Raw genomic sequence first — 72089 nt, 5'->3', positions numbered from 1 at the left:
CACTAAACGCCTTCCCATAGATAGTAAGCTATTTAAGAATATATCCGATATACTCGACACGTCCCCTTTCGAACATATCACAAACCTCGTTATCAAATCAGCGGCTTATTTAGCCTTTTATGGTTTCTTGAGACCCAGAGAGTTCACTGTAGAGAGAGCATCTGACTTCAGCTCGTGCCTCCAAAAGAAACACTTAGTTAAAAAACTAGACCACTACACGTTGTCCGTTACTCATACCAAAACGAGCCAAACAGGCCCACCAGTGGAAATTAACTTTTATCCCACTTCGACCAAATGGTGTCCCGTCAGTGTTTTGGATAAACTAGTAGCATCCCAAGCTAATTCCGTTCCCGATTGCCCACTTCTAGCTATACTAGGGAAACCCCTAACTACTAAAATCTTCATGCTTTACATACGCACCCTTTTACTCCGGGTGGGACAAAACCCACGTTCATTTTCGGGCCATTCTTTTCGCATTGGAGCAGCCACAGCTGCCTCAAGTAATCATGTACCAACACACATAATTAAAAATATGGGGAGGTGGAAATCATCCGCATACAACAGATACATCCCCAATCCAGAGAAAGAGATAAGGCTGGCTTTCTGTGATATGACTAAATGATGTATCGCTTAATAAACGCATTTTTGTCTTACTGGTTCTTATTTTTGCCCTCTTTTACAGGCCTAACCTTACGTCAGTTTCGGCACACCTCAACTGACTTGCTATTAAGGAACTACTTATTTTTACCCTGTTTTCCTTACGTCCTCGGAATGTGCCGTACACAAATAGAAGGCTTGGCCTGTAATTGTGGGAGGCACTTAAGTTCCCTATTTAAACCCGGTGAGCCCCTGCTTACCTGTCTTCGACGATCTCGGAAGTGCCCCTCCCACCGCACCCTCAATTTTATCATTTTACCTAGGTGGGCCCTCTTTTACAGGCCTAACCTTACGTCAGTTTCGGCACACCTCAACTGACTTGCTATTAAGGAACTACTTATTTTTACCCTGTTTTCCTTACGTCCTCGGAATGTGCCATATACAAATATATATATATATGTCATTTTCTGTTTTTCTACATTTTGTGCCTGACCAGCACCGGGCATTTAAATTATACTCTAGGAGTGCAAGCACCTCAGTTTATATATATAACAATATATATATATATATATATATATATATATATATATAAACTGAGGTGCTTGCACTCCTAGAGTATAATTTAAATGCCCAGTGCTGGTCAGGCACAAAATGTAGAAAAACTGAAAATGACAGCACTCTAAGGACTTATATAGAATATAATAAAAAATAACTTTTAATTCATATCATTAAAAACTCATCAACGTTTCAGCCCATACATGGGCTTGCCATCCTGATGAAAGCCCATGTATGGGGCTGAAAGGTCAATGATTTTTTTTTTTTTTTTTTGTAAATATAATTTTTATTTCCTGGATAAAGGAGAAAAATAGGATCATTTCTGCATAGACTCGCAGGTCTGTGCGGTTTTCGACAACATGTTAGATTCAAACATAAAACGGGCACGCAGGCCCAACAAGGCTGTCGGACACGCAGGTCCCAGATATCAACAACAGTAAAGGCTCATGTAGGTGAGTCCCCCCCTCCCTCCCCCAGACTCTGCCCATTCGTCTCTTGCTTTGTGGTCCTCCGAAGAGGGGTAACCACCCGTGGCTAAGCTGTTGTCCCCTCAGGTGAAGACAAGATCCCTCTAGTTGGCTACCTCTAAGGTGTCTAATGATGAGTACTCTATAACCTCCCTTGCGTCCCTTGCGAGGGCTGTATGTGGTCTGCCTGTGCGAGAGGGATGAGTACTCGGTCTGTTGATTTGCATCTGTGGGGGTTCGCGTCCGTTGAGGTTCCCTATTGACAGCTTACTATTACAGCGGAATGCCATTTTGTAGGGAAGTGAGCATGTAAGGGCTCATGTCTAGTGCCTTTATGTCGTCGTGGCCTTCGGGTAGCATTTCTCGCTTGTGACTCTCGGGTAGTGGGGAAGGGAGAGGGTTAGGAAAGTGAAGGGAAGGAGGAGGAGGGTCTGTCCGTCGTCCCCTAAGTCATTTAGGCAGAGTATAGCCCTATATTTAGTTTTGTAGCATCGTCAGGAAGTCCTGTCTCGTCGTAGTCAGTATCCAGTGAGTCCAGATGTCCAAGTATGTCTGACGCTGTTTTTCAGTTGCTAGCATGGAGAGCTCCTCCACCGCTCTTAGCTCCTCCATGTGGGTGAACCACTTGAGAAGGGAAGGAGTCTCACTCTTTTTCCAGTATTGTGGTATAGTTTGTTTGGCCATGTTTAGGATACGGATTGTAAGCGTTTTTTTGTACCTAGAAATCGGTATAGTCGTGTGGTGGAGCAGCATTGCTGCAGGTTCTAATGGTGGTGGGTTGTCAGAGAAGCGGGATGTGATTGTGTGTATCTTCCTCCAGAACGGTTGGATGAGTTCGCAAGCCCACCAAATATGTATAGGTGTACCTGGTGCCTGTGTGCATCTCCAGCATATGTTGGTCCCATGGGCATGTATGTATTGAGTCGTGTCTGGGGTGCAGTACCATTGCGTGAGTATCTTATAAGCTATCTCCTGGCTCTTACTAAATATGGAGCAGTGGTGTGTGATCTCACATATCTTGTCCCATTCCCTTGCGCTGAATGTATGGTCAAGGGCCTCCTCCCATTTACCCATAAAACGTGGTGTGGCCGTGGGTGTGTGTGTTTGTAAGAGGGTGTAAAGCTGCGAAATACCATGTGGTAGTGGGTCAGGGTCTACGCAGAGTTGTTCAAAGGTAGTTAGTCCCCTCGTGAGAGCTCCTGCCCGTGGTAGGGTTTTGGTGTAGCTCACCAGTTGCGCGTATCGGAAGTGTGTCGTGAACGGCTGGTTAGGGTCACCACCACACAAGTCAGATAAGGACCTCAGCCCCTGACCGGAGCACACATGTCTCAGCCTCGGCATTGGGCATTGCACCAGGGCCCTCAGTGCCCTAGGGTCCTTGCCTGGTGGGAAGCCTGGATTGTGTATGAGGGGGAGCAGTGGGGATGGGTATGTGGAGAGTGTATGTCTGCCGATACTCCCTCTCCATACCTTCAGCGTCGCTTTCGTGTATGTGGAGTAGTGTGATTCCTTACCGTCGGTCCCCCCGGGGAGCCACGGGATGAGGGCGGCTGGGATCCCAGCCAACCCCTCCTCCGCCTGTTTCCATAATTTACTGACCCCAGTTTTAGACCACTCCACTACTCGTTGCAGATGGCATGCCTTGTAGTATTGCCGGAAATCGGGTAGGGCTAGGCCCCCTTTGTTCCTAGGTTGGGTGAGTAGTGCGTATTTTAGTCTGGGTCTCCTCCCGTCCCATACAAAGGCTCCCATCGCTTGTCGAAGTGTGGTAAAGAATGAAGTGGGGATCGAGATGGGCAGAGCCTGAAAGAGGTAGAGTAATCTCGGTAGCAGGTTCATTTTAATTACTTGGATTCTGCCCAGCCATGAGATGTGCGGTAGGGCCCACTCCCTCATGTCTGCTCGGAATCTAGCCAGTATCGGGGCAAAATTAGCTGTAAAGAGCTCCGATTCCCTAACCGTCAGCCAGGTGCCGAGGTAGCGGATTTTATCAGCGGCCCACTGGAACGCGAAGCTGCGTTGGAGCTGCGTCGTTCTCCTTGTGGGTACGCTGACATTTAAAACATATGACTTGGAGAAGTTGATCTTGTACCCCGATAACCTGCCGAAGGTCTGGAATTCCTGTACTAGATTGGGGAGGGAGATCTCTGGGTGTGTTATGAAGAATAGGAGGTCATCTGCGTATGCGGCAAGCTTATGGTGTGTATCTCCTATGTGTACTCCCTTGATGTCTGGGTGGTGGCGGATAGTGTTGAGCAGGGGTTCCAGGGCCAGGACAAACAGCAACGGAGACAGGGGGCACCCCTGTCTCGTTCCATTGTGAATTGGGAACGCCTCGGTTGGCGCCCCATTGACCAGGACGTGTGCCGTCGGGTGAGTGTACAGGGCTTTGATCCATCCCTGCAGGTACGGCCCCACACCCAAGTGTGACAGTGTCTGGAACATATACGTCCAGCAGACCCTATCAAAAGCCTTCTCCGCGTGCGTGGACAGCAGGAGAAGGCCCGTGTCGTCCCCTGTTTTTTTGTGCATTATAGTGAGGGCCCTTATGGTGTCATCCCTGGCTTCCCTGCCCATCACAAACCCCACCTGGTCCGGATGGACCAGAGAGGGTACGTGCACCTGGAGCCGGGTCGCCAAGACCTTCGCTAGCAGTTTGATGTCGTTATTTATAAGGGATATGGGGCGATAGCTCCCGCAGTGCTCCCGGTCCTTACCCTCTTTCGGGATTATAGTGATGTGTGTCATGAGTGCTTGTGGGGGCAGTTCATGTCCCTCCCTGATGGCATTGAACATGTCTAGGAGTGGGGGGTATAGGATCTCGGCATAGCTTTTGTAATATTTGATGGGCAGGCCGTCTGGACCCGGTGTCTTGCCCGGTTTCATGGATTTAATAGCTAGTGCTAGTTCCCCCATAGATATAGGTTCATCCAGCTGGTCGGCCGTGGCCGCCGTCAGAGAAGGGAGCGTATGGGTCTGTAGGTAGTCATCTATTGAGGTCTTAAGTGATCGTGACTGGGTGTCGGTGTGCGCGCGTGGGAGGGAGTACAACCCTGCGTAATATGTGCGGATGATTTCCTGGATTTTGGCCGGGTGTCTGTGTAGGACCCCCGCCTTGTCTCGGATCCTGTCTATGTACGTGTCGTGGCGCCTTTTGGCTAGCATGTGCGCCAGAAGTTTCCCACTTTTGTTCCCGTGGATCGCGAAGAAAGCCCTATTTCGCAGAGCGTCCCTTTGATGAGTGGAGTGAATGAGTGTAGTTAGTTCCCTACGCAAGCTGAGGAGAGTGGCCTGGTGTGTGGGGAGTTGGTGTTGTTTGTTAAGTGTGTCTGCCTGTGCTATGTCCGATAGCAATTTAGCCATGCGGGCTTCCCTCTGTTTTTTCAGGAGCGCACTTTTTTGGATGAAGTGGCCTCTGATGACGCTCTTATGTGCCTCCCAGCGTATGGTGGGGGAGGTCTGTTCGCAGGTGTTATAGGCGAAATATTCCCTTAGTGTCTCCCCTATGTCCGAAGTGATCGTAGGGTTTGTAAGCAATGACTCATTCAACCTCCACTTGGAGATCTTGGGCCTGTGGAGGGGGGAGTGTAATTTGATGATCACTGGGGCGTGGTCCGACCACGTCACAGTGCCTTGGTCAGCCTGTAAGACTAGCGGTATGTGGTAGCTGGGGACTAGTAGATAATCTATGCGGGTGTAGGAGTTATGAGGGTGGGAATAAAAGGTGAAATCCTTTTCGTCGGGGTGAAAGGCTCTCCAACAGTCTACTAGCTTATTCTTGGCCAGGAGAGTTTTAATGGCTGTAAGGTATTGTGAGGGGATGTGTGTGTGGCCCGAGGAGGAGTCCCACTTGGGGTCTAACGCTACATTTAGCTCCCCTCCCACTATTAGTATGCCTTCCTGGAAACCCGCCAGTGTGCGGAGCGTCTTAGCCAAGAATTTATATTGCCCTCGGTTAGGGGCATAGAGATTGGCTAAAGTATACACAGTGCCAGCGATCGTCCCCTTGAGGAACAGGAAGCGGCCCTCCGGGTCCGTCAGGACCCCAGTTTCTATAAATGGGAGGTGTCTATGCAGGAGTATTGCCGTGCCCCGGGATTTACCTCCCTGGAAGTCACTATAGTACCCCCTGGGGTAGTGGTGGTTCGTCAACGTGGGTCGTGAGCCTGCCCTAAAATGGGTCTCTTGCAGAAACACTATGGATGCTCGTGCTGTCCTAAAATCCTTATGGGCTCCAGCCCTTTTTTCTGGCGTGTTTAGTCCCCTAGTGTTCAGTGTGAAAATGGTTAGTGGGGCCGGTATTAGAGACATACTGGGTGTGCGTCAGTTGCTCACAGGTGACTTCTGTCCGGTCGTCAGGTACAGCAAGTACGGGATAGGGTAACTTGGGGAAAACCGGGAAGGTCAGAGGGTGAGAGGGGAAGGAACGTACCCTCTGGGTCTAAAAACTGGGCACGGATGAGTAACACTATACACAAAAATGGAGTTGAGCGTTGGGGGGCAGTAATCACCCCCCCCTCCCGTAGGTAGGAGGGGCGTACCGCTCACCTAGGGTTAGAACGCTCCAACCAGTAGGGTAGCAAAGGAGTCCAAGAGGCCCCAAGTGGGCAGAACCCAGTGGGCCCAGGACGCTCCCAGAAAGATCGTCACGTGCCTCTGCGAGCCCCCGGAGTTCCGCCCAGTCAGGACATCCCGTCTCCCCGCCTCTTGGCTCACTACGCAGGGAGTGTAGCCTATGATGTACCTCTATAAGCAAATGTTTGCATGGTCTGTGTCATGACCGCAGTTTGTGGACTGATCGGCCCACCGATGTGACATGGTGTCCGTCGTCTAAGTGTGCCCCGCCCGCCACCCCCTCGGTCCCTGGGTGATTCCTAATTATCTAAGGTCAAAGAAAACCACCTAGCTTAGAGTAGTGAGAGTTTCACCTTGGTCTCCCCCGGAGGCCATATGCATCCCCTTACTCCCCCCCCCCCCCCCCTAGGCTCCGTGACATGCCTCCACCCAAGCCCGGTCCTAACCCTCAACAGCCATCCGGTCCCTGTACTACATGTTACAATATATGTCTAAGTGGCCCCTAGAAGGCCCAGCATAGTGTTCTCCTGAATCCCTCTTATAACCCGGCAAGGGTGATATCAAGATAGCCGGGAGAGCAGCAACGGTCTATAAAGTCTGAGGGGACCCACTGTATAACTGCGTGGGCCGCATAACCCCTTTACTAGTGCTTATGTGGCTGGCTCTCCCGCCTCGTGTGGGTGGTATGGTGGCATTTGCCGGGTAGCGTCCCAGTTTGTCCTGATAGGTTGTGCCTAAGGGCTGTAGACTTTCGGGGTGACTATAGGGGTGGTTCATGCAGTCCTCCCTAGCTCCAAGCAGAAAAACAAAGAAAAGGGGGGACAAGCCATAATTAGGCAGAGTATGCCACTCGGTAGGGCCCGGGGCCACCCCCTCTCCCCCTCCCCAATTATTCGGCCCACAGTCCTTATGTTGTGGGGAAGCGTGTAGTCCCGTACCCCCCTTGTCCCCTTAGGCATACTTGCGGTAATGGAGCGGGAAGAGGAAGGTTGTCCCCAGACTCCGGGTCGTTCGTCCGCTGACTGCTCCACACGGGCCCACGGTTTGGAGGCGGAAAGCCAACTGTAAGTCCAGGAACGGAGTGGATAAGCTCAAAATAATGGCGATGTTCGGAGCGTTATGGATGCAACAAAGGGAAAATAGAGGGTAAAAATGCATACAAGTCCTCCCTTTCAAGGCTTGGTGTGTTTCGTCAGAATCCCAGGGAGCGGCAGGGTCGGTGATACAGTTAGTTCTGTGTTCCCGCTGGTCTTATCGTCTGCATGCGGGGGTTCCGCAGTCGTTGGGGTTTGGGACCCATGCCTTGAGGCCTAGGGCCTTCCGTGTAAAATCTGAGCGGGTTCGGCCATATTAGCTTCTCCAGCGGCAGATGTAACTCGCGTTGAAGCGTCTCCAAGTCTTCTGCACCCGTGACCATGAAGGGGCCTGAGGGTGTCGCTACTTGAAGGCCTGTGGGAAAGCACCATCGGTACCTTAGGTTGGCGGACTGCAATTGCCTGGTGAAAGGTTTCAGGGCTCGCCGGTACGCCAGTGTAGCAGGGGACAGATCTGGGTATAGCTGGATGTCCGATCCTTCTAGCAGCACCTTGTCCGCGGCCCGCGCTTTGCGTAGGATCTCTTCCTTAAGCTGGAAACTCTCCAAGCAGCAAATGATGTCTCTGGGGGGTCCCCCTGGGGGCCCTTGGGGTCTCAGGGCCCGGTGCGCTCTAACAAAGCCTATGTGCGTCTGTGGCGGCCTAACTAGGAGCCTATTGAAAAGTTCCACCAGTGTACTCTGTACTGGGGCCTTGGTATCCAACTCCTCTGGGACCCCCCTTACCCTAATGTTCTGGCGTCTGCCTCGGTTGTCGAGGTCTTCTATATGCAGGGCCATCTGTCTCATCACTGTGGTATGGTGCTGCAGCATGTCTGTGTTAGCAGCCTGTGCCACTGCCATGTGGTCGCAGTCCGCTTCAATCTGCGACACTCGTTGGTTGAGGCCTTGTAAGTCCTCTCTCAGCGCATGGAGTTCCGCCGTGATCGAGGAGTGCAACTCAGCGTTGGCTGTCTTGAGGTCGGTTTTCGTGGGTAAGTCTTTTAGCAGGGCCATCAGGTCCGGCATCGCAGGGTCTCTTGTCACCCGCGTTTCAAGGGCCTGCTCTCCCGTTGGGGAACGCTGGGAGAAAATGTCCGACTCAGTGGAGTCATTTGAGGCCTGCGGATCCAAGTCCGCCTGTGCGAGCAGGTATCGCTTCATTGTTGGGGTCGGGGTTCCTTTTGGGGGATCCCCTGATCTTTGGGCGTGAGAGGCTCGATGAGTCTTACCCATCACTGCGGTCAGAGTGCGGATTAAACGAGGTTACAAGCCGAGCCAGCGGGGAGCTCAGGGATCAAGCTGCCATCTTCTCGGACCGCTAGGCCACGCCCCGATTTTTTAATTATGTAAATTAAAAGTTATATTTTATTATATTCTATACAAGTCCTTAGAGTGCGGTCATTTTCAGTATATATATATATATTACATAGTTACAAAGCTGAAAAGAGACTTGCGTCAATTAAGTTCAGGCAAAAATAAATAATACATTGAAAAATTATATCCTTCAATAATCTGTTTTTGCAAGTATGCATCTAGTAGCTGTTTGAACATCTGTATGGAATTTGATTAAACCACTTCTTCAGGCAGAGAATTCCACATCCCTATTGTTCCTTCAGTAAAAAAAAAACTTTTCTTTGCCTTAGACGATAACCCCTTCTGAAAAATGCTGCATAAATTCTTCACATCTATGAACCTGTTATTGCTGGATTGAATTAATCGGAGAGAGATTGGGAAGTTGGAAATATGGTCTTAATAGTACCATCATTTTAATGACCCCCACCCCCAAAGCAATAGCTTTGCTATGTATAACATGCTGGATGGAGGCTATATTCAGATGCACTAGATGGGAAATCAGTTAAGTAAGTTTAATCTACAGGCATCTGATATACTTGCTTGACTACTCAAAAGAGAATTATTACTTGATTTGGTGGATAACAGGAATGCCTATGGCCTATATGTGGAACCTAACATTACTCAAAGAGTAGGGTGCCATGCTGAAATGTTTAAGTACATAATACAAGTTGGAAAGGACATCAAATGATTGGTAATAGCTATCATAATGTTATCAGAGAAGACAACATTTGCAGTTTTTATCGGAATATATATTATTATTTATATTGTTGGTATAAAGTGCCATGAGAGCAGCTGTGAAATCCTGAGTAAAGAATTTAATAAGAAAAGATTACTTAGGTTATCAAAAGGCTTCTTTGTAACTGTAGGCAACAAAAAGCAATTGATCTCCAAGGTGCAGGAAGTTTATTGGATCAGATTGCAGAATTTCTTGATATTATCGGAAGGTTGTCAGTGTCAAAGAAATCCTATATGGCTACTTCAAAGTAAAGAAGGACAAAAGCTCAAGAGGTGATTTAAAAAAAGCACATTTTGATAAAGTCATTACCTGACCATATTTATTCCCATTTATAGAAGAGTACAAAAAGATAAATAAAGATAAAAAGATTAATCTTTATTAACTATATAACAAATCATGAAAAAAAAAACCATGTACACCAAGGGTAATAACTTTACATTGGACTCCAAAAACGCAAACACAACAGTAACTTATAAATGTAAATTGTATACCAATTACTTAAAATACCACATCTATATTAGTTTTACAAAAATAAATTGTATAAATAAATACAATGTAGTACTGACAGAGACAATTTAAATTACAAATAGAAAATAGGTACATCATTCTACCACCAAGTTGAAACACACGTGCCTCAAAACCTACTCCAATGTTTCGACAAAATAAAAATATACAAGCGTTGGAAATCTACTGTCACATTTTTATTATTAACTTTCCTGTTGAGTTGTTCCTTCACTGTGGATTACAGTGAAGAGTAATGAAATATCAATATGGTTAAGATTTTTTCCACAAATCCTGAATCTTTGAGCAGACTCACCATACATGGCATTAATTTGCATTAGGGAAACCACATCTTCAACACCGGAAATCTTGTGTATAGTAGAACTTTGCGAGTCTACTGGAATGGACCATTTTGAGCCTATATAGCAGTAATTTGAAAGGAATGAAACAAAAAAAGTATATATATATTGGTCTAGATTTAAATTGTATGCATTGATATTACAGATTATTTTTTTGTGTTTAATTTGTAGTTAGTACAATGCCTAATTTGTAGTAGTATTTAGTATAACTCTTATTGGGGTAGCTAGTGAAGTGTTTGGTTGTTGCACCGTCACCAGAATATCATCTGCATACAAGTGTATCTTTGTTTGCCCTTGACAATATGTAAAATCTTCAGTTTCTTTGTTTTGTCTTATATCTGCTGCAAGTGGTTCTAAAATTAAAATAAACAATAATAGGGCCAGGGGACACCCTTGTTTAATACTGTTTGCTATCTGGAACCAGTCTGCATCGATTCCTGTCCCTATGATTCTTGCCATGGGGGTGTTATTTAGTGATACAACTGCGTTAAAGGACCACTCTAGGCACCCAGACCACTTCAGCTTAATGAAGTGGTCTGGGTGCCAGGTCCCTCTAGGATTAACCCTTTTTTTTAATAAACATAGCAGTTTCAGAGAAGCTGCTATGTTTATAATAGGGTTAATCCAGCCTCCAAATCCTCTAGTGGTTGTCTCACTGACAGCCGCTAGAGGCGCTTGCGTGATTCTCACTGTGAAAATCACAGTGAGAGCACTCAAGCGTCCATAGGAAAGCATTGTAAATGCTTTCCTATGAGACCGGCTGAATGCGCGCGCAGTTCTTGCCACGCATGCGCATTCAGCCGAGAGGGAGGATCGGAGGCGGAGAGGAGGAGGAGAGCTCCCCGCCCGGCGCTGGAATAAAGGTAAGTTTTAACCCTTTACTCTCCCCAGAGCCCGGCGGGAGGGGGTCCCTGAGGTACGAGTATGTTTTCCTGGCACTATAGTGGTCCTTTAAAGATCAGCTATAAGAGTTTGTTCTAAAAATTTCCAGCTGACCCTGTCAAAGGCTTTTTTGCCATCTAATTACAGAATCATATATAACACACGAACAATAGGTGGAGCAAATAAAGGCAGAAGATAAAATACAATATAAATAAAAATATACTTCTCTCTCTTCTTACTTGTGGAAGGATAGAGCCATATATTGGACCTGGCTCTGGTGTGGATCTCCTTAGGATCTTTTTTTAAGGTGATCCAAACCCCCTTGATGGATGTCCTGAAGCAGTGAGGGTGTTTCTTCCCAAGGATAGGCAGCAGAGGTGGATATGTGTTCCAAAATAAATTTATTAATAAATACACAGAATTAAATACTATATAAAGTAGTAGTTAAAAAGTCCACAAATGGGGGGCGGGCCTGACAGCCAAGATGGCCAGACGTGCTCTCTGAGAGCTCCTACACTAGCGGGCACAGAAACAATGATTTTGTACAATCAAATTCAATCAAATACAGCCAGCAGCACACAGAGCACAGAGAACGAGGCAGAACACCAGGAGGAACGGATTAATGCCAGTCAAGCACCGACACGCAATGCAAGCGTCCAAACCGGCCACGCAGCCTAAACAGGTGCGGAGCCTGAAGCATGGGGGAGGCGGACGATCTCCCGGCACGGGTCCCGCTTGCAAACAAGACTGCCCCGCTGCCCCCCCCCCTCTTGACCGGCGGGGGATTAATCAAGCGACAAAACCAGCGGTCAACCAAGCCTGTCAAGATGGTGGCCCGAGTGAGACCCGCGACACAAAGCACCCTAACAAAGCCAACTAAACATGTCCAGGAATTTTTCCATCCGCTCTGCACCAACCTATGGACACAATATCGCATCAAGGGTCGGTCATTCCAACTAGTGGTGAAGCGGATGGCGGCATGGATCCGCCCTGCCACCCGTCGCCACCTATGTAGACACTCACACCGCGACCCCAGAGCAGCCTCCAGACGGAGACTATGCCGGAGAGCCGGATGGCGGGAAACAAAGGCAAACTCCTCAAGCACCATCACTCACCCTCGCACACAACTGAGCGGGACCGCCAGGCAAACCCAACCCACTTACCACTCAGCAGCACCAGCAAACTCCGAACACCGCAGCTTGCAAGCCACAGCATGCTCAGATCTGCCTACTGCTCGCAGCCACGCCAACCACCGGAACAGCAAGACCTCAGCCCTTACCCCAGCTTGGAGTAAACCGCATGGCGAGAAACGGAAGGGTCGGTGCCTGCCGCGAACCATCACGCTGGACTACCCCCTGAAGCACACCAGCAGCATTGGGTGAGGGATCACAGCTACGCGTTGCCCAGCTACCAGCCTGGATACACAACAGAACTTGGGACGCTCTCTTACTGCCATTGCTAACAGTATACTCAGAATCATAAACACTTGTTACCGTTAAATTGGTCTAATACTCTATATAGTTTACCTAAATGCCCAGCGGTAATCACTCTCATATCACACATAGCTTGTAGTCTAACCAACACAGCAGAACTGTTCATGCCAGCATATAACATCTCACAAGCAAATTGTCTAGTTGCATTCACGTTTCTGTTTGTTTATCTGTTTGTTTATTTCGTTGTTTAATAATTTTTAATACGCTACAGAGGCATACATTTAAACGACTAGCACATTTCATATAATCAGCGCAACTAAAACTGTTCTATGCATGTCTAGATTAGCATGGCATGCCATAAAAACGACGTTTAATAGCTTGTGATCCTCATATAATATAAAAAATGTGCCGTATAAACTGTCACGATTTGAAATGTTAAGAAAATGCTTGCAGATGCTGTCGCGGCTCTGCACGCCTGTTTATCTATGCACAAAATAAATAAAAAAATAAAAAAAGTCCACAAATGTCCAATTAGTGCCAAAACGCGTTTCGCCGAAAAGTGGCTTCCTCAGTTGGCTTGGATAACGCTGTTCCGTCTTCCGGTTCTTTAAATATCTGTCTCGCTTGTAATTTTCGCAGTCTTTTTTGTAGTGGAACGCATCCACCCGCGACTTCCTGGTTCCTCATGTTGTTTCCGCTCATGTGTGCTCTCTATCTTCTATGGTGAGACGTGTCCTGCGTCTCACCATCTACTTCCTGATTCTCTGTGTAGCAGTGCCGATCACGTGTATTTAATCCAATCATGTGTTTGTTGATGTCAGCTTAAATGGAACGCATATTGCGTTTCAATTACTAGTGGGCAGGAAGTTTCAGTGAAAAATGTATATATATAGACATCACAGCGTTATAAATAACATTTCTACACAATAACATACATTTTAAAATCATTCAATTAAAATATACCATAAGAGAGGTATGATATACCTATATGATATACATTCAAAAAACATTTTTGCCTATATAAAAGGAGGTATAAAAATAACAATCATTAGTGACTTGTTACAAAAAAAAAGATTCTTCTTAAAGAGACAGAATTACAAAATAAAATACAATTTTACACAATGTTGAGCCACCATAATGTGAAAAAGGAAGGTAAATGGTGAAAAGGTGCATATTCTTAAAACATAATAATAATTATGCTGATTATGTGTTTTTAATCTGACAGGAGCATCACTTAAGGAAGACCACATTAAAATTTTACAAAAAGGACTGAGATCTGCTCCAACAGCAGATTTTAACAAATGTAATTTTTTTGTTGATGTTAATAAGTTTATTAGGGAACTATCCCTAAAAAAAAAATTTTTAACAAAGATACGGACACCGATATTGAGGTTAATACAGAGTTCATTCAAACAGACCTGAAACAAAAGTCTAATTTTTTCCAGAAATTTATGGTTTCAGATGAGATAAAAAAAAATGTGAAAAAATGATAATAACTAATACGTTTCAAAAAAACGTATCAGTGGCAGAACAAAAAGCTCTAATTGAATTGAAGAAAGAAGAGGAATTTATCATTAAGCCGGCGGATAAGGGAGGAGGTGTAGTGATCTTAAAGACAGATGATTATGTATTGGAAGCGGAAAGGATCCTCCTAGACACTAACACCTACAGAAAAATACTAACGAATCCAAGTGAAGAAATACAGAGAAAATGTAGTATTTACATAGCGAAAGGAGTTGAGTTAGGTATTTTAAAAGAGGAAGAAAGAAAATATTTATTGATTTTACATCCGAAAGTCACGGTGTTTTATTACTTGCCTAAAGTACATAAGAACAAGGAAAAAAAAACCAGGAAGATCTATCATCTCCGGGATAGACTCCGTTTCTTCCAAGGTTTTTGAGTACATAGATTGTCTTTTACAACCTATAGTTGTGACAAATCCTTCATATTTGAAGGATACCATTCATATGCTTTAAATCTTGGAAGAAATAGAGTGGCAAGACCACTATCTTCTAGTTACATGCGATGTCGGGTCTCTATACAGTATTATACCTCACCAATTAGAGATAGAAGCAGCTAAGCACTTTTTAGAGAAATCAGGTTTTAAAGACCAACAGATTGATTTTATATTGGAAGGAATTTTATTAATTTTAACTAACAATTTCTTTTGGTTCAAAGACTCATTTTTCAGGCACACCACAGGCACGGCGATGGGCAACAAGTTTGCACCTAGTTATGCAAACTTATTTATGGCTTACTGGGAAGAGAAAATCATATTTCCCAGTATCTATGTTGCGAACTTGATGTCCTATCACCGATACATCGATGATATATTTTTTTTTGTGTGGAAAGATGGAGAAGAAAGCCTTAAAATATTTTTGGATATTTTTAAACAACGATGAATGGGGGATCGTTTTAACATCCACATATAACCCACACCATATTAACTTTTTAGACTTGGAAATTTTCATTAAAGACTCAAGAATCCATACTAGAAACCATTTTAAAGAGGTAGACGCAAACAGTTACATTAAGAAAAAAGCTGCCATTACCCTCCATGGCTAAAATGTTTTCTCAAAAAGTCAATTTTTAAGACTCAGAAGAAACTGCACACAAGACACAGACTACCTCTGACAAGCGGAAATAATTAAAAAAAAACTTTCTTGAGAAGGGTTATGATGAGAAAGATCTATCTACTAATGTGGAGAATATTAAAAAGAAAAAAGAAAGAACCTCATAAGTTATAAAGGCGACAAATCAAAGAAAAAAATGCAAATAAAAATAATAATACTATCCCATTTATATGCAATCATAGCGGAAACATTGGAAAAATAAAAAAAATATCAAAAAATATTGGCCCTATTTTAAAACAGATATTACGTCCCGAACCGAAAATAGTGTATAGATGTTGCAAAAACATAAAACTATTTTTAGTAAAAAGCAGTTTTAAAACAAAGCATAAAAAACACTTTGTAAACAATAGTAAAGGATTTTATGGATGCGGCTCTTGTCTAGCCTGCAGAGAAACTAGTCAGAAAAAGAGACATATAGCATCTTTTAACTACCAGAACGATAAAGTCTTTTATATTAAAGACTAGTGTTGTCGCGAACCCGAAATTTTCGGTTCGCGAACGGCGAACGCGAACTTCCGCAAATGTTCGCGAACCGGCGAACCGCGCGAACCGCCATTGACTTCAATGGGCAGGCGAATTTGAAAAACAACAGGGACTCTTTCTGGCCACAATAGTGATGGAAAAGTTGTTTCAAGGGGACTAACACCTGGACTGTGGCATGCCAGAGGGGGATCCATGGCAAAACTCCCATGGAAAATTGCACAGTTGATGCAGAGTCTGCTTTTAATCCATAAAGGGCAGAAATCACCTAACATTGACACCTGTCCTCAAAGCCCAACCCTGATACACACTGACACAGAGCAGAATAGAGACTGTTCCCCCTACATAGGGTCACTTGGCAGATATGGATTGACACCTGTCCTCAAAACCCCTGATACACACTGACACAGAGCAGAATAGGGACTGTTCCTCCTACATAGGGTCACTTGGCAGATATGGATTGACACCTGTCCTCAAAACCCCTGATACACACTGACACAGAGCAGAATAGGGACTGTTCCCCCTACATAGGGTCACTTGGCAGATATGGATTGACACCTGTCCTCAAAACCCCTGATACACACTGACACAGAGCAGAATAGAGACTGTTCCCTGTCCACAGAGACCATGATACACACTGACACAGAGCAGAATAGAGACTGTTCACCGTCCACAGAGACCATGATACACACTGACACAGAGCAGAATAGAGACTGTTCCCTGTCCACAAACACCATGATACACACTGACACAGAGTGTCCGCGTGAAATAGGGCCGTGAGTAATGACGTCACGGGTAGCCTGCCCATAGTATCGCATTGGGTGGAAGAGCTGATAGGACATCTGAAACGTATTGGGATGGAGATGCTTAATTGTTCTCCAAAATGCTTGACACCACCCCATAGTGAATCTCTGCAAACTTTAATACCATCAGAGGAGGAAGAATGTGGCAGCCCACTGGGATTATTCGAAAAATTTCAAATTGATGATTTTCCAGACCCTGGGGTTGACATTAGTCCAGATTTACATCTTGTGACCCATGAGGATGTTCCAGGCACTACTTGTGAAATAAAGACAGATAATAAAGTGAATGATCCTTCTCCTTGGGACTTGCACCCTGTCGTTGAAGGTGGAGTAGGCAATGGCAAGAGCATGCTGTGGGTAGTCAGTGCAAACACTCTCTTCCCGGTGAATAATGAGGAGACTAACTATGATGACGTTATTTGCGTTGAAAGTAATGATGCCAGAGATCTTTTGAAACCATATGGAAGGAACGAATTGGTTAAAAGAAAGGCAAGAGACCACCTGCATATAGACAAGAATACGCATAAGATAAAGAAGAGAACAGGTGAAAAAGAGAAGCTGCAGACTGCCTATCTGCAAATAGTTGAGTTATGTCCTGAAGATGTCCGTGTTACCACAGTGCAGACTCTGTTTGATATACTACTGAGGAGAGTCAGAGAAACCCCAGATCTTCACGTATTGGATGAGTCGGTGCGTGGAGTTGCAGAGAACGTAGAACAAGAAATATTTAAACTTTTCCTGTGTACTGACAGCAGATATACATAGGGTCACTTGGCAGATATGGATTGACACCTGTCCTCAAAACCCCTGATACACACTGACACAGAGCAGAATAGAGACTGTTCCCTGTCCACAGAGACCATGATACACACTGACACAGAGCAGAATAGGGACTGTTACCCCTACATAGGGTCACTTGGCAGATATGGATTGACAAATCCCTGACAAACAGCTACCACATGCAAGGAAGGCAGCAGGGGCGCAAATGACCCACTCCCGACGCGGGAAGGTAGTGACGACAAATAACAATACAGGACTCTTTAGAGGCCCTGTAATTGTAATCAGTCCACTTGAAATCCTTTAACTTTGATCAATTGGAGGGAAGTCTGGTGCAGAGCCACTGACCCATGCGCAGGGCCAGCCTTAGGCCTTTGGGCGCCCTGTGCAAGAAATCTTCACCCTGTCACACCCATGTGCAAGAAATCTTCACCCTGTCATAGGGTCACTTGGCAGATATGGATTGACAAATCCCTGACAAACAGCTACCACATGCAAGGAAGGCAGCAGGGGCGCAAATGACCCACTCCCGACGCGGGAAGGTAGTGACGACAAATAACAATACAGGACTCTTTAGAGGCCCTGTAATTGTAATCAGTCCACTTGAAATCCTTTAGCTTTGATCAATTGGAGGGAAGTCTGGTGCAGAGCCACTGACCCATGCGCAGGGCCAGCCTTAGGCCTTTGGACGCCCTGTGCAAGAAATCTTCACCCTGTCACACCCATGTGCAAGAAATCTTCACCCTGTCATAGGGTCACTTGGCAGATATGGATTGACAAATCCCTGACAAACAGTTACCACATGCAAGGAAGGCAGCAGGGGCGCAAAGAGGCTGTCCTAGCACCCCGGTCATACAAATATTCATTAACAGCTTTTTCTTGTTGGAGCAGGCGGTCGAACATTAGGAGTGTTGAATTCCAACGTGTAGGGCTGTCGCAAATCAAGCGCCTCACTGGCATGTTGTTTCGCCACTGGATATCGGCAAAGTGAGCCATGGCCGTGTAGGAATGCCTGAAATGGCCACACACCTTCCTAGCCTGCTTCAGGACGTCCTGTAAGCCTGTGTACTTATGCACAAAGCGTTGTACGATCAGATTACACACATGTGCCATGCACGGCACATGTGTCAACTTGCCCAACTTCAATGCCGCTATCAAATTTTTTCCGTTGTCACACACCACTTTGCCGATATCCAGTTGCTGCGGAGTCAGCCACTTTTCCACCTGTGCGTTCAGGGCGGACAGGAGTGCTTGTCCAGTGTGACTCTCTGCTTTCAAGCAAGTCAAACCCAAGACGGCGTGACACTGCCGTATCCAGGATGTGGAATAGTACCTGGGGAGCTGGGGGGGTGCCGTTGATGTGGAGCAAGAAGCAGCGGCACAAGAGGACTCAGCCGAGGAGGTTATGGAAGAGGATGGAGTAGGAGGAGTAGAGAAGGTGGCAGCAGGACTGCCTGCAATTCGTGGCGGTGTCACCAACTCCTCTGCAATGCCACGCATTCCTTGCTTGTCAGCCGTCAGCAGGTTTACCCAATGCGCAGTGTAGGTGATATACCTGCCCTGACCATGCTTTGCAGACCAGGTATCAGTGGTCAGATGGACCCTTGCCCCAACACTGTGTGCCAGACATGCCATGACTTCCTTTTGCACAATCGAGTACAAGTTGGGGATTGCCTTTTGTGAAAAGAAATTCTGGCCGGGTACCTTCCACTGCGGTGTCCCTCAGACTCAACCAGATTGTATGGTAAAAGCTGGCGGGCTAATAGTTCGGACAAGCCAGCTGTCAGACGCTGGGCAAGGGGGTGACTTGGTGACATTGGCTTCTTACGCTCAAACATGTCCTTGACAGAAACACATGACTGTGGGCAGATGAGCGGGAACTGCTCAAGGCGGGAGACTGAGTGGCGGATGGTTGAGATGGGGCAAGAAGGACAGCAGTGGTTGACGTGGCTGAAGATGCTGGACCAGGAGGAGGATGGCGGCTTAGAGTAGGCGTGCTGCTTGTACTCATGTGTTGATCCCATAGGCGTTTGTGATGTGAGATCATGTGCCTACGCAAAGCAGTTGTACCTAGGTGGGTGTTGGACCTCCCACGACTCAGTTTCCTTTGGCACAGGTTGCAAATGGCATCGCTGTTGTCAGAGGCAGACACACAAAAAAAATGCCACACTGCTGAGCTCTGCAATGACAGCATTCTGGTGGTGGACACAGCATGCGTTGATTGGCGTGCTGTCGGGCTGACCCCGGGTGCCGATGCATGCTGTCTGACTGTGCCACTAGCTCCTTGCGATGACCCCCCCCTGCTTCCAACTCGTCTCCTCCTCCTCCTCTCTGTCTCCCCATCTGAACTTTCGCCCTGTTCTTCTTCTTGCAGAGCGGGCACCCACGTGACATCCATGGACGCATCGTCATCATCAACCGCTTCGCTTGTATCTGACAACTCAGAAAAGGAAGCAGCAGCGGGTACAACATCATCATCATCACACCGTACCTCCATGTGTTTAATGCTGCCTGCCTGAGACATATCCCTGTTATCCTCTAGCAATAATGGTTGCGCATCACTCATTTCTTCAAACGGGTGTGTGAATAACTCCTCTGACATACCAAGTAAAGCGGCTGTGGTGCTAGTTTTGGTGGTGGCGGCAGGCGGGTGAGTGCTATCTTGAGAGGTGCCTGAAGCTAAGCTGGAGGAGGATGGTGCGTCAAGGTTCCGAGCGGAGGCTGTACAAGATTGGGTGTCCTGTGTTAGCCAGTCAACTAAGTCCTCAGAACTTTTCAAGTTCAGGGTACGTGGCTTCTGAAAACTGGGCATTATTCTAGGGCAAAAGGGAATCACAGCACCACGACCACGACGGCCCCTGCGGGGTGGCCTGCCTCTGCCTGTCATTTTTTGGGGGATTAGTGGTACTATGCGTGGAAACTACTGTGAGACCAGATATGATTGGCAATGTGCACTGGAACAGTTCTGCAGAGCACACGCTGAAGGAAGGACTGACAGAGCCGCTTGAAGACAAGTAACTGCTATTCAATCTATAACAGTGAAAAACAAATTTTGGTTTTAAAAGCACGCTATAGAGACACCAGATATGATTGGCAATGTGCACTGGAACAGTTCTGCAGAGCACACACTGTAGGCCTGAGACACCCGCTTGAAGACAAGTAACTGCTATTCAATCTATAACAGTGAAAAACAAATTTTGGTTTTAAAAGCACGCTATAGAGACACCAAATATGATTGGCAACTGTCAAAGCACGCTGGAACAGGTCTACAGAGCACACGCTGAAGTAGGCCTGAAACACAGACGCTTGCAGACAACTAACTGCTCTTCTATTACAGTGAAAAAAAAATATTTATTTTAAATCTAAAGCTTAACCAATTGTTAAAACAGATATGAGTGGTGGCACTGGGCTAGTGGGCACAGTATCCAATGTGAACCTCACACAGAAGCTGGCAGGCAGGCAACTGCTCTTCTATTACAGTGGAAACAAAATTTTGGTTGTAAAAGCACGCTATAGAGACACAAGATATGAGTGGCAACTGTCAAAGCACGCTGGCAGGGTTGTGCAGGGCACACGCTGAAGGAAGGCCTGACAGAGCCGCTTGAAGGACACTGACTGTCTGCAATTAGCTTACACTGGAAAAAAATTTTCTTTGTAAAAGCACGCTAAAGCTTAAGCTATTGTTAAAACAGATATGAGTGGTGGCACTGACTGTGCAAATGGGCAAGGCATCCAACCTGACACAGAAGCTGGCAGGCAGGCAACTGCTCTTCTATTACAGTGAAAAAAAATTATTTATTTTAAATCTAAAGCTTAACCAATTGTTAAAACAGATATGAGTGGTGGCACTGGGCACAGTATCCAATGTGAACCTCACACAGAAGCTGGCAGGCAGGCAACTGCTCTTCTTTTACAGTGGAAACAAAATTTTGGTTGTAAAAGCACGCTATAGAGACACAAGATATGAGTGGCAATTGTCAAAGCACGCTGGCACAGGTCTGCAGAGCACACGCTGAAGTAGGCCTGAAACACAGACGCTTGCAGACAACTAACTGCTCTTCTATTAAAGTGAAAAAAAATTTTTATTTTAAATGTAAAGCTTAACCAATTGTTAAAACAGATATGAGTGGTGGCACTGGGCTAGTGGGCACAGTATCCAATGTGAACCTCACACAGAAGCTGGCAGGCAGGCAACTGCTCTTCTATTACAGTGGAAACAAAATTTTGGTTGTAAAAGCACGCTATAGAGACACAAGATATGAGTGGCAACTGTCAAAGCACGCTGGCACAGGTCTGCAGAGCACACGCTGAAGTAGGCCTGAAACACAGACGCTTGCAGACAACTAACTGCTCTTCTATTACAGTGAAAAAAAAATATTTATTTTAAATGTAAAGCTTAACCAATTGTTAAAACAGATATGAGTGGTGGCACTGGGCTAGTGGGCACAGTATCCAATGTGAACCTCACACAGAAGCTGGCAGGCAGGCAACTGCTCTTCTATTACAGTGGAAACAAAATTTTGGTTGTAAAAGCACGCTATAGAGACACAAGATATGAGTGGCAACTGTCAAAGCACGCTGGCAGGGTTGTGCAGGGCACACGCTGAAGGAAGGCCTGACAGAGCCGCTTGAAGGACACTGACTGTCTGCTATTAGCTTACACTGGAAACCTTTTTTCTTTGTAAAAGCACGCTAAAGAGACACCAGATATGATTGGCAACTGTCAAAGCACGCTGGCACAGGTCTGCAGAGCACACGCTGAAGTAGGCCTGACACCCAGACACTTGCAGACAACTAACTGCTCTTCTATTACAGTGAAAAAAAAATATTTATTTTAAATCTAAAGCTTAACCAATTGTTAAAACAGATATGAGTGGTGGCACTGGGCTAGTGGGCACAGTATCCAATGTGAACCTCACACAGAAGCTGGCAGGCAGGCAACTGCTCTTCTATTACAGTGAAAAAAAAAATTTATTTTAAATCTAAAGCTTAACCAATTGTTAAAACAGATATGAGTGGTGGCACTGGGCTAGTGGGCACAGTATCCAATGTGAACCTCACACAGAAGCTGGCAGGCAGGCAACTGCTCTTCTATTACAGTGAAAAAAATGATTTCTTTAAAATCTAAAGCTTAACCAATTGTTAAAACAGATATGAGTGGTGGCACTTTCTGTGCAAATGGGCAAGGCATCCAACCTGACACAGAAGCTGGCAGGCAGGCAACTGCTCTTCTATTACAGTGAAAAAAAATTATTTATTTTAAATCTAAAGCTTAACCAATTGTTAAAACAGATATGAGTGGTGGCACTGACTGTGCAAATGGGCAAGGCATCCAACCTCACACAGAAGCTGGCAAGCAGGCAACTGCTCTTCTATTACAGTGAAAAAAAAATATTTATTTTAAATGTAAAGCTTAACCAATTGTTAAAACAGATATGAGTGGTGGCACTGGGCAAATAGGCACAGTATCCAATGTGAACCTCACACAGAAGCTGGCAGGCAGGCACCTGCAATTACATTTCACAGGGAAAAAAAAAAGCAGCCTGATGTTATAGCCCTAAAAGGGCTTTTTGGGGTGCTGTCCTTACAGCAGAGATCAGATGAGTCCTTCAGGATTGTAGTGGACACTGAATACCCTAGCCTAGCTATCAATTTCCCTATCTAATCAGCAGCAGCTAAACTTTCCCTCCTCTCACTAAGCATGCATCTTCCGAATGAATCGAAAATGGATGCTGGGAGGGAGGTTGGAGGGTGTGGAAGGGAGGGAGTGCTGCTGATTGGCTGGAATGTGTCTGCTGACCGAGAGGCACAGGGTCAAAGTTTGCCCAATGATGACAAATAGGGGGCGGATCGAACTGCGCATGTGTCCGCACGCCGTGGCGAACGCGAACACACTAAGTTCGCCGGGAACTGTTCGCCGGCGGACAGTTCGGTACATCACTATTAAAGACCAATTGACCTACTTTTAAAAAAATATTATTTATATTTTAAAGTGCCCTTGTAACCTCATTTATGTAGGGAGAATCACTAGATGCTTGCATATAAGAATTTTGGAATATGTACGAAATATTAAAAAAGGGATAGAAACACACAGTGTTTCTGAGCATTACAAAACACATCATATTGTAACCCAAAAAACCCAAAAAACACTTTCTTTGCCGCCATCAATAATACTAATACAGAAAAAATGGAGAGGAGGGGATTTCAATAGAAAAATAGGAGAAGAAAAAATTAAGTGTATCTATAATCCCTCGACCCATCCACCCCCTCTAACTACCGTCCCATATCCCTGCTCCCTTTTTCCTCAAAGCTTCTGGAAAGACTTGTCTTTACCCGTGTGTCTCATTTCCTCAATTCCAACTCTCTCCTTGACCCCCTTCAATCTGGCTTCCGCCCTCTCCACTCTACAGAGACTGCCCTTATCAAAGTTACTAACGACCTAATCACAGCTAAATCCAAAGGCCACTACTCCATACTAATTCTTCTTGACCTCTCAGCGGCCTTTGACACCGTTGATCATGCTCTCCTTCTTCAAACTCTTCAATCGCTTGGTCTCTGTGACTCTGTCCTCTCATGGTTTTCCTCTTATCTCTCCCAACGCTCATTCAGTGTCTCCTTTTCTAATGATACCTCCTCCCCTTGCCCTGTCTCGGTTGGAGTTCCCCAAGGCTCCGTGCTTGGTCCCCTTCTATTTTCTCTTTATACTGCCTCTCTTGGCAAACTTATTACCTCTTTTGGATTTCACTACCACCTGTACGCTGATGACACCCAGCTATATCTCTCCTCCCCGGACCTCTCCCCTGCCGTCCTGCAACGTGTCACTGCTTGCCTTTCTTCCATCTCTGACTGGATGTCATCCCGCTTTCTGAAACTCAATCTCTCAAAAACTGAGCTCCTTGTCTTTCCTCCTCCTAATACTGATCCTCCTCTTTCGCTCTCCCTCCAAGTTTGTGGTACCAACATCAGTCCATCCTTGCAAGCGCGCTGTCTTGGCGTCATACTTGACTCTGGTCTCACCTTTGAGCCTCACATCCAGCATGTTGCCAAATCCTGTAGATTCCATCTTAAAAACATAGCCCGCATCCGCCCCTTTCTTGCACCAGATACTACCAAGGAGCTTGTCCATGCTCTAGTAATTTCCCGCATGGATTATTGTAACCCTCTCCTGATTGGTCTTCCCAATAGCCGTACTGCACCCTTACAGTCCGTAATGAATGCTGCTGCTAGATTGATTTTCCTCTCTAGTCGTTTCTCTCACACCTCACCCCTCTGCCAGTCCTTACATTGGCTTCCTGTATGCTATAGGAGTCAATTTAAGGTACTAACTCACACCTATAAAGCACTGAACAACTCTAGCCCCTCTTATATCTCCTCACAGATCCATAGGTATGTCCCTTCTCGGTCTCTCCGTTCTGCCCGTGACCACCTCCTGTCCGTTGTCCGCACTCGTACGGCCAACTCGCGCTTGCAGGACTTCTCACGGGCGGCTCCCTTCCTATGGAATAGCCTGCCTACCGCCATCAGACTCTCCCCTAGTCTTGCATCTTTTAAGAAGTGCCTTAAAACCCATCTCTTTAGGAAAGCTTATGGCCTCCAAGACTAACCCTTACCTCACATACCTGTCTCTTGCCCTCTCCTAAAGGGCAGCCCACCTTATTTGATTGTAAATTCCTGTCCTAATTTGTTTTACACCCCACCTCCTATAGAATGTAAGCTCGTTTGAGCAGGGTCCTCTTCAACCTATTGTTCCTGTAAGTTTATTTGTAATTGTCCTATTTATAGTTAAATCCCCCTCTCATAATATTGTAAAGCGCTACGGAATCTGTTGGCGCTATATAAATGGCAATAATAAATAAATAAATAAATATAATCTCAAGACACTCACCCCTCATGGTCTGAACCAAGATTTCGAGTTATGCCATTTCTTAACATAAAAACCTTTCAACGTAATACCATTTGATTTATTCAATATTTTAATTATTTAACATTTTTTATCATTTAGTTTTTAGTAACACATAATCAGCCCTTTTATTATTATGTTTTAAGAATATGCACCTTTTCACCATTCACCTTCCTTTTTCACATTATGGTGGCTCGACATTGTGTAAAATGGTATTTTATTTTGTAATTCTGTCTCTTTAAGAAGAATCTTTTTTGTAACAAGTTACTAATGGTTTATACCTCCTTTTTTGTGGGGTAGGATAGGGACTGAGAGGGGAGCAGCTCTGTATTTAAAAAAAAAAATCATAGTGCTCTCCCCTCCTGTCAATTAGTGATTTCCCCTTCCCTCCTGTCCCTCAGTGTTCTCCCCTTCTGTCCCTTAGTGCTCTCCCTTGGCCCCCTGTCCCTCTGCAGTCCCCCCTTGGTAGTCTTCTCACTCACCCTCTCCCCCTTAGTGGTCCTCCCTCCCTCCCCATAGTGGTCCTCCCTCTCCCAACCCCCTTAGTGGTCCTCCCTCTCCCAAACCCCTTACTGGTCCTTCCCCTTTCCCCCCTCTCAGTGGTCTTTACCTTCTTTCCCCCCTCAGTGGTCCTTACCCTCTCCTCCCCCTTAGTGGTCCTTCCCCTCTACTTAGTGGTCCTTCTCCTCCTTTCCCTCTCTTTGGTGGTCCTTCCTCTCTTCCCCTCACCACCCCCTTAGTGGTCCTTACCCTCTTCCCCCCGCCCTCTTAGTGGTCCTTACCCTCTTAGTTGTCCTTCCTCTCCTCGCTTCTCCTTAGTGGTCCTTCCCCTCCTTTGGTGGTCCTTCCCCTCTTCCCCTCCTTAGTGGTCCTCCCTCTCCCAAACCCCTTAGTAGACCGTTCCCTCCTCCCCCCACCCCATTAGTGGTAATCTCCCTCCCCTCAGTGGTCATTATCCTCTTCCCCCCTTAGTGGTCCTTACCCTCCTCCCCTCTTCTTAGTGGTCCTCCCTCCTTACCCCCCTTTGGTGGTCCTTCCCCTCCTTTGGTGTTCCTTCCCCTCTTCCCCTCCTTAGTGGTCCTCCCTCTCCCAAACCCCTTAGTGGACCTTCCCCCTCCTCCCTCAGTTGTCCTTACTTCCTACCCTCCCCAGTGGTCCTTACTCCCCCCCACCCTTCCTCCCAGTGGTCCTTACTTCCCCCATCCCCCCAGTGGTACTTACTCCCCTCAGTGGTCCTTATTCCTCCCCCAGTGGTCATTACTCCCCCCTACCTCTCCTCCCCCAGTGGTCCTTACTCCCCCTCTCCCTCTCCCTCAGTGGTCCTTACTCCCCCCTCCCTCAGTGGTTCTTACTCCCCTTCATCCTCCCCAGTGGTCCTTACTCCCCCTCCCCTCAGTGGTCCTTACTCCCCGCATTCCCCCCCAGTGGTCCTTACTCCCCCCTCCTCCCCAAGTGGTCCTTACTCCCCCATCCCTCCCAGTAGTCCTTACCCCCCCTCCCTCAGTGGTCCTTACTCCCCCCATCCCCCAGTGGTCCTTACTTCCCCCATTCCCCCCAGTGGTCCTTACTCCCCCCTCTCCTCCCCCAGTGGTCCTTACTCCCCCCTCCTCCCCCAGTGGTCCTTACTCCCCCGTTCCTCTCCCTCAGTGGTCCTTACTCCCCCTTCCTCTCCCTCAGTGGTCCTTACTCCCCCCCACCCTCCCTCTCAGTGGTCCTTACTCCCCCCCTCCCTCAGTGGTCCTTACTCCCCCCTCCCTCTCCCTCAGTGGTCCTTACTCCCCTCCCCAAGTGGTCCTTACCCCCACTCCCCTCCCCCAGTGGTCCTTACCCTACTCTTCCTTCCTGCCTATGTAGCGTGGCCGGGCGGCGCGGAACGCGGGACAAGAACTTCTGTTTCCTGTACCCGGCCGCCGGTGGACTGAAGGGAAGCGCTCACTGAGTGAGCACTTCCTGTCAGTCCGCCAGCGGCCGGGTACAGGAAACGCTCACTGAGTGAGCACTTCCTGTCAGTCTGCCAGCGGCTGGGTACAGGAAACAGAGGCTCCTGTCCCGTGTTCCCCGCTGCCCAGCCATGCTATATTGAGAGACCGGCAGGAGGGAGCGCTCTGCGCTTCCCTCCTGCTGGTTACTCAAATCCGGCCACCCTCCATACAGCAGTGCTGCGCCGCCTGTGTGCGTTTTGCCAGAGGAGCCGCACCTGTGAATCCGGGCGCAGGGCTCCGGCGCCCCCTGCTATGGTGCGCCCTAGGCGGCTGCCTAGGTCGCCTTACAGGTAGCGCCGACCCTGAGCTCATACAGCTTGGCTCTTTCCTCTGCAAAAGTAAATTACTTCAATACCCTCATAACCACACTCTCCCGTGAACCCAAAAGACTATTTCACACATTTAACTCTATTCTTCACCCTGTTGTTCCTCCTTCACCTACTAACTTGACCACCTCAGACTTTGCAACTCACTTCACTACAAGATCTCTACAATCAGGGAAGATTTATCTCATCTTTCTTCTTCCCCTTACAATACTTCCCCTAACTTCACTCCCTCTGCTGTTCTATGTTCATTCGCACCTGCTGCATTGGAAGAGGTTTCTGCTCTGCTCCAGTCCTCCCGCCCCACCACATGCTCCCTAGATCCAATTCCCTCGCATGTCATCTGTACTCTGTCTTCTTCTCTTTCTCCACCTCTAACTAAAATCTCAATCTCTCTCTCTCCTCTGGTATATTTCCATAGCCCTTAAAACATGCAACTGTAACCCCAATTCTAAAGAAGCCCAACCTTGACCCTAACTCCCCATCCAACTACCGTCCTATCTCGCTACTGCCTTTTGCATCCAAGATCCTTGAAAGATATGTGTATGCGAGATTGACAGACTTCCTCGAGTCCAACTCTCTGCTAGACCCGCTTCAGTCTGGTTTCCACGCTAAGCACTCTGTGGAAACGGCACTGACCAAAGTATCCAATGATCTACTCACTGCAAAATATTGTGGTCACTACTCTATCCTAATTCTCCTTAACCTGTCTGCGGCTATTGACACTGTTGATCATCAACAGCTTCTTCTCATCCTCCGCAATATCGGTCTACAAGATATTGCTCTCTCCTGGTGCTCCTCTTACCTCTTTCAGCACTCTTTCAGTGTTTCTTTCTCTGGATCTGCTTCTTCTCCCCAACTCCTCTCTATTGGCGTCCCCAAAGGTTCAGTCCTTGGTCCCCTACTGCTCTCCATCTATACTGCCTCCCTTGGTAAACTCATTAGCTCCTTTGGCTTCCAATATCATTTCTATGCAGATGACATGTAAATCTACCTGTCCTCTCCTGATCTCTCCCCATCCCACTTGACTAGTGTCTCTGACTGCCTCTCTGCTGTTTCTAACTGGATGGCTGCCCACTTCCTTAAACTAAACTTGACCAAAACTGAAATTCTGGTCTTCCCTTCTTCAAGTGTTGTTACTCCTGTGTCTGTCTCCCTCCAAGTCAATGGTGCTACCATCAGCTCCACCACGCAGGCTCGCTGCCTAGGTGTTCTCTTTGACTCCGACCTCTCCTTCAAGCCTCAAGTTCAGTCTATCGCCAAATCCTGACATTTCCATCTCAAAATCATTGCGCGCATCTGCCCCTACTTAACGCCTGATGTGACTAAGGTGCTGGTCCATTCCACTGTCCTTTCTCGCCTTGACTACTGTAATCTGCTTCTCAGTGGTCTTACGTGCTCCCAACTTGCGCCGTTACCGTCCATAATGAATGCGGGGGCGAGGCTCATCTTCCTGTCCGCCCGCACCTCCCACGCCTCAACCTTCTGTTAGTCCCTACATTGGCTTACTATAAGATATAGAGCTCAATTTAAAATTCTGGTTCTTGCTTTCAAATCTCTACATAATGCTGCTCCCACCTATCTATCCTCCCTTATACACAATTATGTCCCGTCTAGGCCCTTACGATCTGCTGAAGACTTACGTCTATCTTCTGTCGGTACACCCACCTCTGATGCTCGCCTTCAAGATTTCTCGAGGGCTGCACGGTTCCTGTGGAACTCACTTCCCTCCTCCGTTAGATGCTCGCCTAGTCTCCACTTCTTCAAAAAATCGTTAAAAACCCACTTCTTCATAAAAGCGTAGCAATTGAACTGTTAATAGTTCCCAACTGATTCCTCTTCTGCAACTGTCATTAGTCTAATACTATCCTTACCTTTTTGTGTAATTTTCCCCACTCCCTCTAGCATGTAAGCTCATTTAGCAGGGCCCTCAACCCCTCTGTTCCTGTGTATCCAACTTGTCTGGTTACAACTACATGTCTGTTCGTCCACCCATTGTAAAGCGCTGCGGAATTTGATGGCGCTATATAAATAACATAATAATAATAATAATAATCACCACCAGAGCCTGGTCCAATATATGGCTCTATCCTTCTACAAGTAAGACGAGAGAGAGAAGTATATTTTTTATTTATATTGTATTTTATCTTCTGCCTTTATTTGCTCCACCTATTGTTCGTTTGTTATATATGATTTAAAGGTGTAGGTGTAGAGGATACCTCACAGGTGTTTAGAGCAAGCATCACTTATTAGACCTACCACTTTGTGTTGCAAAGTAATGACATAATCAGCATAGGAGTTACACTGGAGTAGGCTGCCTCTAATATACCAATAACCCATCCCGTGTGGTTCAAGGATGATCTGCCTGAGACAAATCCAACCTGGTCTGGGTGAATGAGCGTTGGGGTAATTTCTTTCAATCTATTCACTAAAATGGAAGCAAGTATGTTTATATCTTCATTTAAAAGAGAAATTGTTGGTAATTGATAATCAAATTTGGATTTTTGTCAGGTTTTAGTATACGTATTGTGTTTGCTGCCAACATTTTCTTTGGAAAGTTTTTTTCCTTATGCTGCTTAATCCAATTTTAGATTGTCTATTGTTTTTTTCGATTTCCCCTATTTTAATTGGTTGATTTAATTTATTTGGTCAACTGTTCATTTTGGCATTTGTCTATGTTTAATCCATTATTAAATTAGCCTGTCATGGCAGATAGTTTATTAAACCCTTTCCTCTCCTTTAGGTAAATCTCATTTTTTAAAGTATCAATGGATGACCTCTTGTCCAATGCTCACACAAAATGTGTGTACTGGCTCTGTATATATTACCTCTGAGACACGTTTTCTAAGTAACCAAAGTGCCTAATTCCAGAACTTTATACGAACTGTGTTTTCTAAAAAGAAAGCTAAAAAGAATGCGCACATACTATTCTATACATAAAATGCAATCCTATTTTTTCACTTTGGGTGCTAGTGGGGCTTCATGTTTTGGTTTCGCCTAAGGCCTTAAAGTCTAGAGCCGTTGATGTGATCTTTCCCCTTCTTCTGCTTCCTACAACCTCCCTTTGGCCCCAGATTTTGATGATCATGTATGTATGAATTGTATCTTTAACCCCTTAAGGACACATGACATGTCTGGCATGTCTTGATTCCCTTTTATTCCAGAAGTTTGGTCATTAAGGGGTTAAACATTTAATCCAGTGGGGTTTTAGGTTGTCAACTTTGGCCCTTGACACCAGTTGTAAAACAGCCAACTTAAGTTAAGTGGACCATTCTTATGATGCTATAGCTACTTTTAGCTTCATATCAGTGACTATGATTGAGGCCATAAGCTATTTGTGTTGTGCAGGTTATCTCCATGCTTCAGTATTAAAGGACCACTATAGTGCCAGGAAAACAAGTTTGCATACTTAGTATTAATAGGTGCCCCCCACCCTCATGGCCCCCCTCCCGCGGGGCTCTAGGGGGAGGAAGGGGTTAAAGGCTTACCTTTCTCCAGCACCGGGGACTCTCCTCCCTCTGCCGCCGAATGCACATGCGCAGCAAGAGCCGTGCGCGCATTCAGTCAGTCCATAGGAAAGCATTCTTAATGCTTTCCTATGGACGCTAGTGTCTTCTCACTGTGAAAATCACAGTGAGAAGTGCGGAAGTGCCTCTAGCGGCTGTTAATGAGACAGCCACTGGAGGCTGGATTAACCCAAATGTATATGTTTACAGCAGAAAGGGTTAAACCTAGATGGACCTGGCACCCAGACCACTTCATTAAGCTGAAGTGGTCTGGGTGGGTGCCTATAGTGGTCCTTTAAGCTTGTACTCACTCAATCTACAATGAATGATCTCAATGTGATATTGATAGAGAGAACCATAAATGGATCACTTGTACTGATTGTATATCAAACATGAGTTTCTTACTACAGTAGCAGTGAGCAGTCTTTCACATACATCTAAATAAATACTGGTTCTCACATTTACACTGGGATTAAAATATACCTTCAAATTAACCTGCCCGAATATAATGTGATTGTCCAATGGCATAATACAAATAATTTCTCATCAGGCATATATGATTGGCTATTGTTCTATTTTTCAATCCATTTTAAATTACTTCCCATTATCTATTAAAACTAGCCATGGACTGGCACCACACTGCCTTAATGGATCAATATCACGGACGTACTGAGCTGTTGGAGGTGCGATTGTCACAAAGTGACCTCCCCTTTGTTGCTCTTAGTTTAAAGACAAATTAAATATACATTGAAGCATATTTAAATAGTTCCTAAGGGCTATTTTTAGCCAGTATGCACTTTGCTGTGCCGAACAAAAATGTCTTCATTAATATGACAAGGTCAGATGGTAGGGTCGATCCTAGGATCACAGGCGCCTGGGTGCAGACATTTTTTTTGGCGCCCCCGGGTGGGTGTGGTCATCTTTCTAACCCCTCCCCTTTGCAACGACACCTTTTAGACACACACTCACCAACATTCACACACACTCTCACTGATTTGTCACACACTGACAGATACATACTCGGACAGAAACATTGACACACACTCTCAATGATAGATACACAATCTCACTGATTTGAAACACTCACTGACAGACACATAGTGGTACACAAAACAAGGAAGTCCAGCACTCATTGTTTTAAATCACAACATACATAATCACACAATTACAAATACACACACATTCACACTGTCATATGGACACTGTATCAGTCACACACAGGCCCGTCGCTACCCGACAGGCAAAACAAGCAACTGCTTGGGGCCCCGAGCTGGCCCGGGGCCCCGAGCAGAGCCGGCAGGGGCATGCGGTCCTGGGGGGCCCGGACTGCTCAGGTCGTCCGGCCCCACATTCAGTGGGTACATACCGGGTCGCAGGGGGCCCGGTATGTACCCACTGGGCCAGCCTCTTCTCCTGGGGGGCCCAGCAGCCGGTCACCTCAGGGCCCCCCAGAGGCTGGCCCTGCTGACACCCGGCGGGCGCGCGAGGGAGCACTCTCCCATCTTCCGGCTCCGGCATCAGTACGCGGCGCGCGAGGGAGCTGAAGAGGAAGCACTCAGCCAGGGAGAGTGTTCCCTCGCGCGCCCGCCGGGTGTCAGGGACAGCCGACAGGGAGGACATTGCAGTGAGTGGGGGAGAGGGAGGGAGGAAATTGGAGGAGGGAGAAAATTTGAGTGGGTGGGGGGGGGGGAGGGAGAAAATTTGAGTGGGTGGGGGGAGGGAGAAAATTTGAGTGGGGGGAGGGAGAAAATTTGAGTGGGTGGGGGGGAGAGGGAGGAAATTTGAGTGGGGGGGAGGGAGAAAATTTGAGTGGGGGGAGGGAGGAAATTTGAGTGGGTGGGGGGGGCGAAGGGAGGACATTTGAGGGAGTGGGGGGGAGAGGGAGGGAGGAAATGTTGGGGGGGAGAGGGAGGGAGGAAATGTTGGGGGGGAGAGGGAGGGAGGAAATTCGAAGGGGGGGAGAGGAAGGAAATTTGCGGGAGGGGAGGGAGAGGTAGGAATTTGAGGGGGGAGAGGAAGGGAGGACATTTGAGGGAGGGGGAGAGGAAGGGAGGACATTTGAGGGAGGGGGGGGAGAGGGAGAGGGGGGAGAGGAAGGGAGGAAATTTGAGGGAGGGGGAGAGGAAGGAAATTTGAGGGAGGGGGAGAGGAAGCAAATTTGAGGGGGGAGGGAGGGAGGAAACTTGAGGGGGGAGGGAGGAAGGAAATTGGAGGGGGGAGAGGAAGGAAATTGGAGGGGAGAGGAAGGAAATTGGAGGGGGGAGAAGGAAGGAAATGAGAGGGAGGGGGAGAAGAAGGAAATTGGAGGGGGAGAAGGAAGGCAATGAGAGGGAGGGGGAGAAGAAGGAAATTGGAGAGGGGGGAGAAGAAGGAAATTGACGGGGGTAGGGGGAGAGATTGACATCCATCACACACAGGCACACACAATGCACCCCTTGCACACAGAAAAACACACAATGCATTACACACAGACACACATACACAAGCAATGCATCCCTTACACACAGCAACACACAATGCACCCCTTCCACACACTCAGTGCATCCCTTACAGCAGTGTTTCCCAACCCAGTCCTCAAGGCACACCTACCAGTCCAGGATTTAGGGGTGACCCAGTTGTGTCTAAGGTGTTTTTTCTTTTTTTTCTAAAAACACCTTAGACAAAACTGGGTAATCCTTAAATCCTGGACTGGTAGGTGTGCCTTGAGGACTGGGTTGGGAAACACTGCCTTACAGACACACACACTGCATCCCATACATACACAAACTCACCTCGCAGCCCTTACACATACAAACACAGATTCACACAATGCATTCCTTACACACATCAGGACATCCCCCCCCCCCCCCCCACACACCACACACACACACACACACACACACACACACCCCTGTGAACAAACTCATTGGTGGAACATGAAGGTGGACCCTGGGACCCAGACCTTGAGCTGTTTAAATGGCCCTCAAAAAATGGAGCTGCTTCCCGTTCTCCCAGAACATTGATTTTTGTGACCACAGTTACAAACCGCCTCCAGAGAGCCTGTTCTACACCAGACCAGTGGAGCCAGACGGCAGCTGAAGCCCATCATTATCCTCATCTGGTTGTAAGTAGGCAATCTAGTATATTATTTGTGGCACTAATCTCTAATTTACCTCACATTAAAGGGACACTATAGTCCCCAAAACCACTGCAGCTTAATGTAGTGGTTCTGGTGTCTATAGCCTGTCCCTGCAGGCCTTTTATTGTAAACACGGCGGCACTGCAGCACTGTGTTAGTTAACATGGCAGATCATATGGGTGGGGCACTGTGATGTCACATGGGGGGCGGCAAACTTTACTTTTATTTTTGGTTTTTTTTTTATCAGCCCCCCTTTTTACTACTGCTGAACAGGCATTGCATGTTTGCAGCTGGCACATATTACTGGCACAAGGGCATCACAAGTTCAGCCTGGAGGTTCGTCAGAAGAAAAGTGCCTGCTAGGAGTCGAGGCACATCTGAGACACACAGTATGAGTCGAGACAAAGAGGAAAGAAAAAAATAATTTTTATAAAGGAAAAATATTTTGCTCTTTATTTTGTAAAGATTATCAGAGTTATCAAGTCACTTCGAGTGATACACGATTTTGCCTTGGTGTTCCTAATCATCCTACCCTATCATACAGTGTCAGGCATTAAAATGTATGACATGATCATTTTGTTAACTGCACTCGTAATGCAGTTTTTAGGACTTTCAGGGTGTCACAGGCTCTCTAGGATATTGTCGCCCTTCTTTCGATCCTCTACTGGTCCTAGTTCCAGATGTGTGATGGCTCTATTAATTTGTGCAGAGTTTCCCCAATAAAATTGGACGCAACCAGTCGTATTGAGTAGAAGATGAACGGTTTAATTAAGGCCAAGTTGCCTGCTTATATACACAGACCCCCAGCATGGGGTCTCCATACAATACAATTTTAACCCCGCCTAGGCGTCTGTCTAGGACATACATACGTGTACTTTTGATTAAACTAAATTATCCCCCAGTCGCAAGACGTACAATATATTACGACAAAACACCCCAAAATACATATAGGAACCCCCACAAGTATGGTATCCCCAGATGGCCTGGATCGATGTGTGCAAGTTGTCCAAATAGTACTCAGATCCATGACATATAGCCGAATCGCCACCGGGGTCAAGTTTTGACCAACCACAGCTGTTGCGCGAAATTGCTCCATTTAAAAAAAAAAAAATGTAAAAAGCGGTAGCGGCCGGTCAGCTTTCGGGAGTTCCCATACGCCTGTAACTGAAGGCTCCCTCTGGCTTGTAGGGAGTGAATGGCCTCACTGTACAGAAGTCTTTTTTCCAAACATCGATCTCCTGACTTGTCTGGGAACAGAACAGGTTGTGGTGTTTTTTACTGGTGTTCGCGACGCGAAGTGTCCAAAGTATAGTTCCACGCAATTAGTTACCAAGTACCGCTGCCTGCATTCGGGAGACAAGATGGCCGCCATTCACTAGAGCACGTGTTTTGGTTTTACGAATGGCGGCCATCCAGAGAGAGCACTTGAGTTAAGTGTTTTCTGTGAGTCAGGAGGGTGGTCTGTGTTCGGTAGTTTAAAGGACCACTATAGTGCCAGGAAAACACTCGTTTTCCTGGCACTATAGTGCCCTGAGGGTGCCCCCACCCTCAGGGACCCCCTCCCGCCGGGCTCTGGGATGAGGAAAGGGTTAAAACTTACCTTTATTCCAGCGCCGGGCGGGGAGCTCTCCTCCTCCTCTCCGCCTCCGATCCTCCCTTTCGGCTGAATGTGCATGCGCGGCAAGAGCTGCGCGCGCATTCAGCCGGTCTCATAGGAAAGCATTTACAATGCTTTCCTATGGACGCTTGCGTGCTCTCACTGTGATTTTCACAGTGAGAATCACGCAAGCGCCTCTAGCGGCTGTCAGTGAGACAGCCACTAGAGGATTTGGAGGCTGGATTAACCCTATTATAAACATAGCAGTTTCTCTGAAACTCTCTTAAAAAGGGGGTTATAATCCTAGAGGGACCTGGCACCCAAATCACTTCATTAAGCTGAAGTGGTCTGGGTGCCTAGAGTGGTCCTTTAACAGTACCGCACTCAAGAGAACAGGTGGGTTTGGTAAGGAGAGTTACATAAGGGCCAGATGTGATAAGTCCTGACTTCTTTGACACAGGGCAACTTCTTAGTGAACGCTGCAGCAGTGCTCACAATATTGAATGCCCTAATTCTATCAAGCAGTCCTCATTACAATCCCACTAACAGCTCCTTCTCCAGATATTCGAATTGCCAAATTTGGCAGGTCAGGAATATGAGGCCTGTCAAATATGATTCAATGTTTTCCCTTAAACCTACCATAAAGTGTTAATTTGAAATTAGCATTCAGCATAAGATTGCAACTGCAAAAATTAAAACAAACAGTAAACATGTAACAAAGATGAACCACACTACATTTTAAATCTGGTTTCCTTTATTGTGCTTAGACTGTTCACTCAACAGTTTCCATTTATATTTATTTCTAGCAAAACAATACAAAAGCGCAGAGAGTGGTGTCATCCATTACTGCAAAAACAGCTTTATTATCTAAAAGAGATGATCTCTGCACCCAAGCATGGACACTATCAGTGAACCAAGAGGCAGGTGAAAGACAAATATTGATTTATCTTCTGTGGAAAAATAAAGAGGGCACTTTTGCCAACATTTTTATAAAGGTTTTTTTTTTCCCCTCCTTCTTTCAAGTGCCATGGCAGGGGGGAGGAGGAGGGGGGGGATATTTTATTTATTTATACCCAGTTTCCCCAAAAATAAGACATCCCCCGACAATAATCCCTAGTTTATTTTGGGGGATGCTCATAATATAAGCCCTACTCCGAAAGTAGGCCCTAGTCGCTAGTTCACTAATCTAGGTTCGGTAAATTAGAATTTTCCTTGAACATAGATTAGCAGGATTCCAACCACAAGTAAGCCAATTATGTTCGGGAAAGTTTTCCTGAACATAGATTTCGCAGGACTCCATGCCTTAGTGAACTGGTCTATTCTCTGGTGAATTCCTACAAAAGTAGACCTGCTTGCTACTGTTTTCCGCCGAAAAAGGACATCCCCAAAAATAAGCCCTGGTGCGTTTTTTGGGGGGGAAATATTTATAAGACCCGTTCTTCTTTTTGGGGAAAGACTGTATATAATTTATTTTTACATAGATAAAAACAACTGAGAAAACCATGGTTAAATTTTTATTTTGAATAAAGAGTGGGGGGAAAATAAAAAAAAGCAGTGCATGAACTTCATCATTCAAACTTTGATTTTTGTCTCCTGCCTTGGCCTCTGATATTTAGCAGAAGTAGGAGTCCCAGACAGACTGTAGCTGGGGCACACATAGCAATCGGTTCCTTTAAAATCAAAAGAGTGTAGATGGCACCTGAAAAAAGTAATAAAACAAAGTATACTAAGCCTAAATGACAAGATGGAAAACATATAAACAGACACAAATACATTATAGTTAGGCAGACCAGCATGCAGTATACAAGCACTAAATCATAAAATTATAAAAGCACTTTAATCAATCATTATCACCATACACTGGAGGTCAAAACTTACATTTACAGCAATGCAAACATGCATATTTTGTGGATACACACACACAAATTCTTACAAGCTCTGATTTCTAAGCGTTCTGCTAACACCATCTTATCACCAGTTTTCAGTGGAAACAGACAAGGTTAATAAGGGCCAGTCAAGAACATCAGGAATAGAGCACATTTAACTGCAGCTCATTTACTAACAGAGTGGCCATTCTGCATCAAGAAGATTATCTGCAGTGTGTACTGTAATCCATTGTTTACTGCTGCCCCCTGCTGCCAAAAGAAAACTAAAACATATCTTGGAAGTCTCTAATAAGGAATCTGCATGTCCTGCTATACCCATCAGATAAATGTTTAAACTAATGAGTAAATGAGTGCATGAACTATTTTAGTTATGAATACATTACACTGATTTTATAAGGCCCTTGTGCTAGGAAAGAGAAAACACACTTGGAAATTTAGAAAGCTTTAATTTGGTAAAAAAATAAAGATTGCATAAAATATCAATAATTCAAAGTTTCAAAAAGGTTATAAAGTGCTTGGTTTTCATAATATAATGCATTCCAGGTTTACATACATTCATACATGTTGCGCAGACAGCCAGATTGAACATTTATGTTTATAATTATGGCTCACACTACATCATATTTTGGTGTCAGATTGGTGAAATTATTTCAACACAACAAAATTAATACTTTGTTTAGTTTAGTGGAGATGTAGCACAGGAAAGAGCAAGTGCAGACAACCTGCAGATCACCAACTCTACAATTCTTCCTATGCTTATCCCAAATACTTTAACTTCAAGCAAAAAGAACAGCATTCTTCGTTCTATGAATAATGTATGCAGGCACACTGACTCAATCTGTGACCTGGTCACGTCACAGTCTACCCTAGACTAGGACCTGGCTGCTATCATCTCATTACAAATATAATTTAGTGGTTGCTGAGCTGCAGGTTGTCTGCCCCAGGATTATTGGAAAGTGGGAATTGGCATGAGAGGAAAAGCATGAGTGAGCTAAGATAAGTATTTTCTTACCAATCATTACAACGCACAGCACAAAGTTACTGATTTCGCGCAGGATCTGGGGTCCCACCGCAAGCAGGATACCAGCCACCAGTTCCACCCAGCCCACTGCTTGCATGTACTGCAGTGGTTCTGGTTTGTAGCCCAATTCTTTTAAAGGGAAGACATCTGCAAACTGCACAAACTGGGATTTCTACAGAAAGTAAGAAAAGGGCATTTATTAACAAATCAAACAAGTTACAGGTCAGTGAAATCAACATTAAGTCACATTACTGTAATGTCCTCAGGAAGGGTCTAGGAAAACAGGATTATAGTTTAATTCCTGCAGGTTAGTTACCCACATAACATGAACCTAACTCTCATGTGGTTGACAGACACTATGGCGTACTGCTGCACACATACTATGAATATGTAGAGCAGGGGTTCCCAATAATTTTTTTCTGTGGTACCCCTTGACATACAGCACCAACATTGTTGAATCCTCGAAAAGCTTTTACATCTTAGAGCAAACCTTTAATTAGCAGGATGTAATGCTTTCTTTTAGCAAATTTAGATTTATGGTATACATACACATTAATTTCTACAGTAGGTGTACTTAGGAGCAGGTGTGATTTTGTGTGTAGAGTTGGTGTTTGTATATTTTAGAGTTAATACAGGGCTTTGTTTGTATGTAAATGTTTGCATTTGCATGCAGTGGTGTGGTTGGATGTAGAGTTGGCTTTTAAATGCAGGTGTTCATTTGTGTATAGTATTGTTTTTTGTATATAAATTTAGAGTTTGAATTCAGGGGTGCTTCTGTACGTATAGATAGGAGTATAGCTGGACATAGGATGTAGATAGATATAATCGCCTTTGGGTGCCTCCCCTTAGATGATTTGGGGGTCTATCCAGAACTCCCTCTCAGCTGGTTGGTGGTATCGCCACAATATGGAAGTCCGGAGTCAGGAAGTGTAAAAAAAAAAAAAAATCAGATTTGTTTAAGTATAGAGAGAAAAAACCAAGTGCGGTCCTACGCATTTTGTCTTTTATAAGACTTCCTCGGGGACCCAGTTATAAACAAATTTATACAGATAAAATATCCTAATAAAAGGACAAAATAGCAGCATAACCCTTCCCTCCCCGGTCCTTCCTTATAGATGGCTTTCATCCATTCCTATTGGTGGTCCAGGGGGAGTCTTCCACATTGTCCAGCGCTTTCAGGGATTCCCATAATTGATTTTCGCGGGTGAAATACCAGTGTGACGTCACTTCCGGGTGACTTATGCTTTCCACCTTCGAAAGTGGTCATATGTTGATGTGAACATAATTGAGTCCTTAGAAAATTGTAAGGCTCAAAGGAGATATAGATATAGATATAGATATAGATATAGGTATAGATATAGGTATAGATATAGGTATAGATATAGGTATAGATATAGGTATAGATATAGGTATAGATATAGGTATAGATATAGGTATAGATATAGGTATAGATATAGATATAGGTATAGATATAGATATAGGTATAGATATAGGTATAGATATAGGTATAGATATAGATATAGATATAGATATCCTGCACATATAAATTCAAAAATAGTGACTACAAGACAAGGCTACTGTATGGTGGCAACTCCCATGTTTAGAAATAACATACAATTAGAGGAGATAAAGAGAATAATATAATCCCTGGTTATATAAAACAAAAAATAAAAAGATTTAAAAAAATTAATCACATACTCATTAATGATGTATTTTGGTATATTTTGATTATAATTTATTTACTAATTTATGATACTAGGTATAATTGCCATGCAATTGCCTTAACAAATGTGAGACGTGTAAACACACAAGCACCACTATATGAGTGGAGTGGGTATTGATGTTTAATTAAAAAGAAATAAAATAGAGGATTACTCCAAGTATTAATTAATCCTTTAAATATACCATTCACCTATCTTATATAAACAGCCTAGTAGGTTCATTATAAGCAGAGTATCCCCCCCAAAAATAATCTTATTCATTAGAGACTGACCCTGTGGATAGATCCTATATTAGAGAAAACATATAAAACATATAATGTATATGTTTGCGTTGAGACATCCTGGTTCTAGAGAGCCCAATTGTTGGAGCCAGAAGGTCTACTGCTGTGTAAGTCTGTGTTTCTGTATGTAATGTTTGCATACCCTGACACACATACATACAGACACACCTACAAACACACCCCCTGACAAATATACACTGACACACATGCCGATGCACAAAGTGGCATACACTGACACCCACACACACCCTGACATACATGCAGATACACAGACACATATATACGTACACTGACACACATAGATACTTATCCTGACACACAGATACATACCCTGTGACACAGACACAAGCAGATGCACAGAGATACACACCCTGAGACAAAGATACACACTGACACACATGCAGATACACAGACACATAGATGCATACAATGACATTTAAGGATACACACCCTGACATACACATACTATGAGATACACACAGACACAGAGATTCACATACTGACACCCCTGTGAGGGGTACTGAGTGTGTTAGGTGTACTCTGTTTGTGTGAGGGGTACTTTGTGTATGTAAGTACTGTGTGTGACTGTGGGCATATATATTGGTCGTGGTTAGGAGTAACTAAGCATATATTTTATCATTTGCAAAAAAAAAAAAAATTCTCTCCTTCCTTTTTCCTCAGGAAGGGGGGACATTGCCCTGGTGGTCCGGTGGAGATGAGCAGCATTAGCCTGCCTGCAGCTCCTTTGGCTGCAGGCAGAGTTCAGTCCTCCCGCGAAATCCTCAGAGGATTGCCGTTCCAATAGCGCTGGCTCCTGTGATCTCCCCTGTCGGTCTCGGCCCATGGCCATCGTGGCCCACCAGGCATTTGCCCAGTTTGACCCATGGCCAGTCCAGGCCGGTTCCCAACCAGTGTTGACGCTATTACCGAAATTATTTTGCATACCCCCCGGGGCACGGATTTGTACCCCTGGGGGTACGCGTACCACGGGTTGGAAATGCCTGCTCTACGGGATCACTCTATATGTTAAGTGGGGAAGAAAAAAATTAAATAGAAAATTTGAGCTAGTGGATACATTAATTGCTACTTTTATGGTTGTATTTTCTCCTTACAACCTTTTTTTAATATTCTAAAGCTCATGGGCCTTCTTGAATTCAATAGTGTTTCTATTGTTTCAATAGTGTTTCTATTGTTTCAATAGTGTTTCTATTGTTCAATAGTGTTTCTAATTATATCTCTCCCAATATGTTGAAGTAAAAATGTAAAGCACAACAAAATTACATTAGTCACACATAACCATCCTCGGGATAGCTATGCGAAATGTCAAAGGCATAGCACTTTCATTATCCACCTAGATAACATACCTAAATGACACAAGCCTTTACATGCTCCTCACTGTACCATTGCATTTTCATAAGGGCCTATTCAGAACCATCCTACACTGTTATTTGCAATACACAATTTGGACCTGTTAACGCAACAGCCCCCGTACCGCGATAAAGCAATGGCCTGAGACCTAACTTTTGTCGCACGTAGACTGATAACAGTGATCGGCTCATGGCACGAACACACACATCAGCTACCATAATTGAGAAACTAGCCGGACACAGGTCGTTAATAATTAATTGTTTTTCTTCTAGACATGTATGTTGAAACGTTAATTCAGAATACTGTGGTTATGTGTTAGATTTAAGCTTAGACATATGCACACCTGCAAAGTTTATGTACGATATAATTATCTGATCAATTCGCCTCTGCGCAGGTGACAATTTACATCTGTTCTTCTATACCGATGCTTAAGCCTCTGCGCAGGCGACTGTTCGCTTTCATGAAAATCTGTTTGATGTAAGAATACCAGACATGATAACAATAAACATATTTAAAACAAATTTAAGTTACATCTGATTGAAAACTAAACCATTTTGTCTTCATGCAGACTGTATCATTTACAGCAAGAGGAGGTGTGACTAGAGCTTCATAAACAGGAACAAAAGTGATTTCACTCCTAAATGGCAGAGAACTTAAACACTAAAACTTCAGAGGCATGACATATACACAACAACTGCTTCATCAAGCTAAAGTTGTTTTGGTGACTATATAGTGTCCCTTTAATACTCCCCTTTCCAGAACACATAAAACTCTTAAAAATGCCCAAAATAAATAAATAAATCTCAAAATAAAATACTTTTGTTAGGCGTCAGCTCCAAGAGAACACCTACCAGATTATTTTTGGATATTTCATTTTTTTTATTTTTTAAGTAGTCATAGGGGTATTCCAGCATTGCAATTACTAATGGCAGGGATGATTGCTTTCTGGGCCGCTAACACACAAGAGTTGTTGAACAGAGCTTCCCAACACCACCAACAGATAAGCATTGGGAGGTATGTTGAGCAAGCTGTTGGTGGTACAACAGGGGTGAGGGTGAATTGTGCAAGGCTTTTGCTATCTCAACCATGAAAGAGTCTGTACTTCGGCTAGTGGCCTGAGACCATTTTTGTGGGGCCTTTTTATGGGAATGCATAAAACGAAAAATGCAAACTATAAAATGTTAATTACCTTTACAATTATCTTAAAATGAACACTCTAGTGGCAGGAATACAAAACCTATAGTGCTGAAATGCTGTTTAGGTCACCGGCCTCCTCTCTCAGCCATGCCGGTCTTGACGCAGCTGGTCCCGCCTCCATGGCTGTGATCAATGTTGATGATTTCAGCCAATCCAATGCTTTCCCACACTACATATGTAATACTAATTAAGACTGTTGGAATATAGGATACTACATCTTGCAATTCCAGCGCAACTTCCATCTGCCAAACCCATAGATCACATGTACCTGCTTTAGGACAATCCACACAGATCTGAGCATAAAACAAGAGCATTACCCAAAGGAATATATATATATATTTGTGTACGGGATTATGGAAAGGGGCGTATATTCCCAATAGGTTTAGTTTTAACAAATAATAGTCGGTTGAGGTGTGCCGAAACCGACGAGAGGCTAGGCCTGCAAAAAAGAGGGCCCGCCTGGTTAAGATGAACTGATAAGAGGGTGTGGTGGGAGGGGAACTTCCGGATCGACGAAGACAGGTGAGTGGGGACTAGTTAGCTTATATAGGGCTGTAAATCCCTCCCACAATTTCAGGCAAAAAGCCTTCTATTTGTGTACGGGATTATGGAAAGGGGCGTATATTCCCAATAGGTTTAGTTTTAACAAATAATAGTCGGTTGAGGTGTGCCGAAACCGACGAGAGGCTAGGCCTGCAAAAAAGAGGCCAAAAAGTATGTAACGATTATGTCTTTATTAACATCACAATGGTAACATTATTTAGACATTCTGTGGAAAGCGAGTCTGATCTCTTCCTCTGGGTTTGGAATGTACCGGTTATACACAGCGGATTTCCAGCGTCCCATTCTTTTAATTATATGTGACGGGACATGGCTACTTGAAGCCGTGGTGGCTGCTCCGATGCGAAAAGAATGTCCTGAGAAGGAATTAGGATTGAGGCCGAGTCTAAGTAGTAATGCACGTATGTACAGCATAAAGTGTTTAGTAGTGAGTGGTTTTCCTCGTAGGGACAAAAGCGGCAGTTCTGGATTCCTATTTGGTTGACTTAACAATTTATCCAGCACCTGAACTGGGCAAAGTTTAGAACCCGTGGGGAAATACTTGATCTCCACGGGGGGGCCTGTTTGATTAGTTTTTGTACGGGGAATTGTCAATATATAATAATCATTAATTTTGTACAAGTTTCTCTGTTTAAGGCAAGTGTCTGTGTCAGTTACCTTTTCTACTGAAAACTCCTTGGGCCGTAGGAACCCGAAAAAGGCCAAGTAAGCTGCGGATTTAATTATCAGATTAGTAGAATTTTCAAAGGGGTTTTTATCTAACAGCTTAGAGATTCTTTCGAAGATGTTACCATCGATTGGGAGTCTTACGAGGGTTTTATGGTTACTTAGTCTCTGTATACCCTTAAGAATGTTTTTAATTGGGTATGTGGACAAGAAAGGGGTCTTGTCTGGATAGAGCGTAAGCATGAAGTGTTGAATGCCTGTTAAGTATAGTTTGATGGTATTGTATGCGAGTTTTAATGAGATGTGGCAAAAAGTTGAAAATGCCACCATAGTTTCAACAGAAAATCGATTTATTATGTTGAAGTTGCGTACAAAGTTATTGAATATCTCAAATGCCCTATTGTAAGCCTTTTTAGTGTTAGCTGATAACCCGGCCTGAGCTAGAATTCTACTGTGGGCCAACAATAGATTTAAAGCATGACTAGATCTCTGAACTGCGGGGGAGTTTTGGGTTGTCTGTTCGCCGTAGGGTGAAGTCGGAAAAATTCCTGCAAATGGAAACGTGACAAAGCGTCAGCTGCATTGTTGAACATACCGGGAACATGTATACAACAAATGAAAAACTGCAAGTTTGCCGCCAACCAAGTGAGCTTTCTCACCAAGTTCATTATAGACAGGGACTGAGATCGGCCTTTGTTAATTATATTGCAGGCTGCCAAGTTATCTGAATAACACCTAACTGCTTTGCCCCTCCAAACCTCACCCCAAATGTGTGCTGCTGCCACTATGGGAAAAATTTCGAACAACGCTGAGGTTTTGTCGAAGTTATCTAGGGAACTAGTCTCAGGTGGCCAACTATCATAAACCCATTCATCCCCAAATATTGCTGCATACCCAACTGAAGCGGCGGCATCAGTCCAAACCACTGGAGAATCATCGGAGATGGGAGGGATGAATAACGACCTGCCGTTCCACGAGGATAAGAACAGTTCCCACATAGCTAGGTCAGCCCTTGCAGAACTGTCTAAACTGATCTTAGTGTCATCGTCAGGGAGGCCGTGGAGTAGCGAGAGCAACCTGGAGATGAAAGATCTGCCTTGCGGGATAATACTCATAGCAAAATTAAGAGAGCCCAAGAGAGACTGTAACTCTTTCCTGGTGCATGACCCGAGGTTGGTGCAGGTGCGAATGTAATCTAGAATCCTATCTACTTTGACCTGAGGGAGGCTGGCTTGCATGGTTTCCGAATTGATCGTGATACCTAAGAAGGTGATTTCAGTTTTAGGACCTTCTGTCTTATTAGAGGCTACCGGAACACCTAGTTCCTCGAATAAGGAGAGTGCCTTCTGCAGGCTGAGTGGTGTGCGGTAGTGAGGTTCGACGAACAGAAAGTCGTCGAGGTAGTGGATTACTACTGGGCACCTGCACTCGTTGAGTAAAAGCCAATTCAGGGTCTCTGCGAACATATCGAAGAGTTTTGGGCTACTTTTGGAGCCAAAGGTCAGCCTGGTTGCAAAATAGTATTCCCCTTGCCACTTAACTCCGTGAAGGTGCCAGAGCGACTGCTTAATGGGTAGCAATTTGAAAGCATTAGAGATGTCCGTTTTGCTTAACCAAGCTGCCTCACCGAGGTTAATGATGGCCTGAATGGCATCGTCTATCCTAGCGTAATGTAGTGAGAATTCCTCTGATGGAATAAGGGAATTTAAACTTGGGGAGGTGGAAGAGTGCGGTGCCGAGAAGTCGATTATTAACCTCTTTTTGTCGTTAAATTTACCCGTGGCTATGCCCAACGGACTTGTTCTCCAGGACGTGAAAGGAGGTGTGGTGAAAGGACCTATCATGAAGCCGCTACCCACCTCCTTATCGAGGAGAACCTTCAGAGAGGCTGGGTCAGACAACGCTGAATGCAGGTTAGGGCATTCTAGTGTGCCTGGAGGGAGTGCTACAAAACCTGTGTGAAAGCCTTTGGTGAAACCAGAGATGAGAAAGTCCGCCAAGTGTGAGGAAGGATGTGTAGTCAGGTAACGTTGCAAATTAGGTACGTTTATTGGTGTAATAGCCTTTTTCGGAAACAGTTTGTTCGGGCACATAGCTTTAGCGTGAGCCCTGAAACAGATAGAGCAAACATGGAGCAACCTACAGGCGCTATAAGTACACCCCCCGTCATTAAAGTTATTGCAGACTTGCACTTTCCCAAGAAAAACTATAGGCCTGCCTAATTTGTCTTTAATATCCCTCTGACCAGAGTAGTCTGAGTTAGCAAAACTAGTAGACGGAGCTACTGCGGAACTGGGACAAAAATTGGAAGTGTGAGAAGCTGAAGCGCATATTGCACATGCTGGTGTCCTAAGCCCGGCGAAATGTCTACAAAATAATTCAGTGTCCAACTGACTCCAATCGGTGGGAGCGTTGAACTGTGCCAGTGATGCGGCTGATCTGGCTGAGAAAGACTTATGGTAGTCGTAGAACGCATAACCACCGTACTTGTAGGCAAGGTCCACCAGCTTGTGCAAGTATAAGTCCAGCTCTTCCCTGCGGAGTGGAAAAGAAGAGCAAATCACGTCCCTATACAACCCAAAAGCTAACACGAACTCGGGAATATTGAGTTTTTTGTTGAGCCTAGGGTCTCTAGCTCTCATCACCACTGAGATATCCTCGAAAGTATAAGACCTGTTCTCGATGATATCCTGTGATGCGATGAGGAGGGAAGCTAAATTAACATCTTTCCCTTCAAGTATGTCCCGTTTAAGGTTCTGAGGGATCAAATGCACCGGATTAATTATGCTAGATTTTTTGGCGGGAATAGTAGTGGGGTTACCTCCGGAGCCGGGCTCTGGTTGCACCAGCGGAACCGGGATTTCAGTAATGTTGGTCTGGCCGGAGGCTTCCAGGGTATCCAACCTGTCGCCTATGCTGGCTACGGAAGCCACCAAAGAGGTCATCATGCCCCGAAGTTCTGCCAGACTACCCTGGATAGTACCGTCAGAACTAGGGCCTGGCAAAACCTCCGCATTTTGGGGATTAAGCAAACGGAAGAGTTCTGCTTTCCTGGCAGTAGCCGGGAAGGGAATGCTCCTTCTGTTCAGCTCGGCCGTGATCTTTGAAATGGTCCAGGATCTGTAGCTGGATGAGGCACCAGGCTCCCCTGGCTGGACGCTAGACCTGGACGGGACGCTTGCAATAGACTGTTCATCGTCTTGCGCTGAAGCGGTGGACATGCTATGGGCATGAGAGAAAACGTAGCGATTAGAAGGAGAGAGAAGGGAAAGCTTAATTAATTGTTTATTTATTTAATTATAGAATTTGTTTCGTGAGCTGGTTGGCTAGCTAGTGCCGTAGTGGCGAAGCAATTAGACTAGGTTGATGACAGGTGAGGCCCTACTAATTGCCAAGCGGCTTGAGAGGCTCTATCTATGAGTTGGCGCGAGGGGATTGCGTGGCCACTGAGCGTAGTGGCGGGGCGTTGGCCTCTCGGTGAATTGAAAGCATAAGACAGATTGGGGGTGACAGGTGAGGCCCTCTCTATGCCACAATGCGAGGCAGCTAGCTATGATTTGGCCCGTGGGGCGTGGAACCTCCGAAGTGAGGATGGGTGATGGCCTCGCGGGACCACTAACCTAAGGCGAAGAAGCCGGGGGAAAAACTACCGCTATTGGGCTCCTAAAACCCTGAAACCAGCCACAACTAAACGGGATGGAGAAAATAGCCACGAGACTGAGCGTGTTCGAATGAAGAGCGCTAAGCTTACCTGAATGAATGAGATAGCGACAAGTAGTAGCCCAGACGACCCACAGAGTCAAAATACCCCTGTTAGCTTGTACTGCGGATGCCCCGAATTGTAGAGAAGGGACCCAGGTGACGTTTAAGAGAATATAAAAAATAAAAACAAAATTCAGGTTAGAAGCCCCCCACTTTTTTTTTTTTTTTTTAAACTTTTTTTTTTTTTTTTTTTTTTTTTTTATATTATTAATAAAATACCCGTAAGATGTTGCAACTATAATGGCAGAATTACCCCCAGGGATATAGGAGGAGAGAACGCAGAGGAGACCCAAGAAGTCAGTAACCCCATGAAAAATTTAGAGTCCAAAAGGAGCGAGCCAATTATATAACCAATATTAAGTGACCAGAAGCATTCATGTGAATTCATGGCAAACAAACCGTTCCCCATGCCCCCCCACTTGTACCCCATATATAAGAAAAAACTAATCAACACAGGAAATATCAAGCCTTGTTATTACTAATGCCAGCGTGCAGCTGCCCACACAGCTTTAATATATAGGGTGGCACACATGAATATACTCAAACGAACATTGAAATATGCAAATGCGTAATAAATGAGACCGGGAAGGAAGTAGCCGAAACGGCATGCACACGAGGATGGAAAGGCAAGCGTTTTGAAGCGAAACGAAAGCGATGAATTGGGAAAGCGAGGTGATGTGCGAATAGAGATCGTGAAGGGTGAGTAGAACGTGCACGGACTGAAAAGACTTACGGTTAGACGAACGAGAGATTGCTGAAGGCCGCGTGGGACAGCCAGGAACCGGCGGGCAGCGTGGCGCACGACGCGGAGGAATGACGTCAGGCGGAACGAAAGCGGGAGAACTTCCGGATCGACGAAGACAGGTGAGTGGGGACTAGTTAGCTTATATAGGGCTGTAAATCCCTCCCACAATTTCAGGCAAAAAGCCTTCTATATATATATATATATATATATATTTATTTATTTTTTTATTTATTTTTTTATTTATTTATTTACCGGCACTCCTAGGTTTTCCAAATTAAGATTCTTTATTCCAAAGGATTAAATCGACGTTTCAGCTCCATTACAGAGCTTTCATCAGGACATTAACGCTAACGCTAACTTTGGCCAGTGTTTGTGACCAAATGGCTACTAAAAAAGACTGGACATACCCCATTTGCAAGAGAAGGGCACCTAGGGCAGCACAAAACCAGGATACACCACTGCATTATGGGTGTAAATTTAATTCCTGGGCTACTACACAGTCTCAAAGGCAACATAACCAATCTGGCGAATTTCAATTTCAAATGTAACGTGCTATATTTGACCCTGTAACTTCCCAAAACACCATAAAACCTGTACATATGGGGTAGTGTTTTACACATGAGACTTTGCTGAATACAACTATGTGTATTTTATTGCAGTAAAAGCAAACAGTATTATGACATTGACAGTTAAAATGTCATGTAGAACTAAAAATATAACAAAATTTCTTATTTTCTCCCATTTTTTTTCATATTAAATTATGTTTCATAGCTAAATATTTGATATTAAATGAAAGCCCTGTTTCCCCTGAATAAAATTATATATAATAAGGAGGGGTGCATTTAAAGGGAAACTCCAGTGCCAGGAAAACGATCCGTTTTCCTGGCACTGGAGGGTCCCTCTCCCTCCCACCCCCCAATCCCCAGTTGCTGAAGGGCAGCGACAGGTCCCACGTCGCTGCTCCCTCCTCCCCCGCTGCTCCTCCTTCTGCTTACGTCGGCCGGTGGGCGAGACTGATCTCGCCCGCCGGCCGAGGAGACCTAATGCGCATGCGCGGCAATGCCGCAAATGCGCATTAGCGCACCCCATAGGAAAGCATTGAAAATTAATTTCAATGCTTCCCTATGGGGAATAGAGCGACGCTGGAGGTCCTCACACAGCGTGAGGACGTCCAGCGACGCTCTAGCACAGAAAACCTGTGCTATAGAGTAGGAAGTTCCCTCTAGTGGCTGTCTAGTAGAAAAAAACTGCAATGATTACACTTGCAGGGTTAAGGGTAGTGGGAGTTGGCACCCAGACCACTCCAATGAGCAGAAGTGGTCTGGGTGCCTGGAGTGTCCCTTTAATATGAAAGAGGTGAATTACGGTTGGACCGACATATAGCGCAAATGCCAGGTTTTGTTTTGTTCACAACGTGTACATTTGGCTCAGTCCTTAAGGGGTTAAGGGTTTAGCAACCTAAGGGGGCGCATCCCCAGACACACTACACCACAGGGTATTGCATGCAATCACACTTTGGGTAATTTTAATAATTTAGGATTTCTTATATATAAACTTGAGGTTTATTATGTATTTTTGTTGTCCTAATGAAGTCCCAAACGGTGACTGAAACATTGACTATCTGTAGCACTTCCAGCACTTTACGCAAGTGTTTTTTTTTTTAAGAAGAAATAAACATTAAGTTTTAAATGAAATCCCTGAGCGCAGACTACAATTTGGATTTTTCTTGCATACACACACACACACACACACACACCCACAGCCTAGCACCCGGTATCAAAACATTGACATATTTAAGAAGAAGTGCAAGAAAGAGGGAAATGTATGTATGCATGTCTATTTAAATATTTTAAACAGCCCTCAAACAGTTTGCTGAAGACAAGCAGACTAAGGACATGGATTACTGGAACCATGTCCTGTGGTCCGATGAGACAAAGAAACTTATTTGGTTCCGATGGTGTCAAACGTGTGTGGCGGCAACCAGGTGAGGAGTACAAAGACAAGTGTGTGTTGCCTACAGTCAAGCACGGTGGTGGGAGTGTCATGGTCTGGGCCTGCACGAGTGCTGCCGGCACTCGGGAGATACAGTTCATTGAGGGAACCATGAATGCGACATACTGAAGCAGAGCATGATTCCCCCTTCGTAGACTGGGCCGCATTGCAGTATTCCAACATGATGACGACCCCAAACACACCTCCAAGATGGCCACTGCCTTGCTAAAGAAGCTGAAGGTAAAGGTGATAGACTGGCCAAAAATGTCTCAAGACCTAAACCCTATTGAGCATCTGTGGGGCATCCTCAAACAGAAGGTGGGGGAGCACAAGGTCTCCCAACATCCATCAGCTCCGTGATGTCGTCATGGACGAGTGGAAGAGGACTTCAGTGGCTCCTTGCCCATGAGGTTTAAGGCAGTGCTGGAAAATAATGGTGGCCACACAAAATATTGACACTTTGGGGTGTATTCACTTTTGTTGCCAACGGTTTAGACATTAATGGCTGTGTTGAGTTGTTTTGAGGGGACAGCAAATTTACACTGTTATACAGGTTGTACACTTACTACTTTACATTGTAGCAGAGTGTCATTTCTTCAGTGTTGTCACATGAAAAGATAAAATATTTACAAAAATGAGATACTGTATTTAAATGTTTAAGCCATTTTTAATGCAAACTATAATAAAAAAATTTTAAGTTTGTATTTGCGCATTACTTTTATTTTAGAACTATAGACATTTACCATCAAGATGATGATGTGCAGTGAGCTTAGGCAACTATAGGGTCAAAAACAACTTATTTATTTACAACTTATTTATTTATACAGTAGCTATATGAACAGACTAGTGCTTTTAGTGTATAAGTGGCATACAGGCTAGGTCTTGACTTTAGCTTAATGAAGTAGATTTGGTGTATAGATCATTACCCTGCAGTCTCACTGCTCAATTATCTGCCATTTAAGAGATAAATCAATTTGTTTATGCAGCCCTAGTTACACCTCCCTGCATGTGACTTGTATAGTATTCCTTAACACTTTGTGTAAAGAGATCTCCTGCTCTGTTAATAGCCTGCAGGAACCTCCTGAATATGATTAAAGTTCAATACACAGAGCAGAAGATAAAAAAAAAAAATGTAATTCATCTTTTGCAAAGTTTCATTAAGCTAAATATGCTTTAATGCCTATACTATCCATTTAAGGTGCAGGAATGCCCTGGTGCCTTCCCATTTTACTACAGTTTGACAACTTACATTGGTCCCAATGAGTACCCACATCCACACTTACAGTTGCATCAGGTTTTTCCCAGCAGAAAAAGACAGTTGTATAAAGTAAAGCTCAGTCGATGCAGGATCACGCTCATTGGCCAAGAGTGCTCAGCCGACTCTCTAAGCCAATGAGCGTGGTCCTGCTTTGTTCTATAGAGCAATCTAGATTCTCCTGCTGGTCAAAACCACAAACCGCAAAGGAAGCCTTGGCGCGTGCCGACCCTGGGTGGCGGCCAGTTTGTTAGACAAATGCCATCCAGGGGGAGCACTCACAGATTGTTCCCCACCTCGTTCGGCTCCTGAACCAGGGCCTCCCCAGTGCCCCATGGAGTGTTCACACCAATCAATTAGAACGTTGACAACTTGCAACATAAGTGTATAACTGCAAGGGAAGTAATGAGTGCTTCCCCGGGTGGCCGCATTCGTGTCCCGAAAAGAGATGCTTCCCTTGCGTGGTTTCACCCAGGGACCCTGCAAACAGAGGCTGTTCATGCCGGTTACCGTTCTGGGGGTCCCTGAGATTGGTAGGGACACTTTGGGGACAATGGCGGTTTGGCAGACATTCAGTGCCTGGGAGCCCAGGAAGCAGGGTCTTTCCCGTGCTGGGACTCCCAGGTACAGAGAATCCTGGGCAGAAGACACCCCTGCCACGGGAAGTGGGAAACCCTGTATTTGGGTGGCGGGAACAGGGGACAGAGGGAATGGAGTTCCTGTCACGCACAGACCCATGGGAGGGGGAGGACCCTGGGAGGGGACACTGATGGCAGGAACAAGTGACAAAGGTTCCTTTACGTTCCCCTTGGAGGGGAAGGACCCTGGGAACAAGGGTTCCAGTACGTGCCCTTGGGAGGGGGGAGGACCCTGGAAGGAGACATTGTATGTTACCTGTGTTACACCCCTTGCATTGGGGAGAGTATAAAGCAGAGTGTGGGCTATAAAGTGGTTGTTGTACCCCTGGAACGGTGTGTCGTCCAGTTAATAGGGGATAATGGGTCTCTACGTTTATGAATAGCAGAGGTAACCCTGAGTCCGCTACATATACTTCCCAAGTTTTAGGGTCTCATATGCCCAAGTTCTCCTTTAGCCTAGCTTCCTCTAATCTAGAACCCCAAAGTGTCAAGAGTAGGGTAATACAAGAGTATATGCACTTTTGCTTAATTAAGCAGGAAGGCTTTTGAATTTTTTTTTTAAATAGGTTTTAAATACCACATAGTGTGGTAAAAGTAGACATTTTATGGCAAGATAGGAGGCTTCATATTTTGCTTATCCTTCTTTACTGAAACATCCCTGCAGCAAAGAAACAGTTAACAATGTAGATACAAAAATCAGCCAATCAGATTGTAGATCAATAACATATAGTGCAATCAGACTCATCCCACTTCCTTTTTCTTTGCCGCTTGCCTACCAGGTGAGTCTAATCTAATAATATTGCCTTAAGTTTTTTAAATTAAAATACCTTTTAACTTATTAAAGTTGCGTTTTAAAAAAAAATTGTATTTGTTACATATTTATTTGATTTCTATTCCTTGCCTTACTTGTCTAAAGGGATTTGCTTTGCTATCCTTTAGCGGTCAATAGGCTCCTCCAGCCTTGCATTTTCCCCCGCCTTTTTTATCACATCATACAGCTGGGCTTCTATTCTGAGGTAAGTTTCCACTAGTAAATCTTCTTCCTTCTGACCTCAGTTGTACAAACTGTGTCAGACAACCTTTTTAAGGCATCGAGGTCCAGGGGCCCAAGAAAAGGTTTGCCCAGGGTCCCATCAATATTAAAGACGACCCTAGAGAGCTACCTTTGCCTATCTCACATCCTCAACTATCCTCAGGAAAAAGATGTTGGGTATTGTACCAGTGTGTCATTAGCTTATATGTGAGCCTTCACAGTCCTGAGCAGAAGTTCCATAGAAGTGAGTGTACCTGCTACAAACTTAGGATGGTTTCATAATGGAAGGATGAGCTTGTAAACGTAGCAAGGAAGAACCTAGCCCTTATCCTGTACCAAAGGATGCAGCATCAATATACATTTATTATCCTATTCTACACAGGGTCCTACCACAGAAACACAAAAGGTAGGTTCAAAACTGGGTTCCTTCCACGCTGACCCACATTTAGGATATTTAAAAGGGTTAAAACAGTTCAAAGGGACACCCCAGACCTTTAACCCCTTAAGGGCCAAACTTCTGGAATAAAAGGGAATCATGACATGTCACACGTCATGTGTCCTTAAGGGGTTAAAGCAATGTAGCTTGCTGAAGTGCTTTATGTGTGAAGAGTGTCTCCCCCACTTTTTTTTTTTTTTTTTTTTTTACAAAAAGGTGCAGATTTCAAATATATGTCCTGTTACTTCCTGGTTTTATAGCTCAGTGAAGCTAAACTCAAGATGCATCAATTGCTCAGAGCATGTACCTTGCAAATAATTCTCATTGAATTGTACTGGGAAGGTTGTGATTGGACAGGCACGGAAAGTCTGGGCGGGGTTTGAAGGGGAGTGATTGAAAAGGCTTCAGACAAGAGATTTGCAGCTTTTGCATGCATTTTTTAGATATATCCCAATGAAAAAATGCATAATTAAATGCATGCGGATTTCATTGGATGTATACCTACTAAACAGTGATTTTTCTATTTTATCTATTTGAGAAGTGGAGTATCTCTTTAATCAATCATATGAAATGTGCTTCACAATAATACGTATCAAGTTAAGGTAGAGCCTAGTCTTCTATGAAATTTGGGCAGTGTTAGGAAAGAATAGGCTTTCTATGAGACCTATTTTGCCAGATAAACTTATGAATATGAACAAAACAAAAATTTTAAAAAGCCCCAACAACTTTGGCCACTTTAATTGGAATGATCAAGAACAGAAACTGTATACGGATAATAAGTTTACATTAAAGGAACACTATAGTCACCTAAATTACTTTAGCTAAATAAAGCAGTTTTAGTGTATAGATCATTCCGCTGCAATTTCACTGCTCAATTCACTGTCATTTAGGAGTTAAATCACTTTGTTTCTGTTTATGCAGCCCTAGCCACACCTCCCCTGGCTATGATTGACAGAGCCTGCATGAAAAAAAAACTGGTTCCACTTTCAAACAGATGTAATTTACCTTAAATAAGTGTATCTCAATCTCTAAATTGCACTTTAATCACATACAGGAGGCTCTTGCAGGGTCTAGCAAGCTATTAACATAGCAGATGATAAGAAAATCTTAATTAAACAGAACTTGCAATAAAGAAAGCCTAAATAGGGCTCTCTTTACAGGACGTGTTTATGGAAGTCTGTGCAAGTCACATGCAGGGAGGTGTGACTAGGGTTCATAAACAAAGGGATTAAACTCCTAAATGGCAGAGGATTGAGCAGTGAGGCTGCAGGGGCATGTTCTATACACCAAAACTGCTTCATTAAGCTAAAGTTGTTCAGGTGACTATAGTGTCCCTTTAAGTCACGTTGCTCCATTATAACAGTATGTGAAGTAGACTAAGAAAACTATTCTCCGGTTAGCTAGCATCCTCTGGGTGTGATTCCATGTTCAGGACTGTATCTCCCTTCTTAATCTTGTAGAAGGCAGCAGACCTTGAACAGCTTGAAGAAAGGACAGTGATAGCCAGTTAATATTAATACCTCCGGAAAGCAAAATTTCCTAGTGATGCTTCGTATATCCTCCTGTGAAGCCATCAAAAAGTGTTGTTGTTTTTTTGGTGCCAAATATGCACAGGTAGGGGGATAACTAAACCAATATTGGGTCCCTGCAGATTGTAGAACTCTGGTTAGCCAACAAAGCTTTTCTCACCTGCAAACTGAATCTGGATAGAGCTTTAAAAATATATTTATATTGAACAGCGCTCAGCAGATATGTAACCCTCAGAATATTCTTGCAGGTAATCTTCCATAGAGCAGATTATTTGTTGTGGCAGACCATGTTGAGATGGTATCAGCCTATGCCTGTGCCCTAGGCAGGAGTGTCTCTCTGCTTTTCTAGTTTGTTGTTAAATAGCTCTGGAGTAGTGATGGTACAGGTCTTGGGGCTTACTTACCTCCTGTAGGCCTTGAATGTGTAAGTTTGATTTTCTGCCTCGATTATCATTATCATCAGCTGTAATGTCATTAAAAGGCAGTGAGGAGGCAAGGTGAGTAGTCTTGTAGCTGTCTGACTAGGGTTCTGGCCGTTGTCAAACCAGACACTGGTGGCTATCAACTCTCAGCTCAATGAACTTGAGGCCACCATACATTTGATCAACAAAGATATTTTGTTTGTCTGCACTACCAGATTGACTTTGGTATTAAGGAGAGTACGATTTGGTTTAAATGCAGACAGTGGCATTATCGTTTCCTGGACTGCATAGTAGGAAACGTTCTCCAGATCTGTGGGAGTAAATCAAATGATATGAATGGAGAACAAAGACATATGGGCTGCAGCGACATCTGTTATATATATATTGCCCTTACAATCTCTGTCCAGCTAATTATTACCTGGTTTGGACAAGCTCAGGAGATCTTTGGCCTTCTACGGTTATCATTTGGCACAACACCTCAACATTTCGTTTTTTCACAACACTCAATAATGTATATTCAATAGAGCACATTCTAGCTTGACGTATCCCTTGAAAGTGTATATGTTGTAAAAATAAAATTACCTTAAATTCACTCCCATATACAATGAATACATCATATACCTAATGCATTCAATGTAAAATATAGAGTTTACTCACCTTCCCTCTGTTTCAGCACCAATATATTCAAGCTTTGTTGGTGTTACTCTTCATGTAACACCCACCTCTGTGTCTTCCTCTGCTTCCTGCCTTCTGTGATTTGCCCTGATTGATGACACTTCCTCAGTGACACTGGCACTTTATTGCCAGTGTGCAGGCATCTTTTTAACGGGGTGACATCACGTTCCTATGCTCCCTAGCCAGTGCCATTATTGCTGGATGGGGTTTTACCACACAGCGCATGGGTGACGAGCAGAGGAACTCCCTTTGGGCACAACAAGGCATTGACTAAAAATTGTGAGAAAAACAATTATTAATAGTGTTTTCTTGCAGTCTATACATTTGCTAGCAAATCAGCTAGCACAATGTATATGTAAAATTGCATGCTCACTCCAACGAGCATAACTTGTATGTGGTATAATAGATTCACTTCAACCAGCTGAGGTTTCAAATACATTTTATGGGGTTTTATCCTTTTGGATAGGAGTTCACTCATTAAATACAGTTTTATCGATTCTGTTAATGTGTAAATATGATCTATGTATCAAAGTTCACAAACTACTAAAGTCCACAAAGCTAAGGTGACTTTACACACAATTGCACTTTAGACTCATACATTTTAATGTAGTGTTATAATAACAAAATAACAAAAATTGAAATAAAACATGACTTCACCCCCTGAGAACAGACACGTTTCAAAGTCAAATCAGAGTCCAGTTCCACAAATGTCCTATTTCCCCCCTAATGTGAAGGTTGCCTTTGGGTTATAATGCAAAATACCACTAAACTCACCACATGCTACTGAAAAATGAATTGCAATGTAAAAAATAAATAAAATTAAAAGTTACAATAAGAAGTTATTTATTCACAAAGCACATCACCTCAAATGCAGGAACATCATGTTAGTGGTGAGACTTCAAGATAGTAAACACTGTTTGTTCATATGCATTTTCAGTAAATTCGTTGGTTTTTGTTTAATCCTGACGATGCAAATTTTCCAGCTTTAAATTTGCTTTTGAAGGGAGGAATGGGTTCTTTTCTTTTACAGTAATGTCGGGCACACGGACTACATAAGGAGCAGCCCCATGAGGTTTGATGGAGCAAAGTGGGTGGTAAGCATAGCGCTCGCGCTAGAGGTTAAATGCAGGCTAGGGTTAATTGCAGGGCAGCTCACGCTGGCAGAAAAGGCGGCAAGCTCGCGACCAGGGCATGAGCCCTGATTGGTAGATAGCAGCTTGAGGACAATATTGGAGGGAAAATAAGGGGTATAAATTAAAGGGTGCCAAAATGAATTGCCTCAGCTTGTGCCAGACAAATCTGAAGGTTGGCTAGATTAAAATATTTGAGCTGCTGTTGCCACCCACCCTCCCCCTTTTTTATTTCAGGAACCTTAATATGGGATATAAGTCTCCCTCCTGGTCATCACAGGAGGGTGGATTTTGTGGATTTGGTTGAAGAGATATTTATGGCTCCTGGCTTTGGAGGGGAGCAGAGCCTTGGAAAGTGGTTATGGTTAATATGTTGGTTTGGTTTAAAGTTATGGTTTATTATTATTCATATGGTTATGGTTAATTGGAATTATGAAATCCGTAATAAAGGTTCACGGTAATTCTCCAAGGTGTATCATTAAAGTTATTAAAGGGAAACTCCAGTGCCAGAAATACTATCCGTTTTTCTGGCACTGGAGGGTACCGCTCCCTCCCGCCCCCCAATCCCCGGTTACTGAAGGGGTGAAAACCCCTTCAGTCACTTACCTGGGACAGCGGCGATGTCCCTCGCCGCTGTCTCCGCCTCCGCGACGCTCCTCCTGGTGATTACGTCGGCCGGTGGGCGAGACTAATCTCGCTCACCGGCCGAGGAGACCTAATGCGCATGCGCGGAAATGCCGCGCATGCGCATTACATCTCCCCATAGGAAAGCATTGAAAAATCATTTCAATGCTTTCCTATGGGGAATAGAGCGACGCTGGAGGTCCTCACACAGCGTGAGGACGTCCAGCGACGCTCTATAGCACAGGTTTCCTAGGAAGTGACCTCTAGTGGCTGTCTAGTAGACAGCCACTAGAGGTGGAGTTAACCCTGCAATGTAATTATTATTTTATGAAAAACTGCAATAATTACACTTGCAGGGTTAAGGGTAGTGGGAGTTAGCACCCAGACCACTCCAATGGGCAGAAGTGGTCTGGGTGCCTACAGTGTCCCTTTAAATAAACATTTTGATTGAAAAAGTTTGCTGGTGTTTATGTTTCACTTCGATTGCAACATTCAAACCTCATGCATCCTAAGCTGTGTTTGTAACTAGTTTTGTGGAAGGTTTAGTTTACATAGAATCTGCTCACAAACAACCTCTCTGGGAAAATTAAAGGAAGATTACAAGCAATTTATAACTGCAAAAATACACCAATACCACTGCAGCTCCACACTTGACTAGAAGTAGTCCAGTTCTCAGCCCATCCAAATATCTGTAGGGCCTACATGGACCAATAAACTTCCTAACTCTCTTAATATGTTTGGTGAAACACAAACACACCACCACCCCCATATATATATACCCCATTCAAAAGAGCAGGTAATCACAGCTCCTTTACTAATCTGATCTGCTATCAGCTCATGCATCTACGGTACTCCCTTCAAACTGTATGCATGGCAGAGCTGTATATAAGAGGGATACGATCAAACACAACAGAAGCAAATAAAGGTCTCCTGATTGTCTAACCCACTTCCTGGTAAAGACAGAGCTCATTGCTGTATAATACACACACACACAGTATATATTTATATTACAGTACTTATTGGAAACAGTAGTAACACAAGAAGAGAGACAAGCTCTAATGCAACGAGAATAAAAACAAAAAATAAATGTGTCCAAGAAGCTAAATTAAAATGTGTTTTTCAAGGCATAATTCCTATGTTGAACAAGCTCTATACTAGAGCTCTGAGGATCCAAAGTTCAGATCCCCCCCCCCTCAGTGACATGGTATCAGTATTGCATTATACCGGGGCCCCTTATTGCTCCTGGCACAGATATTGAACACTCATGGATTGCACAGCTCGGCTGCCAGCACACTGCCTGCCATCCATCCATCCATCCCGCCACCAGCACCGCACGGGTTAACCTGCCCGCCTCTCTCGGTGTCATGCACGGCGCTGTGTCCTGCTTACCATCTGTGCGTGTACGTCGGCCGAGATGCAGTCGGTGAGTTTGAGCGCCCCGGCCAGGCCGAAGAAGAGCCCCAGGAGGAGGCGGATAGCTGTGAATACTAAAGCCATGATGTCTCAGTGCGTCCCTTCCCGCCCACAGTCCGCTAAACAACTAGACAGGACGGAGCGAGCCCAGCATGACAGGGGGAGGGCATAAAACAGGCCTCTCCCTCCCCCGGAGCTGGGCCATATTCCTCCCCCCGGGCTGTATAAAGTACGGCCGCCTCTTCCTCCCACTAACACAATGGATGGCTCTCCTGTCTATAGCTCTGTGTGCCAGCCCCTCTCCACCTTAACATAGCTCTCTGTGCCAGTCCCTCTCCACCTTAACATAGCTCTGTGCCAGCCCCTCTCCACCTTAACATAGCTCTGTGCAGCCCCTCTCCACCTTAACATAGCTCTCTGTGCCAGCCCCTCTCCACCTTAACATAGCTCTGTGTGCCAGCCCCTCTCCACCTTAACATAGCTCTGTGTGCCAGCCCCTCTCTACCTAAACATGGCTCTGTGCCAGCCCCTCTCTACCTGGACATAGCTCTGTGTGCTAGCCCCTCTCCACCTGGACAGCCTAAACATGGATTCGTTCACATGCTACTGAGTCTCACACCCACCACAATGAGTCACAGACACAACTGATGGCTGAATTCATTCATATAAGGCTATCCAGTTATTTCCTCATCTGAAACTATTACCGCAGCCATAAAGCAGAGTATGTATCTATTCTACCACCTCATCTGTTACAATGTTTACTGTCATCCATTTCAAACTTCTGTTATTATTGCTGAGCCAAGACAAAAAAAAAAAGCAAAACCACACAAATTCGATTTAAAGGAATCTTCAACTGTGTCACAAAACTGGTAAACAAACAACGAAAAAAAACTAAAATACTGCCATCTCCCCCAATAAGAAAAAAACATACTCAGACTTGTATATTTTGTGTATTTTATTAGAAAGTCTATTCTGTCTTTAGTACATTACATACTCATGTTCTGGAAGTGATAGTGCAGTTACATGAATCAGCAATGATATGCTTCCTTAGTTACTGGAGGATCAATAATACATAATATATAAACTATGCAAAAGTGCAATAATAAAAATGCCCTTTTTAATAATAATGTTAAACAATATAAATAGCCCTCAAGGATAACAGAAACCGTATGTTGTCCTACAGAATGTATTGTGTGTGTTTTAAGGTGTATTATTTTGGGTGTTAGGAAGACACTTGATTTTAACGTTCTGCACGTGTATATTTTGCTTCTTTTTCGTATTGTTATTTCATAAAACACCATTGCACTTTTATTGTTCTTTATGCTGAAGGATCAATGCCACTTTTCACAGGACCACATGAGTTTCGTCAATATTAACATGAGTTTGTTCTGCCATAATTGCTCTCTTTCTCATTAAACGCATCTATACCTATCTTACACTGTTTTCTAAAGGACCGTTTGGACTTTTATTGAAAGGGTTACTCTAAGCTCCATGACCATTTCAGTGATTTGAAATGGTGCTTGGAATTTGAATTTGCTGCCGGATGTGTAACTGCACATCGCAGTGTCATTAGCCAACCCAGAGCCAGTTGGCTAATGTAAATTCTGTACATATTGAATACAAAAAATAAAGAATGTGGTAAACCGCGCCAAAATAGTGCTCAGAAGTGTAGAATAAATAAATATGTTATACATACATCTCAATCTTGATTAGTACAATTCAGTATGAAGACCTCAAGAGAAACACAAAGAATCCAAACAATAGTGCAATCTGCTATAATGAGTGGATACACATATGTGCAAAATATCAGATAAAAGGCAAACTCACACTTTACAGAGCTGCTAAGAGCTCTGCTGTATATCGCCTAGACGGTATAATCCCAGTCTTAGGATATGTAGATGTAGGTAGTATGGAATATCCAACCTCAGCCACCGTATGTGGGGAGAAAAAACAGAATACAAACTCCAATGGTACAGTATAAAATCCAAACAAGAAATAATAAAATTAAATATCCTACTTACAGTTTCCAGAGCAATAACTTGCTCTGGTAGTAGTGGCTTATGGTGGTATAATCCCCACCAGAGGATATGTAGAAATAGTAGGAATCCAGCAGCACCAGAAAGGATGATGAAATCAAAAGGATGGAGAAAAACTAAACTTTTATTTAAAAATAATATAAAATATAAGAATGCAGCTTCCAATCCTTCACTTAACGCATTTCGCCCAGGTTTGGGCTTTATCAAAAGTGTATCAAAAGTGTTCTCCTCGGGGGGGCGGGGCCGGGCCGCCGAGCTGAACGGTCGCAGGAAGAACGAGCTCCTGCAAATCACATACAAATAAGCCAAAAAAACGGGTCTTTTGGCAATTTACATGACCCACAACTGCGACCATCGGTGTTGAAGGGCCACCGTAGCCGAGGAGAGGCTTACTCCTGGAGTTTAAGTCCCTCGGGGGAGAGATATCTGCCATGCCAAGCGGGACTTGCCCGGCGGTGAGTGGAGTGGACGGCCGCCACTCCACTATCCTGCCCTACGGGGCCCAACAGAGAAGCTGAATCGTTGCGGGCCCTGCCCCGATCCCCCCCCCCTCTGGACCGGGGGGGTTATCCCGGTCCTCGCCCCATAATGGCGCTCGGAGGCAATACAATACCGCGCCCCCAAGTGAGCCCAAGGCCCAAAACAAGATGGCCGCCAGACCTGCACCCGCTCCTCTGAAGACCTGCTTACAGCCTACCCACGTGGCGGACCCGCTGGGTGCTGACACTCAGCAGTTAAAGATGGCTGCCGGTACCGCCCAACAACTACACACGAGCAGAATACGCTCCTTGCAGCCGTTGACCGCATATGCCGGCAATTTTAGGCACAGCTTGGTGCACAACGACTTTCCTCTCCTCCTACCAAATGAGCAGCAACTCTCTGGAGCCAACCTGTCCGGCGATACCGATTGATAAAGCTCCCCCAAGGCTTTCCCAAGGGGACAGGGCACCAAAGGAAGCAAAACACTAGACTGCACAGACTTCCGGGGCATTAGTGCAATTCCACACATACAGTACTGCCACCAGGGACCTCAGATCCAAACACTCCAGCTTCCTGGAAGCACCTGCCTGACAGTACATCACCAGCAGTGGAAGACCTTTGGAGTTCGGGCACCCCTCAAGGCCTTGAGCTGAAGGTATGGAGACAACCGACCCACTCACAACAGGAAGCAGGACACTCACCTACCCCCGACACCCAGCATGGGAGAGAGTGGGAGAGCCACACCCTAAAGCATCATACTACGGGACTGTATCCAGCCCCGAACAGGCATCAGCTGAGGAGTGACCGGTGGGACCTCAACGTGGTTCTCTCTACGCCAGGCATATCTACCCTGTAGAGAACTGCGGGGATACTGTCTACCCTTACTATTCTTAGCATCCCACATCTTAATGTTCTATTATGCCTTTTCACTAATCTTTGATGATATAGTTCAGTGTCTTGTGTTCTGGACTCTCCCAATCTTAAAGAGAACCCTATGGGGAGGTGAATTCAGGTTGCTGCTGAGCTCGGCTAGTTTAGCTTGTCTCCCCAACTACTAGGCACTGTTAGGCTCCGTTATTCTGCTTTGTTTCCTCTTAGCACCCCCATTGCATGGTGTTGATCTTGTCTTATTGCAGGTTTTATGTTACTTTCACTTGCTTTCAGTCTATGTCCTCTTGTTGGGTGAAGGTCCCTATAGTGTTGAGCTCTCATAATCATAATAACACTCAGCATGTCCTGAATCTATAATGTACCTGTGCACCCTATATCTGTCCTCCCTATTGCTGTGACAACAAGCTTCCAGTTTAGCTAAAGGATATACATATCTAGCCTGCATTACTTTTATTATACTAAAAATGTGCAAGTTTATCAAAGCTATGACACTGTTACATATGTGATATTTTAGGCTTGTAGAGGCTGTTGTGGCCAAATTAATCCTACTGTATAACGATGCACACAAAAATAAAGAATAAAAAAAAAAAAAAAAAAAAAAAAAGTGTTCTCCTCTATTATGTACATATTGAATGTCTGATGCCTTTGTGCACAGCATGCTAGTGACGGGCTCTCCCTCCATGCTGCTCATGTCCACCTGTCCGATTGTCCTGCCTGCATCGCTGTTTCTATTGCAATGCTAACAAGGCATTTGCCTTGATCAGCACTTTCCAGGAGGGTCGCAAAAAATGCCAAGACTGCTTTGTCAATGAAAGTGTGTTGGTTAAACAGTGTGTGCCAATGTCTGTGTGTCTGTTAGTGAGTATATATCAGTGTATGTGTATGAGGGCGTGTCTGTCAGTCAAAATTTGAGTTGGTCTTAAACAGGAAGAGGTTCGACCTTGACAGGAAGGAATGAGGAAATTTTATATTAACCCCTTCAGGACGGAGTCAATAGTGCACGTTCTGATCAAAACAAAACGTAAACAAAAACTAGAATTTGCGCTACATGTCTGTTCAACCGTAGTTCCCCTCTTTCAAATTATATGCACCCACACTTATTATATATCATTTTGTTCAGGAGAAACAGGGCTTTAATTTACCATTAACTATTCATATATGGAACATAATTTATTATGAATAAAATTAAAAAAAAATGTGAGAAAATAAGATTTTTTTTAAAATTTGTATTTCCATCTGACATTTTAGCTGTGAATGTCATAATACTGTTAGGTTTTACTGCACAAAAATGCACATATTTGTAATCAGCGATGTCTCATGAGTACAACAGTATCCCCCATTAACAGGTTTTATGGTGTTTTGGAAAGTTACAGGGTCAAATATAGAACGTTCCATTTTCAAATAGAAATTTGCCAGATTGGTAATGTTACCTTTGAGACGGTGTGGTAGCCCAGCAATGAGAATTACCCCCATAATGGCATACCATTTTAAAAAGTAGACAACCAAAGGTATTGAAAGTGGGGTATGTTTAGTCTTTTTTAGTAGCCACTTAGTCACAAACACTGGCCAAAGTTAGCGTTCATATTTGTTTTTGTGTTAAAAAAGCAAAAAACAAATATTTGGCCAGTGTTTGTGACTAAGTGGCTACTAAGAAAGACTGGACATACCCCACTTGCAATACCTTGGGTTGTCTACTTTTGCAAATGGTATGCCATCATGGGGGTAATTCTCATTCCTGGGCTACCATACGCTCTCAAAGGCAACATAACCAATCTGGCAAATTTCAATGTAAAAAAAATGAAATGCAAGCCTTATATGTGACTCTCTAACTTTCCAAAACACCATGAAACCTGTACATGGGGGGTACTGTTATTCTCGGGAGACTTCACTAAACACAAATATTAGTGTTTTAAAACAGTAAAACATATTACAACAATAATATAGTCCATAAAAGTGCAGTTCGTTTGTAAAAAATGCAAAAAACTTCACTTTTACTTAAAATATCATCGTTGTAATACAATTTACCAATTTGAAACACTAATATTTTAGTTCAGCCAAGTCTCTCGAGTAAAACAGTACCCCCCATGTACAGGTTTTATGTTGTCTTGGAGAGTTACAGGGTCAAATATAGTGCTTGCGAATTAAATTCTCTGCACTTTCTCTGTGTTGTCAGGCATGTCAATCAAATTTTAATTAATCAAATCACCTAATTATGTTAAAAGATAACTTAAATATACACGTAGAATTTTAATACATATGCATTTATAGGTATTTAAATTCTACGTGTATACTAATGTAATATTTTATGTAATTATATGTATTTATCTATACATATATATATTTGCGGTTATTTGCATTTTTATATAGATAGATATATATAGAATGTCATTCTAAGTGTATTTTGTTACCAATATATATATATTAATAACAAAATACAGTTAGAATGAAATTACATATGTATATATAATTTATATTACATTTTGTTTCAATATTTTATTTATTAATTTTATTATTTTATTTATTTATTATTGTAATTAAATGTATTTATATATATAATATATGTGTATATATCTATTATATATATAATATATGTATATTATATATATGTAACGTCATTCTAAGTGTATTTTAATACTAATATATGTACTTATATTAGTATTAAAATACACTATGTATGACGTTAAATATATATAATATACATATATAATATATATACATATATTATATATATATATATATATATATAAATACATTTGATTTATTTTAAAACATGTCTAATTATTTTTTTTTTTTATACTTCCCACCAGCAGGGGGACTGTCTGATATTTTAGACAGTCCACCTGCTGGCAGATCCACAGCCAGCTATAGGGGGCCATGTGATCGCTCTTTTAGAGCGATCACATGGCCCCCGGGGGCCTGATTTGCCGTGGGGGGGCTGCCTGGGCTGTGAGGCAGTCCTCCCGAAGCGGAGCGCCGGTAAGGTAAGTATACCGGGCGCTCCAGGGCTTAAAGCCGTTACGGCGTGCTATGCCGTCACAACGGCTTTAAAGCCCACTTAAACCGTGACGGCATAGCACGTCCTAACGGCGTGAAGGGGTTAAGAGGTGCCAGAGTTTGGTTAAGCCTATGCCAGCACAAAACCAAACATCCTTACATCTCTCCAGTGAGGGACAGTGATGTCAACAGAGGAGGATTGGGCAGAAGGGAGAACTTGGTCTTGGCACTGGAATGGAGGTAAGTTTTAGCTGCTTTATTTTTTGTTTTTTAATTGTGGGGGGAGACGAGCATAGCAAGGGTTCCTGTATCCCAAAACAGTGCTTTTTTTATATTCAGGGTTATTTATATTCAAGGTTAATTACTGTAGCAGAACTCCTGTACTCTGACAGAGTAGCTCCACCCAGTTCGCTTCTTAGTCGCTTGCCGGGACCTTGGAGCGCTTAGACTTAGCCTGGTCTCTCTGGAACTTTTCCACCCCACTAGGCTGCAGCTCCCCTTCTAGGCAAATATTGTTCCTTCTATCTATTCCTCTGCAGCCCTTCTTCCAGGCAGGTATGCTCCTCTGCCTGCAATGCTATAGCTCTTGTCTTTATAAACATACCTGCAGCTCTCAGGCCTAGCTCTATTTGATTTGCCCCAGGTACAACAACTGTCATGATTTCCACTATCTTCTCTGTCCGATCGGCGTTTACCCAATCCAACTCCACCCATGCGTCTGAAGTCATGCGCTACCATAATACGCTACCATTGTAAAAGGAAGACACGGTCATTCTCAGATCGCTCAATCAATCTGTTGCCAAATTGCTGCCAAGTGCGACAGAGCTCCTTCTCTCGATAAGCTGTGTACCAAACCTCTGATTCCTGATACCAACTTTGCTGACTTCTATTCTCCCAGACTTGGAACGGACTTTGACTACGTTTAACTCTAATCTCCAAATTACTTCAGTGAACCTCTATCTTCACTATTCTGGAAAGGATTTCTTTTAATACCATCCTCAGCAATTAAGCTAAATTCTCCAGATTACTGATTTGGTTCATACTCTCAGATATTTGGAAGGATAAAAAGAGAATACTTAAGTCTGCCCCCTGGGATCCTATACTACTCGTAATACAATATTATTTGTTGGAAGTAACTGGTTCAGCTGATGAATGTTATTATTATATTATGACTATATTGTTATGCAATCCTAATCAGGATCTACTTTATTGCATTGTTACTACTGAAGTCTATTGGACTATGTTATGCAATCCTAATCAAGATCTACCTATTTCCACTTTTTCTACTGAAGTCTAATTATCTCTGTTAGCAATCTCAGGCAGGATCTAACTTTGCTTATGGAATATTATTTAAAATTTATATTGCCGAAGACGATTGTTAAACTGAATATATCTAAATTCAATAAATCAAACATTCCTAAAGTTCCAAATTAACCTTTATTTAAGTATTACAACAACTCTGTTTCTGGGATCCCTAAAAATCCACACAGTTCCAAAAGGAACTAACAAACAAAACTTTATTTGGGGCTGGCAAAATATGCTCATTACACTAAGATTGCTGTAACAACTTCAATAAAATACAAATAACCAAATCATACCAGACAACATACAGCAACCTATAATAACACAATGACATTTATAAAAGGGTGGGGAAGACAAAAATTAACACAAAATATCTCTCCTGCCTGCAGAATTAGCAATATGCAAATCTACCAGAATATGCAAATTAACCTGTAATAGGTTCCACAATCAAATCCACCTTGTTAGCAGCAAGCATCAGCAGGTCAGGAGAGCACACAAAACATCTAAGCACAACACATTATATTATACACACCTTGCACCTATAATGGGCATAGGGTGACTAAAACATAAGAACAAAACAGGAACCTATGTAAAGTGTCCTTCTGCTCCCAGTCACATTCACTAATATCCAGATTGTAGCAAAATAAAATTCAAAATGCATAATTAAGAGTAAACTTGCCAAACTGTGACTATAGCTGAGATGGATTTTTTCAGATTTATTTAGCCTCAGTTTTGACATTCAGATTTTAATTTACTGTTACGAACGCTGGTATAGTAGATACTCTGTTTGCCTATTTCCTCCCGAACTGCTGAGCCTGAGTGATTATAGCTTGCAGTTCGGGTATAGGTTCGAAAGGTTCCAGACGAATGCAGCATCCAAGTAGTGTTCTCCCCAGTAAGTAGACAGTTACCCAAACATTAGCCTAGACTAGATTAAGGGTGCAACAGGAATGAAGTTTAATGGTGCCACACTGACTTTTGTGCAAGTCCCCATGCAAGGGGCACTCTTATATGGACCTTGTGGGGGACTCCAACACAAAGTTTACAACCAATAACAATACAGTTACCAAGTGTGACACTAACAATACAAACAGATAATCCCTCCTCTCTGCCTGTGAGATAATTGAGTCAGATATTGTAATAACTCAGTTATCTCCAGGCAAAAAAACTATTTTTTATAAAACTTGAAAAGTACCCCAAAACACATAAAGTCCCCATAAATGTTATATCCCCTGATAGCCCTGATCTGGGTAACCAACATATCCAAAAATCACCCAGATCAGTTCAGGGGTTTTGGAATTTTATGGAAGTCTAATTTTGACCGACCGCACACGAGGCTCCTGCCCAGAAATAGTTCCATGAGTTTAGGTTGTGCGGTTGGTCTATTTCGGAAAGTCTAAAAAATGAACAAATGCACAAACGGTACCCCTTGGCTCATAGCAGCGATTGTTCCCCTAGTTCGTGGGAACCAAACTACCGAACAGCGCTCACTTGGCTGTTCAGGAAAAGGAAGCAGGTGTTCGTATAGTTTGACTGGTGCCCAATTTTAATTACAGACACTCGACGACCAAGTCCCGCTGCCTCCTTTCGTGTTTTCTCCTGCACGTGGCGTTCGACTATATGAACAAGTTCTCTTTGAAGATAATGAGCCAGAGGGGTGGTCGGTGTTCATTAGTTACAGCTACCGAACCAATAAAACATAAAAGTCCCGAATAACATGGTGGTTTCATCACATTTACAATTTGGTTTTTAGTAAAATGCCACTACCACAAAGTGCATGTATAACATATTATTCTGTAATATAACTGTATTCTTCATTCCACAGTGTGATTACTTGTTCCCAAAATGGGGATTCACAAAAAGCACTCAAGTTAAACCTTTCATTCCAAAAGATTCCACTTTATTTAAAGCGGCACTGCCATGCCGAACTTACCTTTCCTCAATCTCTTCCTCTTCTCCCCCTCTCTCAGGATCTGTTCTTCTTTTATTCTTGTCTGCTATAGTTTTCTTTAAAATCATAAGACAAAGTAGGGACTCTTTGCCTTATGGAGGATTCCTCCACTTGACCAGCTCTGACCAGCGGAGGAGCAAAGTGTGCTTCATTTCCGCTGGTCAGAGCAATTTTCCCATGATCCTTACCTTTCCTCCCTGTTCCCACTATGCTTCCTGTCATTTTAGCCGAAACTGCCGAATTGTGTTCTAACTGAATGAGAACAGTATGTTCGTTTGTTTTAGAATGCAATTTGGCACTTTGTTCGTATCGGAATTTCATTCGAATGAATGAAACTCCGATCCTATTCATTGCCGTGGCTGCATCTTGCAGCCGCTTAGTAGATAACTCCCTAATTCCCACGGTCAGGGGCGGACTGACCGGTCGGGCACTTTGGACATGGTCCGAGGGCCCGGCCGGGAGGGGGGCCCGCCATCAGGGGGCCCGGCGGCACACTTTGAGGGGGCCGGCCACCCCTTTAAATGCTGCAGCCACCTGAGCGCTCTCTTAAGAGCGCTCAGGCGGCTGCAGCTTCTCACCTCCCCTCCCCTGTAGTGTGGCCGAGCTGCTCTCCGGTCCACGGTGCCCGGCCGGAGTGATAGGAAAGTGCACACTGAGTGTGCACTGAGTGTGCACCTTCCTGTCAGTCCGGCCGGGTACAGGAAACAGAAACTCCTGTTCCACCCATACACACACAGCCCCCCATACTAACATTGCCACACACATACACAGCCCCCTCATACACACATTGCCCCACACACCCTAAACATTCACACACTACACCCCCTCACACACACTGAACCTTTCACACACACTGCACCCCTTAAACATTGCACCACTGCTCCTATACCCTACTGCAGCCTCATATCCCAGCAGACCCCAGGTAAGTTGTCAAACTGTTCTTAAACGGTTTGACTACTTACTCTGAAAGGGGGGCGGCGGCCCTCCTGGCACCATAACGACTACACAGAGCAGTAGTGGTTATTGTGCATGGATTATTTCTTTAAATAATCTACAAGTGCCCCAGTAGCCAGCAAGCCAGCCAGCCCACAGGCCGGCCAGCCAGCCAGCCCACAGGCCGGCCAGCCAGCCAGCCAGCCCACAGGCCACCAGTTAGGCTTACAGCCAGCAAGCCCACAGCCTGCCAACCGCAGCCAGCAAGCCACAGCCTGCCAGCCAGCAAGCCACAGTCTACCAGCCAACAGCCTGCCAGCCGCAGCCAGCAAGCCCACAGCCTGCCGGCAGTAGCCAGCAAGCCCACAGCCTGCCAGCAAGCCCACAGCCTGCCAGCCGCAGCCAGTAAGCCCACAGCCTTCCAGCAAGCCCACAGACTGCCAGCCAGCAACAGTAATTAAGGTAAGAGGAGCCAACTTGGCCTAGGTATCAGCGAGTTATGTTGTGTTGCTATATTGTGAATAGGAACCAGAGTGTTGGAGAGACCCCCCTCCAGGCCCCATTAGACTCCATTGGAGTCTCTAATGGGACCTGGAGGAAATTCTTTCTAACACACTCTCTAAAGGACACTGAGATAGCCTCTGCAAGAAAGACCCCCTCCATGGCCCATTAGCCCTCAATTGTAGTCTCTACTGGGGCCTTGAAAGGATTATTGCACTTTTGTTCCTTGTGTCTAAAGATTGTGTAGGGTGTGGCTGGAGGCGGTGCATGGAGGCGGGACATGGGTGGCGCTTGCTGCGGAGTATGGGTGGGGCCTGTAAGGGGGCCCTTGATTTATTTTGCCCGGGGGCCCTGAGGGTTCTCAGTCCGCCCCTGCCCACGGTATCAGGGAGCTATCTACTAAAAGACTGAAAGACCTAAATTGATCTCTCAGCCACATTTACTAATACTAAGTAAAGATTACTTAGTATTAGTAAATTATGCCCCTACTCGCTATACTGCAGCCTGTGGCTGCTCACTGTAGAAAAAAATAAAAACCTTTTGGCCCCCACCCCTAAACGACGGGGGGAGACCTATTGTCCCCCACCCCTGAGCGGTGGGTGGGGGCCATAAAGATAATGAGGGGGGGGAACCTACTGTCTTCCCCCCGCCCCCCACCCCTGTGCGTTGGGTGGGGGCCATAATGATAATGAGGGGGGGCTACTCTTTCCCCCCCCGGCCCCCACCCCTGGGTGGCGGGTGGGGGCCATAACGGTAATGAAGGGGGGGACCTACTGTCTTCCCCCCCGGCCCCCACCCCTGCTCGGTGGGTGGGGGCCATAAATTACAATGGGGGGACCTACTGTCTTACCCCCCCGTCCCCCACCCCTGCGCGGTGGGTGGGGGCCATAAATTACAATGGGGGGACCTACTGTCCTCCCCCTCTCCAGCCCCCACCCCTGGGCGGTGGGAGGGGGGCCATAATGATAATGAAGGGGGGGGACCTACTGTCGTC

At 44.5% G+C, this 72089-nt stretch overlaps 1 protein-coding gene across 1 annotated transcript; it reads right to left on the bottom strand.

Moving 5' to 3' along the window:
- Positions 1 to 37153: 37153 nt before the first annotated feature.
- TMEM35B (transmembrane protein 35B) lies at positions 37154 to 60381 on the bottom strand. Its single transcript, XM_063444484.1, has 3 exons — positions 59984 to 60381; positions 38551 to 38731; positions 37154 to 37351 (listed from the first exon to the last, which is right to left on the bottom strand). The coding sequence occupies exons 1-3, from the start codon at positions 60089 to 60091 to the stop codon at positions 37221 to 37223; spliced, it is 420 nt and encodes a 139-aa protein (XP_063300554.1). The 5' UTR covers positions 60092 to 60381; the 3' UTR covers positions 37154 to 37220.
- Between the last annotated feature and the right edge of the window lie 11708 nt (positions 60382 to 72089).

This window comes from Pelobates fuscus, chromosome 1, assembly GCF_036172605.1.
Source record: "Pelobates fuscus isolate aPelFus1 chromosome 1, aPelFus1.pri, whole genome shotgun sequence".
NCBI lineage: Eukaryota > Metazoa > Chordata > Amphibia > Anura > Pelobatidae > Pelobates > Pelobates fuscus.
Note: the sequence above shows the minus strand (reverse complement) of the source record. Positions and strands in the feature narration are given on the sequence as shown.

Excerpts from the sequence above, each read along its gene's own strand:
- TMEM35B (XM_063444484.1), bottom strand. The coding sequence starts at position 60,091 with ATGGCTTTAGTATTCACAGCTATCCGCCTCCTCCTGGGGCTCTTCTTC. Across the intron at positions 38,732-59,983 it reads CCGACGTACACGCACAGATG|AAATCCCAGTTTGTGCAGTT; the intron begins GTAAGCAGGACA and ends TACTTTCTGTAG. Across the intron at positions 37,352-38,550 it reads GCTGTGCGTTGTAATGATTG|GTGCCATCTACACTCTTTTG; the intron begins GTAAGAAAATAC and ends TACTTTTTTCAG.